Consider the following 72,089-nt stretch of genomic DNA (forward strand, 5'->3'; position numbering starts at 1 on the left):
CTTTACCCAGATGATCTAATCACCTCCTAATACTGTTGCCTTGGGGGTTAGGTTTCAGCATATGAATTTTGGAGGAACGCAAACGTTCAGACCATAACAGAACCATAAAGGACTCACTGCTTAGGTCATGTCAAATGCGTGCAGGTGAAGTGATCACCCCTTTATTCTTCAGGACTGAAGCAGACCACAGCCTTCTATCTTGTCTCTTAGACTGGCTTGCCTGCCCTCCCTTATTGTTTTAAACTGTGTTTAACCATTCTTCTGATTGGTGTGCAGGATCCCTATAACTTAGATGTTCATTTAATCTATACATGATGCGGAAGCCAAGGGAGAATTCAGAGAATTTGAAAGGGTGAGTAGGAGCCAGCTGCCAGAAGGCACAGGGGAAGAGCTTTCCAGGCAGATGGAATAAGGAGGGAAAGGCTCTAAGGCAGTGACCTTGGTGAGTTCAGGAAACAGAGGTCCCTTGAGGCTGGAGCACATAACTAGGGGGGAAGTGGCTTGAAATGAAGTCAGAGAGGAAATCAGGGGTCCAACTACAGTTGCGGATAGTGGGGCTTGCAGCCTAGGGTATGAAATCTGGGCAGGGGTGGCTGCTGGAAAAGACAAGAATGTCCCCTTAAGGGCCCCAATTTAAAATTGCGGAACAGCAGAGGAGATGAACCTAGCTAAACCTCCTAAATGAAGATGACGTGGGGTATACAGGAGGAAACACAAAGACCTCTACTTTGCACCAGAGTGCCATGTCCTAAAGAACATTATTAAGAGCCATACCAACTTCTCAAACCCAGAAAATGAAGGGCATTTGAGAGGATGTTTAGACCACAAACCCAATTCAAAGCTGCAGACTGCCTTAAGTGACTTCCTCTGGAGGACTCCGTGGGGCATCCACCTCTGAGGATGGAGATGCACCTTCCCATTGTTTTCTCTGTAGAAAAGTGGGCAATCTTTTATATTGTTGATGGCAGTACATGGAAGTTTAATACTCACTAGCTCAGGGCTTGTCCTCTAAAAGTTTATAACTAGACTATATACATAAGGTTTTAACCCATTATCTGATGGTGGGTATAGTTGCAGTGGAGGATAAAGTCCAGAAGGGTAAAAAATACTGGAGCGTCATATCACCCTGTAGATTTCAGAGTCCTAATGAGTTTCTATGCAACCCTCGCCTTAACTATTCCACTTGAGAGAAAATGATCATATAAAGCCCTTAAATGTTTGTTTTTAAAGGGCTTATTTTTAAGTTATTTACCCCTTCTGTCTGGGGTTTCTACACTGTTGTCCCCTTGTACTAAGCCACCATAATCTCTCATCAGGACTATCGCAATAACTAATTTATCTTTCTGCTTCCACACCTACATCCTTACAGGCTGTTTCTCAAACAGCAGTCTGAGTGAATCTTCTAAACACTAAATCAGGACTTTTTTTTCCCTGTAATGGTGGGCTAGGTTGTCTGGGTCAACCCTCTGGCTGAAAACAATTTGAAAAGAAAAACGGACAAAATATAAGAAACATTTTCTTAAGATTAGTGACGAGATGACAAAACAATAAAGAATTATAAGGGAAGACTTAAGAAGGGTAAGAAGTCATGGGAGCCACCCTTGCCTTGAAGATACTTGTATATTCCCCAGACAAGAATGTTTTGACAGCATCGTGATTCCCAGAGTAGAGAAGTCGAAGCCGGGGGCTGGCAAAGTAGAGAGTCTAATGGGAGACTGTGGTGAATAGGCTCTAAGGTATCCCCCCACCCCCACCAAATGTAGGGGAAGGGACCTGTGACTTTAATCTAACCAAGAGAATATGGCAAAGTGATGGGACGTCACTCCCGTGATATGTTATAAAAGTCTCAGTCTTGTTAGTAGACACAAGGCAAGGAGCTTAAGACAGCTTCTAGCTAGAAATTAAAACCACAGATTCAAGAAATCCTATGAATCCCAACCAATACAGAGGAAATCAATACCTAGAGTCATAATGAGACTGTAGAAAACAGAATAAGAGAAAAGCTTAAAAGCTGCTAGAGAAAAGGATAAGTTATCTTTAAGAAAGGTGCATGGTACATGGGAGATGCTTAATAAATATTTTTAAGTGAATAAACAACTACACTATATCTGGGAGATTTTCTGCTTACTAGCACTATAACTTGTGTCACTTGACCTCTTTGAAACTCAATCTCCTAATGTGAAAACATGGATAACAAAATCTACTTTATAAGGACAGGTGTCAGGATTAAATTTGTATTGAGTTACACACAGAACATCCACAGCTCCTAGTATATGTTAAGTGCTCCTGTTCTCTCAGATTCTCTCCCAAATTTGAGTTTCTTGTCTGTTCTATGCAAATTTACTCTCTAATCTAGATCTCCAGTCCAGGCTTTCTTCCCAGTTCCAAACATCCATCTTGAAATACTTCTATATCTAAAATATATTTGCTTCCTTCCCTTTTAAAGGGCTGGAGGCTTCAGAAAAACAAGTCCTACTGCAATTAACACCTGTTCAGGGACAGGGAAAAAAAAAAAGGTGAATGAACAAACATCTAGCTTAGAGTGGACCTGACAATTCCCTGACCTAAATTATACTGAGTAGTGTTTCCCAAATTTCTGTCTTGATAAGAATTACCCGGGGCAGTTGTTAGTTTTTGGTTCCTTCTCAAGAATGATATGATTCTCTAGGTTTAGGGTAAAACCCAGGAACCTGACTTTTTAACAAGTACCCAGGTGACTCTCACCTTCATAGAACAGTGAGAAGATGGCTAGGAGGTGAGGATTATAAAATTGGCCAAGCCACTAATTAATTAGAGTGAACAGATATTTTCTGCTATGGGGAAGGAGAGAAGAAACTACAAATAAGAGGCTGGATCTGTGGAGGTGAATATATCATGGCCCCTGTCTGCACAGGTTCACTAACTTTTGGAAGACATCTGTGTACATAACATATTTGAAAGCAAGCGGACTATGCTCCCATTAGCTGGGCAGTAATGGACAAAATTGTGGGGACCTGGGAAAATTTTGTGACGAAAGTGTGCTCTGAGCTAGACTATTCTTTAGACTTCTAGATTTTTTTTCAGGTGACTAAAAAAGAAACGGAATTCCAGGAAAGAAAAATCGTTTTAAGCAAAGAAAGATAGGTAGAAGATGCTCACATTGGTTGTAATAAAAGCAAGAAAACTGAGTTAATCCCATCCACACCTCCAGGGCATGCCCACTAAGAGGGGGGAGGTAGAAAAGGCCTGGTGGAAACGAGTGGACTGTGCAGAATCTCTGACCAGATTAGTGGAGAGAATGGGTGAGAAGAGAGAATAGAAACCTGAAAAATCTACTAGGACACTAGGAGCCCCTGAGACTGAGAAAGCCCAAGGTTAGTTCCTGCCTCAGGACCCCGGATCCCCATACTTTCAGGGCTCACCTTCTGACTCCATAACTGACCAGCAAATTTAGCCCCAATGTGCGACAACCCTCCCTAATCCACCTTGATAAAGGGTAGAGACCTTGAGTTCCCCTCCTGAGACTTTAAACACTTCCTGCCTGCTCTGGTCCCTGCCTACCTATGGAGCATCTTTTCTTCGTTCAAACAGCCTGTTTGTTTCTGCATCTGGAACGCTTTCTTTTTTCCATCAGCAGTTTCCTCTGCCCAAAACGTTTCCTCTCCTTTTCATTTGATTAACTTATTACATTCGTCAGGTCTCTGATTAAACATTTTTTACTCAGAGAAGCCATTCCTGCTCCCTTAGTCTAAATTGTCCTCTACCTATTATGTCTCAGACACTCTGAATTTTTCTTCATAGCACATACAAATATTTAAGATGACATACTCATTTGTGTTGGCTCTCTCCCTTCACACGTTAGCTCTGAGACCCTCACCACTCTTTACTCAGTACCTAGCCCAGAGCACTCTTTCACCACTAATATTTGTTTAAAAAAGAGGAGGAGGAGGGGATTGTGACCTTAATCACCATTAGCCTGAGGCCTTGGCACAACCCCCTTCTCCAAGGTCCTCTGCATTCTCAAGACCCTAATGCCTATCCTGTTTCCTCCTCCAGAACTTGTACCTGAGTTCAAATCCTGGTGTCAGTATTCACTAGCTGTGGTACATTGGATAAATCGTCTACACTGCTTAAATCTCACTTTCCTTTCCCTACAAATCAAGATGATAACAGTTCCTACCTCATAGGGTTGTGAGGAGGATTATGAAAGAATCCATGTAAAACATATGAAAGAGCTCCTGGAAAGTGGTGATGGATGAAGGTTAGCTGCCATTATTACTGTTGCTAATAACTAATAACCTGTAAGATTCAAGCTACTGGGCATTTTTCCACAAGAAAGTCTTCATTTTATTAATATTTAAAAAGAGATGTTATAAAATAAATAAACTTGCATTTTGTTAATATGTATAAGGAGATCTTTTAAATCAATAGGAAAATGAAATTTAAAAATGGGCAAAGATTATAAACATGTAAATTCACAGAAAAAATGTTTAAAAAGTTTTGAATATAAATTATCAGAGTAGAAAGAAGGAGAGAAAGGGGCACAGTCTGGCTCTCAGATGCTCCCACATCTTCACTCTTAAAGTTCTTCCCTTTAGTGTTTGGGAAGAAGGAAAAGCAAAAAAGCCAGGGCCTCCTTCCTTGGCGGGGTGATGCTGTGCTCCCTTCTGTCTGAAGGTTACTGCTTCTCTGCTGCCCATGCAGCTGCCATGATGCCCTCCATGAGTGCTGGCTCTTACGGAGCACACACATGGGGTTCTTTGGAGGTCACATATTTCTCTACCTCTTATCATGCCCGTGAAAACCCTCCTCACCAGTAATTTAGTTCTGGGACTCACCAGTGATGTCTCATGCATGCTCTTCATGCACTCCCATGTGGCTCTTGCCATTGTTTTCTCCATTCCATTCCTTGGACACTTCCACTGTCCTAGGACACTGCTGTCACTTCTGCCAGGGTTTCGCTACCTAGGAACCATGACATTTTCCTCCAGATGTGTGGAGGACGCCCTACTTCTGACTCTGTGCCACGCATATTCTAGATATGTAAGGTGGTACCATTCCTGAAAGGGGGTTCTGCAATGGACTTCTCTAAGGAGATTCAGTTGCTAAAGAATCTAAAGAGCCCACCCGGAAGTGGTCCCAGAGCATGAGCTGGGGAGAGTATTGGGCTTACGACCCTCCATTCCACCTTCATTCCTTTTTTCCCTCTTTTCTTCAGTTTATTCCCTTCTTAAGGTGTGATTCAGTGGGTCAGCATCCTCTAGGAGGTTGTTAGAAGTGAAGAATCTCAGGCCCATCCCCAGCCCTTCTAAGTCAGAGCCTGCATTTTAACAAGATCCCGAATTAATTACTATACCCATTAAAGTTTGAGAAATTCTGATATATAGGACAGAATTTTTGAATTCTCCCACTCCAGTTCTTCATATCCAAGCTCACTTTACCTCCCAGAGCTTCATTCCCCCTTTTGCATCATATGCTCTTCATCGTATGGGTATTTCTTGGTTGCTGAGCTGATTGGCCCATAGTGTCTGCCACAGTAGTTCCTCAGGGATTCCATTTAAGCAGCCTCACATCTGTTCCCTGTACACTCCCTAATAATTAAAAAAATAACCCAACCCAGCATGATAGGTTATCATATACCGACAAATGGTGGATTTTGATGGAATGTTGAAATCGCCTGCACCTATAACTCCATAATAATCTTCACATAAGTTTTGTGATATTTCAGTATGTTATGGAGGGGAAAATGATTATACTGCACCTACTTTATTAACAAATGCACACATTCACTATGCTTAGAAACAAACAGCACAAGTCACATTGAAATTGTACACGCACGTGGTCCTTGAAGATAATAGTCTCCTCGGCCCATAACTTGTATCAGGCGTTGGTTTGGCGACCTTATTGCTCTCTGCAGAGAGGTTGTAAAGGGCTCTAGCTGGTGTCCATCTGCCACTCCAAAGAGCAGAGTCTCTAGAACTCACCCACAGTTTCTTTGGTATGCTTCCTGGGACATAATTCTCACAAAACACAAGGGACTGCCTTGTGAGTTTTTAGAATTCACTGCATCTTCTGTACGACTTGATTTCTCTGTGGTTTTGACAAGCTGGATGAACCAGCACTGATTTTTCTTTTCCTCCTCTGATAAACAAGCTTTTAGCTCTACAACGTTCAGTCTGATGAATCGCATGGAATAAAGTAAGAAACTAGAAGACCCTCAAAAAGACGTGAAAACTTGGTATTTTCCTGCCTGGCTGCTGTGCCCTTTGTGGTTGACAAGTTTCTTAGAGCCTTCCGGGCCTTTTTCTGGGTGGGCTGTCTATCCTGGGGATGGAAATTTCTGAAGTCCTGTTGAACCACTTTTGGGGGACAGTGGTTGGCTTACCGGAGGTTGGGAAAGAGGCCGTCTTCTTGGAGTGAATTTGTACAGTTGCTACGTTAAAAGGGTACATTTGATAGGGTGTGATCATAAAGCAACTTTACTTTTTTTTTCTGCCCCCTCTGCTCAGGGGCTAGTTCCTTCCTTTCTCCTGGATAAAATCTCAGGTGGATTCCTGTAGCTTTTCCAGACACTCTTAGAAAAATTTAAAAGTCCTCCAGTCAATTTTAGTCATAAAATAGTCTCATTTCAGTCACTGAAACGTCCAGTCCCATGTAATAGTTAAAGCTCTGAACTCTATTTAAGGCAAATATTTCTCCTTTCTCTATTCCCCCATCCCAGGCTGAGTCAGGCTGGAAGCCTGCAGTGAAGTGAGGGAGGTCGGGGCTAGGAGGGTGGGGGTGGCACAGCTGGCTTCTTTGTTTTCCCACCTAGGCTTCTACTCCTCTCCCACTCCCTCTAGGGTGTGGATCCTGCAAGACTTGGGGTGGAGGTGGGAGAAGGGAAGACGGAGAGGAGGATGTGCCTGCATTTAGAGAAACTGTAGCGCTTGGTGGTGTGTTCCAGGATCTTGGTGGATGTTCCCTAGGGACTCCTCCTCTGATGGGCACTTGTGTGGGGCCCTTGGAGATGACTCCACTGAAAACACTGGACTGTGAGCCCTCCTATGCTGGCCACTTGTTACACTGGCTTCTGCTTTTGATTTCAACCCGGTGTTGCCTAGCAGCCTCTAGCAGAAAGCCCACTGTGGTGGGGGCTCCTTGAAAACAACCCTGATGCTCACTTTCTCTCTTCCCGCCTCTGGTCGACAAGGAACGTGCTCTTCTGCTCTGTGTTTAGTGGTTTATGCATTCCTCTTCATCCTGCCACCTGACTCCAGCCACAGCCTTTTGCCTTTAATCTTCTCCGGTATGGGTCAAATACCAGTCGCTTTGGCCCTGTCAGTTCTAAGGGACGCCTTTTTCCAATTCATCTTTCAAAGCTCCCTCTCACAAGCCTTGAGGTGAGCAGGAGCTCAGCCTCCGCAAGGGGGAGGAGGTGGGCGGGAAAACGCTGCAGTGCCTCCAGCTCTTGTTTCCAAAGTCTCTCTTTTCAAGTTCTTCAACCTCCAACCTTGAGGGGTTGAGGGGTGGGTGTCAATCTGAGGTTCATAAAACTGTCTCCAACCAGCTCCTTTGCCCGTCCTTGCACTAGTCTCACAACCCACTTTGAAGTAAGAGGATTTGCCACCTACTGTTTTTTAATTTGCTTCTGAGCCTCAGCTGCATCTAAGACAGAGAGCCCGTTTTAACATCAGGTCCCGCTGTAGCTGCACTAACACCCATGAAGTTTAATTTGAAAGCCCCCAGAGGACAAGGAAGCAACTCTTCCTTTTTCAAGCACTGTTTTAGGTGTATGAGTGACAGACTATCTTTTTTTTCTTTCTGTTCTTATTAACAATATATTTGTAATACTTATTACGCTATAGCTTTGTGAGGATTTCTTTTTTCTTTTTTTTTTGGTTTCAACTCGCAGGGAATGAAATTGGGAAATGAGATTGGAGAATTCACCACGGCTCTCAAATCAAAAAGAATTTTTACATAGGAGTTTCAGAGAAGTTGGAAACACCTGTTATTTTTCTTGCTGAAAGCAGTTCAAGGCAAATGCTTTCAGATTTATGTTTTCTTTTTACGTTGGAAACTGAAGTCAGAGAGACTTAAACAACTTTAAGTTAAAAATTTTTTTGTTTTGTTTTTCGCTTTTCACATCAGGCTTCAGAAACAGGGGGAAAATGTTGAAACATGGGAGGAAGGTTGATTTTTCTTTTCCATTGCGTGTGGCCAGGCTGCTGATCTCGTGGGTACTGGCTGAGAGTGCCTGGCCGGACTGGATGAAAGCTGTGGGGCTGATGGGGCTGGGGAAGCGTTGTTAACGTAGTCCCAGAGTAATGAGGCCAGGCCTGGGAGTGACTGAATTATAGGGAGGTCTGGTAGGACCATATCTTGCTTGCATAAGGAGTGGCATCAGCATTTCAACCTTAATGGTAACCTCATGTAGGGAAAAATTTGAGCTTCAATAACATTATGCGTTATCTATAGTATGCCTTTCCCATTATCTGATTCTGATTCTATTGGAGCTATTGTACAACTCAGAGTTAATGCCAAACACCAGCCCTCCCCCCCAAAAAAAATAATTTGACTCCATTTGCACATGCATTTTTCAATATTCCTAATCTATAAATGTGTCTGTTCTTTGGATTCTCCTTTGGACTGGTTATAACACCTCGTCAGTTTCCTCATTAGTGAGTTAAACAAAATCTTTAATATGTATTTATATATTTGTCTATTTTGAGCCCAAATCAATTAAGAGAATAGCTCTTTGATACCAGGACTGATGAGATTTGGAGTTTCTGTATTTACTCTTGATTCATGACTGAAATTACAGAATTGAAGCTCTCTTCATCTATCTCTGAATGTCTATGTGTCTGTAGTTTAGAAAGGCCTTATCTCTCATTGTGTGAGTGTGTAATATTTTCCTACCTCCAGAGGGCGTTTAATAAATTTGATTACAAAGTCTCATGTTAAAGGAGTTCTTTTCTGATTGGCTGATAGAGATAAATTAGTGCTTATATAAATTGCGTATTCTTAAAATTCCCAGAAGGTAGTGAAATTAAGTTTCTGATATTTTTAATGTGCTACATTAAAAAATATTCTTACAGAAACCAATTCAATAACATTTTAAGTAGACCTTTGGAAAGCGAGACTAGTTTAATATTTGGGATTTAATAAAAACAGCTGTAGGGGCCAGGCATAGTGGTTGAGTTCATGCACTCTGCTTTGGCTGCCTCAGGATCACAGGTTCGGATCCCAGGCACAGACCTAGCATGGCTCGTCAAGCCACGCTGTAGCAGCATCCCACATACAACACAGAGGAAGAGTGACATGAATGTTAGCTCATCAACAATCTTCCTCAAGCAAGGAGAGGAAGATTGGCAACAGATGTTAGCTCGCCGGGACAATCTTCCTCACCAAAAACAAAAACAAAAAAAACCTGTATTTTCTCTGATTTATTCGTGTTAAGTATAATTCCTAACAATATTCTCCTTGGATATGTTTTTTCTAAACTTACGCATGTTTACTGATGAAATAAGTTAACATTACTCATAATGTTTAAGATTATGAAAAACGCAAATTTGTGTTTAATTGAATGATTATTCAGAAAAACTTTTTACCTTTTTTATTTCAACAGCAATTTTGTTTTGTAGTATGTCAGCTTGAAAGTAATTTCCAAGAGCTTTAGGTAACTTAAAACCTTGGACTGATACTAAAGTTGAGTTAATTAATGGATAATCTTTGGATGACACGATCATTCTTAAAACAGAATACTGAACGTTGATCACTGAGCATAATTTTAAGTTCATATGCTTTTGCTTTGTGTATTTACATGCTACAAAAAAGCTATATCTTTGGGTCTGTTAATGAATGTGTTCATTTTTGCCACTTTGGTAAGTTGTACTGTAAGGGATGTGTGTGGCTATGGAAAGTTATGTTTTATGTATTTGAGCCCTGCTGGTCTGTTAAAAAGCTGAAAAGCTGATATGAGACATAGAGTTCACAGTTATCCATTTCCTCACTGCCCCTCAACCTCCACCCCACTCCAGTTTTCTCTGTGAAATAGAATTTACTTTGGTTAAAACTTAATTTATGTTAAGTTGAAACTGTATTGATGAGCAATAGAGAAATACAACTTGTGTACATGCTTGTGTTTTTCAAGAAAAAAGAGTAGTTTTGTCCTAAAGTAATGCTGCTCAAGGTTTTGTGTATTTTCTTTGTTTTGTCTCCAAAGCCCCCTTTGCACTCTTCAAATATCTTGAGGACCTTATAATAGAGTATTTGTGTGTGTGTGTGTGTGCGCGCGCTGGAGGCGGGGGGGGGGGGGGGGGGGGGGCGGGGTGTGTTTAACTATCAACATTTACCATATTGGAAATTGAATTGAGAAATGTTTCTAATTCTTATTTATTGAATACTTTGAAGATAGCAACAATGAGTGCATTGCATACTCATAACATCTTGACAATATTATGAAATTAGTTCTGACATTGCAGATGCCCTGAGATGGGTCCTAAAATAATTTGGCAGTTTGTTCCAGAATATAAAAGACCACAAGCAAGGACAAAACTTGAAAATAATTTACCATTTGAACCATTTTGAAGTGTGCACTTCAGTAGCATTAAGTATGTTCACATTATTATGCAACCATCACCACCATCCATCCCCAGAAATTTTTTATCTTCCCAAACTGAACCTTCGCACCTGTTAAACAATAACTCCCCATTCGCCCCTCCCCCCAACCCTGGACAGCCACCATTCTATCTCCTGTCTGTAAATAAAATTTTATTTGCATTGGTTTATGATACCTAAGTCTGGAAAGCTATGAGATGTTAAAATGTTAGCAAAGTTTGTTCAATTTTGATGGTCTTGTTCCTTGGTTTATTGTTTACTGCCTTCATCTACAAGATGGAAAGTTCTTTTTTTGTGTGTAATCTGCCTAGATAGCAAAAGATTCTGTCTGATCAGACTAATTTTCTATGCTTTATGTTAAATTTATTAAGTTCTTAGTTTTAAAAAGCAAGCAAACGTTCCTCACTTAGGAAATAACTAAGGTTCTTTACAATTGTTACATTCTCTGCTTATTTTTAGATGTTTTATTGTCACTTTCCAATGGAGCCAAGAGTTGTTTTTTAGGCACCCATGATGCTATCTTAAGGGTTCAAATCTCCTGACAACTTTTGATTTTTGCCTCCCTAAAACTATCTTTTAGATTACCCGACGTTCCTCCAAAGAACTGAAAGATTTGGGTTTTTTTACCTTATAAAAGAGGGGTGTTAGAAATAATCAGGTTTTATTTGTTATGTTGCTATTGAGTTTCATGAAATGAGTTGTCAAACCAGAAAAGGTGCTCAGCCTTCCCTAGGATAAATCTGTATAGGTAAAATGTTATTAATGTAAATATTTAAGAACTTGAGTGCTTCATGGGAAGCCCCGGGAGATTTGTCAGTGTTTCTATTGATCAACATCCTGATGCTGCTTTGCCTGATGTGGGGCAACAACAATATAGTGTTCCAGTCACAGTTTTAGTTGCTACTGAAAATGTTTCCTCAGCTAGAATCTTCTTTAATGTGAATCTAGCAACTTCTAGGCCAGTGGTTTTCATTTGGGGGTAAACATCAGGCTTATCTGTAGAGTTTTATTAAAATACAGATGTTTAGGCCCTACTCCGAATCTCTTTCCTTGATATTCTTGATACATTCTTTGCATACTCTTAGCATGTTACATATATATTATGACTTGAATTTTGCATATCTCAAGAATTATTCCTCTGTAACATGTATGTTCATCCATTTTTATAAATCTGATGTAATAGTCAATATCATCTTTGAAAATAACTTTAATCATTATATGTATAGACATTTTGTCTGAAGCTTTATTTATTTTCTTGGATTAGCTTTGTTTTGCATGACACAGAAAAAAACAAATTTCCTTGTCCATTGTTTCATTATTGCTATGAACTCTCTTCAGTAATTACGAAGTTGTTTGAATTCTCTGGCGTCTACATAAAGCTTTGGTACCACTTGGCTGCACCACTGAAGGCTCTGCAATCAGCTTCGGGGCAAAGTTCGCGCATTCACCCAGAAGCTTGGTCTCAGAGCCCATGGAAAAGGACTGTACCGGGTACTTCAGACTATTGACGCTTCAAAGAATAGATCTTGGGTACAGGCTTCTGATGTCATCGCATAAACAACTTTAAGACCATACCAGTGGGCTGAGTCAGGATTTCCAGAACTGTTTTTAGTCAAAAAGCAGATGGGTTTGTGACACTGCTAACCCAAGATCCAGCAGAGCAAGAATTGATTACGTAGGACCGGATGAACCAAGGAGAGATGATTGTAGCTATTTGTTTGGAATATTGTTGATGTTGTTTTAATGTTCTGTTTTCTGGATATGTAAGGAAGCCCCTTCTCTTTCTTATTAAGTTATCTATGACCCATAACAATTTAGTAGATTCTGATTTTGTAAACTGAAATGGAACATTTTTATATATTATCTTATTCTCCCTGCCTGACCACCACTCCAAATTCAGAAATTTGTATTAAGTATTCTTAGTTTTAAATGGCTATGTAGTTATTTGCATAGGTTCAGTAAGAATCTACCCTCCCTTTTACTAGATATAATTGGAAAAATTGGTTATGCAACCAAGGCATTGTCTGGAATGTCTTATTTGAGAGTGATACTTATTTAATTGGGTATGACCAGCCACTGCTTTTTTTTCTCCAAAACTATGTTAAAATCTCATTGCATTCAACTGTTCACCCCAAATTATGGAGTATGAACTAGCCATTTGCACTTTTTCCTCTGTAAAATGGCTCTCCCTACAAAATACTTTTTATTTTTAATAATACTGGCAATAAGCTACTCATTTCCTTTACTTCAGACACAAAATTCAAGATAAACTGTTTTCCATCTCTTAATTCATTTGGATTTCTCCAACTTTCCTCCATGCTGCTTACATAGGAAACAAAACTGATATTAAAAACATTCATTTATATTTCAATTACTTTGTTAATTATGATTAGCTGTTCAAAGTGGTACTATTAGTCTCGTCTCCTTCTTTAATAGCCTTCATTATAGACACAAAGACCTAAGTCCATTTATTGGTTCTCTTCTGCATCTGAGTGGCTACAATAAGCTAAACAGCTTTTCTGGCATGATATCCTCTGCCAATTTACTGAGAAGCTGTGCTATGTGAACAAAGCCTATCTGTAGGAAAATTTCTTCATATCATTGAAGGATTCCTAGCCCAGTTCTAAATAAAAATTCGTCCTCATCTCTGCAAAATACATCCCAGACTGGACAGGCCAGATCAAGCAGAATAGTGATTTATGATTCTGTGTGAAGATCCAGCCTATCAAGTATACATCTGGTGTAAGATCATAAGACTTGATGTGAAGAAACAGTTTGAAGAGAGTGTCTTCAAAGAATACTTCAAATATTCCAAAATGTTTCAACATCTTGCTGCAATCCACACAGAAAAAAGTCAGCTGGCATGGCTTATTCATGAGATTTCCAAATGCCATGAAGAAGCATCTGCCTCTTCCAAATTGAGAGCACTGACACAATGAAGGACATCCGTGGGACGTAACCAACATCAGGTCTGTAACATGAATATGCTCCTAAGATACTGTGTAAAGCATCATGATATTGGCCATCCTTCTGAAATATGTAGAGAGAGGGAAAGGCATAGGATATGTCCAGCTTACTTCCAGACCAGCATCTGGATCATCAACAGATACACATTCTGTGTCATACAGAATATATTCAGAGACAAGTTGTTTCACCAAAGCTTTTCCAACATTCGTTTCCTCTGGGGAGGAATGTTTCATAGAGTTCAGGAGTGATATTTACTTCACTTCCTACAGCTAGACTCCAGACTTTACCATGAACACTAGGGGGCAATCCCCGCGCCTGAATTCTCCAACCTTTCTCCTACTGTGCATTACTTCCCAATTGGGCAGTATTTCACTGGTCCAAATTACCACTGCATGTGCAATATTGCCTTCTTACTTAAATTTTTTTTTTAGTGCACTGCTTTAATTTTTCAATTTTGAGACTCAGCTTAAAGGTCTGATGTTCTTGTCAGCGAGGTAAAGCTACTTCCACAGATTTGACAGGAAGATTTCCCTGGCGTAGGCAAAATTTTCCTAAACAGGACGCAAAAGCAATCAGCAATCATTTGATGGCCCATACTCAAGAATCAGAACGGTGGTAGGAAGTGGCTCAAATTCAAAATTCTTATGTCTTGAAGACTGAAACAGTGGTTCATGGGTCCTCTCTGTTCATGCATCATATTTCTACTGAATGGCTTTTGGAAGTTTTCTGAAGATTCTCTCTGGGACGGACTTTACCAAATAATTTCCAGCCGGGAACACTATGAACAACTGATCTGAGCTCCTTTTGTCCTCTTTTGGAAAAGGTTTTAGACAATCAGGGGCAGATGGAGGGGCACTCTGGAAGGACGGGAAGGGGATTGCATCCAATGAGTCCCAGCTGCTCCAAGTCCATGGTCTTTGGTGTCTGCAGCCGCCAAGCAGCTGCTTTGCAGAGGACAGGCTGCTCATGCCAGCAGTGACCTCATTGCCAGGTCCCTCCAGCTGAATATAATGGCGGTGGCGAAGGAGGGGGTTCCCTGCAGACCTGGGGAAGGTGTTGCTGGCAGCTGACCGCTTTTAGGGAACGAAGGTTGACTTTATGGAGACAGTGTTGACAAAGCCCTCCAGGTACTTGGCTTACTGGGTCCAGTCTTAGAGCTGGTAAGGAAAGTTACTTCCACTGCAGACCAGAGGCCTAGAGATGCTTTGAGGACTTTGAGAAGAGAGGAAGTTACCCAAAATGTAGAGGTACTGCAGATGAAATCTGGTGGATAGAGTTTCTTGGACTTGACTTCCTAGCCGCAAGACAGCAAGTAATAGAGGCTTTTAGAAGTCCAACCTGAGATTCTTTCGGAAACTTCCAGCAGAGTAACCTTAAAGAAGTCCTATATGGTAAATTAACATTCTTGCTGTACCTATGCAAATAATCAGGCCAAATCTAATGAGACCAGACTCATTTTGTGATTAAGAATCTTTGAGTCTTTTTGGTCAAAAGTGGGGAAAAGGTAGGGAAAAATTTATGCTTAAATAGAAGATTACGTGTTGTCATTCTAAGCGTGCCTGATTGTCTGATTCTGGTTCTGTAAATTGTAGATGACTGACAGCAGTGCTAAATCAATCTTGTCCATAGACATGGAACCAAATTCTGTTCAGGGGAGAAACAACCAGAAAACCAGTTTTGGCTCTATTTGCCATTCATTTCAATATTCCTGACCTAGAACTGTGTCTGTTCTTGGGAATTTCCTTTGACCTGGCATAACACTTCACTAGTTTCCTCATGAATGAGTTAAAGTAAAATCTTCAACAAGTGTTTATTCTTATATCTGTTTGAGAGTCATGATTTTACCCACTTTTGAATATTATCTTTTAACATCTACTTGGAACTAAACCAACATTTAGTGGCTGATTTAAACAGGGACAGTCTTGTGCAGACCATGATGAGTTGATCACCCCATTTCACTGGGCCCCAAGCGCCTGTTAAAGACTGTTCCTTCTTCTCTACACAAGCAGCAGCTGAACATCAGCTGGCTATGCACTCTAGAAAGCAGGACAAGGCTAAACAGCCCCAGGGTTGGGGGTACACTTAGACTTTCCACAGTCCAAGATAGTATTGCTTAAAATCACCAACGTTGTCAATCGATTTTCAGTACCTGACACAGTAGCGCTTGGTCTTGCTCACAAGAGGATACAGACTTGTGAAGACATAATGGTAGTGCACCCTCTCCCCGGACTGTGAAACAAAGTGTAGGTTCATGACATGTTTATGACCACCCTCCAACAAAAGAGCTTCCCAGGGGTTCCAGAGGCAATGGTGTGAATGGCATACCCAAAAGAAAAAGACCTGAATAACAAGATATCCCTTCTTGGTCATTTTCGTTCTTTTTTGTAACTGTGCCATCCAAATGAACAATATTCTGGAAACTCGAGGCTGCCTACTTGGTGAGATCTGACCAAAGTTACATTGTATTGTTTCCCTAAGATGATTTGTTTCACAGGGTTGTGATCTCTCACAGCCATAGGGGGGTGGTGGAGAACAACTGTTGAGCTCTATGGCAACCCTGGTTCCGTCGATCATGACAAAGCCATGCAGGAAGCGGTGCCTGACAAGACCCTCCCTCCTCGGGAGGCATGGCATGTTAGATAACCCCTCAGCTGTGGGCCAATGAGTACAATCTTTGCATGAAGAGGAGCAACAATAAGGGAGGTGATAGAGGCAGCTGTCTTTTTGATGAAAATTAAAGCTTACATAGAGCCATAAGGATGGACAGCAGCATGGCATACTGAAAGGGGTCAATGTCTTATATTTATTCTCATCTGTTCAGGGCCATCTTGTTGAGAGTTGGCTCAGAACCCACATAACACTGACTCGGAGCCATGGTAAAAGATGTGAACCGTACCCCCTTATTCACCAGAAAGACCTTGGCTTCTGGCAGCTTCAGGGAAGATTAAAGAATCCATAAAGTGGCTGTTTAAGGTTTTGTCCTATATGCCCAGCTTCCCACCCTAGGTCACATGTTAGCTACTCCTTACCCGCCAACCCTGGACAATTAAAGTCCACAGGATGTGTTTGGGTTCATTACCTGACCAGAAAAGTATTTTATTTGTCTTCTGTTCACCCCCATTCTTTCTAGCCATCCCTGTTAACTTTGAGAACACATCTGCAACCAGCTTCGAATTACTCTGACATGTTTTTGTTGAGTTTTTTTTGAGGAAGATTAGCCCTGAGCTAACTACTGCCAATCCTCCTCTTTTTTGCTGAGGAAGACGGGCCCTGAGCTAACATCCGTGCCCATCTTCCTCTACTTTATATGTGGGACACCTACCACAGCATGGCTTGCCAAGTGGTGCCATGTCTGCACCCAGAATTCAAACCGGCAAACTCCGGCTGCCTAAGAGGAACATGTGCACTTAACCACTGCGTTACCCAGCCAGCCCCATCCTGACATGTTTTAAATGTGCTGTGGATAAGTTCCTACACCCAGCTCTACTGCTATCCCCACCACAAGAACAATGACCCCTCTCCAACTTGCCAGAGCTGAATGTAATATTCAGGACTCATTTACTTCAGGGTTTTATTCAGGAATCTCTGGATACCCCTCTTGGCCATCTTCTGGAATATTAAACAGAAACAAAATTAGTGGAAATATTCAGTAGCCCAGGATGATCCATAAGCCTTTTCCAGTGCTCGACAATTTCCAGAAATATATCTACCCCCAGACATCATTCTTCGGGGCCCCAGGTACCACCGAGCTTCCTCTAACCATTTCAGTACTTCACTGTCTCAGAGTCCCTCTCTGTTCCCTCCAATGGATCCTGGCTGAGCTGGACAATCTAACAAACTGTGCACAATGGACTGTGACTTGACTGCCATGACAGGCCGCACAGGTGGCCTTGACACAAGACTATGGTTGTGAGAGGCGTGACTCTCAAGGGGCCATCAGGCTCTGTCTTAAAATCCTCCTTGTTCCTTACTGACAAACCCAGTTAGCAGACACTGGCCTTAACGCCCTTTTCTACATCAGAGGCCCCGTTTAACTTCCTGCTGTGATGATGACATGTATCTTCTCTGGATCCACACGATGTCTCTTTCCATTGTCTGTGTAATCTCACCTAAATCACAATTAGCAATAATATTTAAAAATAATGCTTTAGGGGCCCGCCCCGTGGCCAAGTGGTTAATTTGGCGTGCTGCGATTCAGAGGCCCAGAGTTTTACCGGGTCAGATCCTGGGGGCAGACACGGCACCGCTCATCAGGCCACACTGAGGCGGCGTTCCACAGTTCACAGCTAGAAGGACCCACAACTAAAATATACAACTATGTACTGCGGGGATTTGGGGAGAAAAAGCAATTAAAAAAGAAAAGATTGGCAATAGTTCTTAGCTCAGGTGCTAATCTTTAAAAAAATAGATAAATAAAATAAAAAATAATTTTTAAAATACCTCTGAAAAATGCACAAACATATGTGCACAAAAGGACTCTTGCTCTTATGTATCTTGCCCTAAAAATCACTTCTTTCAAATAATCTTACGTATTTTTGTTCACTTTTCTTTTGCTTTGCTGGTAGCTCTGGTATCGTTTGTTCATTGGTGTCTTTTTGTTGGCATATCCCAGAACCCTGTCACATTATAACAAAGGCATAGATAGAAGCCCCAGTAACGGGTACGAGTATTTCTGAAAAGAAAAAGAACAAAATATCCCCCAATCCCTATGAGATTATTTCTATGCATACCTGGGTTTGTTTGGGATTTTTTGGTTTTTTTGCAATATCATTGGTGGGACAAAAGAGTTCCCCGAAATTAACTTTGCATCTTTTTCCATCATACACCATAGGCAGAGGCGTAGCTTATAGAGTCTTCACAACTGAAATAGCTGGTTTTGTATTGCTGGATGGCAGATTGAGTAAAGGTTCATTTTGACCACCAGTAAAAACTGCTCAACTAATGTTTCAACACAGTCTCTTGTATTGAGTGCTGTGGAGAAAGAGACGTAAGGTAAGTTTATTACCAGCTAAGAAAAAAATAAATCCAACTCTTTCCCTATCAAATGACTTATCTGAATTAAAACTTGTCTCATTCTAGTGTTTTTATGAATCCTAGCCAATGTCTTCTCTCTGACTCAAGAATAAGTAAAACTTAGAGCTCCTCCATCATATGCCAGAAGAATATTTTTCACCCAATTCTTTTTTCTTTTTTTTTTTTTTTTTGTTTTTGCTGAGGAAGATTAGCCCTGAGCTAACATCTGTTGGAAATCTTCCTCTTTTTTTTCTTGAGGAAGATTAGCCCTCAGCTAACATCTGTGCCAATCTCCCTCCACTTTATATGTGGGGCACTGCCACAGCATGGCCGATGAGTGGTATAGATCTACGCCTGGGATCCAACCCAGCAAACTCAGACTGTGGAACCAGAGCATGCTGAATCCAACCACTACACCTGGGGGCTGGCCTGAGACCCAGTTCTTAATTGTAGATATCTGAGTAAGGAACAGTCTAGGTAAGGCTCACACCAGGGGTCAATCAATTGTGAGGTTTAGCCAACTCTGCACCACTGACATTTTGGAGAAGCTAAGTCTTTGTTGTGGGAGCTGTCCTATGCACTGGGAGATGTTTAGCAGCATCCTTGAACTTTACCTACTAGATGCCAGTAGTGACACTCAGAATTATCTCCAGACATTACCAAATGTCCCATGGGGGGCAAAATTACTTCTGCTTGAGAACCACTGGTCTAGATTAAAGACTATGATTGAGCTAGCTTAGATAGGATGCTTAGTCCTTGCCAGTCAGCTGTGACCAAGGGACAGGGGTCAGTAAATTAGAACATAACTCTGCTGGATCTACGTGGCTGCTCCTTTAAGGGGCACTGAAAACTCCATCCACTAAGCATCCACCACATTGCAGAGATTTCCTCTAGGGTTTGGCTTTTGTAGCTTCGCTCTTTGTTGATGGTATTAAGCTCTTTGTTATTATATTTTTTACTTTTGTCTGCAGGTATTGAGATTTCTTGTCTTGTTTTGGAAGGTTTTCTTCTGTTTTCAGGTATTTCTATTCTCCTTACAATTTTAGTTTGCTGCCATCTTCAAATAAGCCATGGGGCTGGCCTGGTGGCGCAGCTGTTAAGTTCGCACGTTCCGCTTCTTGGCAGCCCTGGGTTCGCTGGTTTGGATCCTGGGTGCGGACATGGCACCGTTTGGCACGCCATGCTGTGGTAGGTGTCCCATATAAAGTAGAGGAAGATGGGCACGGATGTTAGCTCAGGGCCCGTCTTCCTCAGCAAAAAAGAGAAGGATTGGCAGTAGTTAGCTCAGGGCTAATCTTCCTCAAAAAAAATAATAATAATAAGCCTGAAGTTGGTTTTTATTTAATCTAGATCAGAACTCCATTTCTCCTGTTCAAGTCCCTCTCATTAGTATAAACTGAAAACTAGTAGGGAAAAATGTGAATCTTACTATGTCTGTCCTCCAGGGAGGAAAAAAAAGAGGGAATGGTCATAATTTAATATCCTATGCTCATTTGCTTGTATACCCTGGAAATCTGGGGCTGTATTAGTGTCTAATAGCAAAGGCTTAGAGGACCACCCCCAACCCCCACCCCACTATCATAAGGTTTAGTATATGTAACAGTCTGGCTGGGTAATATGCTTGAAAGTCAAAGAACCATGAGTCTGTTTGAGATATTCTGTTAAGTCTCCCAACCCACTGACCTGGGGAAAAGACTAAGATCTCAACCCCTCACTTGAGGGAAAGATTGCACCGAGTTTTTGGTAGGACAGAAGAGAAATCCCGTAACACAGGACCTTCCTTTTGAAAGAAGAATGCTTGAAATTCCTGGGTTTCCAGGGGCATGGTGAGAGCAAGGTCTGGGGCGGGGGGGGGGGGGGGGGGGGACATCCAACACTACAGCAGAATACTGGGGCACTGGCAAAGGTAGAGGGGAAGAGAGCTTGAGGAGAAGAGATTCCTAGTGGCAGAGCAAAGAGCTTCCAGAAAAGTAAGCAGAGCATCTCGCATGGTGGTGACAGGATAACAGCAGTCATCCAGAGTTATGTGCAGATAAGAACTTGTGTCTGTCAAAGTGCAGGAGCTGCATCTACTTTGTCTCATAGAAAACACTTCACGGGCATCAATACCCAACATAGATGGAAGCGTAAACACCTACCAGCAAACAGGCAGTTATGAAAAAAGGAGGATAACCTAGTCCATTTTGGATGGACTGCAGATTAATGTCTTTCCATCACTGATTGGTGATATGTGGGGGAACAGGTGCTCAGGAGGTAATTTTTATGGTTCAGAGAGGAAGCATCAGTCCCATTTCTCTTACCTAAGACATGCTTTTGGAAGGAGCTAATTGGTACTGGGGTAAGAGGAGAGGGAAGCTAAGTTAATAATTACATAAGAGAACCCACCATTACGTGAAACAAGCATTTTTATAACTTCTAAGTATACACGTAGCATTGTGAAGGACCGAAAGATAAATTCAACATATCCCTGCCCTCAAGAAGTTTACAGTGTAGTGGGGAACGGAACAACTACATTATACATTATATAATTACACTGTTATACAGAATATAACAAATATCATACAAAAATGCTACTTTGGCTAAGAGGAAGAGAAAGTCACAAGTGTTTGAGAAAATCAAGAGTAGCATTTGGACCAACTGGGTAAATCAAATAGATTTGAGTAGGGACATTTAAGAGATGATTTCAGGAGCCCATATGAGAGGCAATGAGATTCTAAACCAGGATAGTGGCAATGAAACAGAAATGAGGGACTAGATTTGTGAAACGTTGCATATCTAGCTTCTCTTCAAGATTTGTTGACTAACTGTATACTGGAGATGATTGGGAAGAAGGAGACAAAGTGTTTGAGCATTGAGAATTGGGACAATGAAGGTAGGGTTAACAGAAGTAAGAGGGGCAAAAAGGAAATGAGGTGGAAGATGGCAAACTTACTTTTTGAGATGCTGCTTTATAAATACAGTATACTGAGTATACAAGAGGTTGTTGATTATACAGGGTGTGGCTTATTTTTCCCCCGGTGAAGACTCCTGTCTTTTGATTCTGTCTGTTCACAGTTACAACCCTGGTTTGTAGAGACTGTGCAGCATAAGTATTTATGCCCTGAAAGGCAGTGCTCAGGATCCATGCCATCACCACCCACCTCCCGCCATCACCTCTTTATTTAGCCTTAGCCTATGAGTAACTCAGATGCCTGCAGTTTAATTTTCCTCTCTGTGCTGATGTGATTGAGATGAGCCCGCTCAGCTGGAATGTAGGAGTACTCTATTATTAATGCTCTGTCAAGGGACGAATGACTGCCTACACAGACTTGGGCTTTAACCAAAGATTATCTATCTTCCGCAGTTTTTTAGCTTCTCAGCACAATCTGAAAGTACCTGACTTGGATGCTGCAAAAATAAATATACTGTCTCAAGACACCATTCTCGATAAATCAAATGAGGCACTCTTACTAAATTGAGTCTCTTCAACTTTTCTCTGAATTCTCCACATGTCAGCGTAGAATTGCCTCAACCTTCCTACCTCTACTTCACACACATAAATTTCATTCTCATTTCCGACAGCTTCTATTTCCTTGGACCTATATTTTATTGTGGTTTAATATTTTTTTATATTTACTCTCTCTTGTTTATAAAAGTTATACATACTCATTGCAAAAATAACTTGATTTGGAAACTAAGAAAAAAGTCTAAAGAAGAAAATATGTGATCTGTCCTTTCATTACTGTTAACACTTTGGTCTCATCTTTTCCGTCTTACACATATTTTAATTTTAAACCATACCTGGGATTCTACTGTGTAAATGATTTTGTTTCCTGATATTTTAACCACTATATTTTGAGAATTTTTTCATATCATTAAAATTATTTTAAATCATTTTTGGTAACTACATGAAATTTCATTATTGTAGATGTTGTATTTTTCTTTGTGGTATCGTCTCCTATGCTGATTGCTTCACTCTTTACAATAAAATCTTCCTGAGCTATGCACATTTGTATAGCCACAAGAGAAAAAGGAAAAAATAAAAGGCAAAATTTATATAAAGAAAAAATTACAAAATTCTTAATTCAAGATTTCTGTTTATACTTCTGCTGTGAGAGAGATACACAGTTTGGTTAAGAAATATACAATTTTGTTTTGAAAATGGTTATGTGAGGTATTTATACATGTTTAAAAGAAATAGAGAATTATCTTACAGTCTAAGGGCTTCTGAGTTAGGCAGAATTTTCCCTTTTTTATTAACAAAATTAATACATATTCATAAGCGCAAATAACTGGAGAAGTATATAAATAAAATATAGGGGCCGGCCCGGTGGCACAGCGGTTAAGTTCCCATGTTCCACAACTTGGCGGCCCGGGGTTCGCCGGTTCGGATCCCGGGTGCAGACATGGCACTGCTTGGCGCGCCATGCTATGGTAGGCGTCCCACGTATAAAGCAGAAGAAGATGGGCACGATGTTAGCTCAGGGACAGGCTTCCTCAGCAAAAAAGAGGAGGATTGGCAGTAGTTAGCTCAGGGCTAATCTTCCTCAAAAAAAAAATAAATAAATAATGTAAAATAAAATAAAATAAAATATATAAGTGGATATTTCCCCATCCCACTATCAAAAAGCAAATAGCTTTCTACAGCATATATATTATACGCTTTATATTCATATACATTTTTTAATGGAATTGCACGATTCATATGGTTCTACATTTGCTAAGTTAACATTAGTGACATCACATATTTATACTTTTTTTTGTCTTATTACTATTCTCTATTAACTTCATGGGAATGATGTATGAGAAACCAGGTGCCCTGGCTTCATGTTCCCCAGTGTTCTCATGGATGAAGTTAGATTTTCCTTTAATCTTCAGAGAGATTTGTGTTATGTTCAGATGATTCTAACACCCTGTTTGGATCTATATTCTATAAAATCAGTTTTAAGTTTCTTAAATGGTAGGGAAGGAAGGAAATGATACACATTTATTGCCCTATGCCCCATATTTACTCTACCTGTGTATTTTTCTTATCATCTTATCACCGTGGAAAAAATCTTAAAGTAGGAAAGAGCAACATGGATGCAAACTTTGCCCATCTTTGATGAAACTAGGAAACATCTGAAAGCCCAAACCATGAACAGGAAGTGCTGCCCATAGCAGTGAGGATGACAGCAAGGATGATCAGACTGCAAATCTCGAAGACACATGCACAGAGCTGGCAGAACACACTTCTAGGTGAACGGGCACAGCCTGAAGGGCAGAAGCAACAAAATTATTTGGTGACAATGAGAATAGAGTCCATGGGCTGCTGGCAGGAGCTTCCTTAAAACTAGTGTGATTCTTCTAGGAGGACCTCCTCCAAATAGAGTCCAGAAGTAACCACCTCTTTCAATGATAAGCAACAGTTTAAAAAATTGTACAGAACTTAAAGTTATCCTAAGAAAAAAAAGAGGAAAGGAACTAGAAAAATAAATGGCAGATGAAAAATATTCATGGAAAAAGAAATGTTGCTACAAAGAAGATGAATATTGTGACCTAATCCTTCACCATGAATTTTAAAGACTTAGTAGTTGAATAGAGCATAGAGAAAGAAAACGTGAGGACCGATGTGCTGTGGTTTGTTGGGTCCTTCATTAGTTTATAGGCTATCCATTACAAATATTTAAAGGTTTAGGGGTCCTTAAATTGGGGATTATCTAACAATCAAGTGCAATGTATAATTAGGCCTGATTTTCTTCAACTAAAAAATTGAAATAGTGATCCCTACCTCATAAGAGCTGACATGAGAATCCAGCACTTGGCATAGAGAGGGTCCTAATAAATGTAAGCTATTTGTGACCCATTTTTGGAGAGTGCAATCTCGGGGAAGCAAGAGAGAGGGGAAAGACAGCATTGAGCCAAAAAAAAAGAGGAAGGAAGAAAGTGAGGCAAAGAAGGAAAACAAACATAAGATGGTGCAATAAGAGAGCTGGCTAAGCTTCTTAAGAAAACATTGATTGATGGGCCATATGGAACCACTTCATCTCGAAACAGTCCCTTTGGGCAGCTGCTTGCTTAGACCTGAGTGCTAGAGCTGCTACAAGTCCCTCCTACAGTGGCTGGCACGATGGTGCCATGGAGCTCAAGCCAAAGCCTGGCCCTTGCACCCAGATGGCCAGGGCAGCAGGTAGTGTTAGGAGATGAGACAAATGTACCAACTCTCAGGGCTTTGCCTCCTGAGCCAGGAAACAGAGCAAGTGGCCAAGGGCCTGAGGACAGGGTGGGTAGGGCTAAGTGGATCAGGGAAGGACATAAAGTGGGCCCAGTGCATTTTTAATAAAATATATTTGTGGCTAATTCTAAGTAATAGCCAGAGAACAAAGAAATATCAGACCAAAGAGAAAATTGGAATCAAATTAAGGGACCAAATATGTGAGGATGAATGTGATAAGGAAAAAATAAAATCATGCAAAGTCCCCAGAGGAAGACGACAAGGGGAGACAGAGGAAGGAGGGCTGCATTACGACGGCCAGGGTCCCTGGGCACTTACCCTCAAGGTCTCCTTCCCCCATAAACAAAATTTATATTTCACCACTCTGTTGGTATAAACACAAACATATTACTATTATATATTAAAAACATTTCTTTTACCTAAAAGTTCATTTTTTAGTTCTGATTTAAAAAAATTAAAATATTGTCCTGGGCCCAGAAAGGATCATAGGCCCCAGGCACTGTTTCTACTATACCTCAGTCAGCCCGAGAGGAAGCACAGGGCTCCAGAGAACAAACAAGGCTCGGCTGGGAGCCAGCTCCTTCGGGGCAGGTTCTTGCTCATCCTTGTGACCCTAGCACCTCACTGGAATAAATTCCTTCATCCTCCCAATATTCAGTGAATGTCTACTCTGTGCCAGGCACCATGCTAGGTGCTGGGGGTGCAAAGATAAGTAAGAGGCAGCCCTTGCCTTCCATGTCGGTTCCAATGCCAGTGGGGCTATATCTACTAGGAATCTTTCAGCTGCAGGAGAGATAAAGTATATTTTTAAAAAAATTGAGATTTTTTGGGGGGGATTAAGCAAAGAGCATATTTATTAGCTCACATAAATGAAAATGTCTGTGGTAAGAACAGGTTTCCTGCCTGACTGAATTTAGAGATCAAGTGATCATAGCAAAACAACAGTGAATGTTAAGCTCTCGTGTGCCTGGCACAATTCTGAGCATTTACATTTAACCACTCATTTAACTCACAAAAAAGCCACAAGGCGGGTGATACGATTAGCTCCATTTTGCCCAGGAGAAAAGGGCGATACACAACTTCTCTCTCTTTCTCCACTCTGCCTTCCAGTGTCTGGGGTTTCTTCTCAAGTCTTCATAGTGGCCCTGAATTTATTAGAGTTATTTATGAGAGAAAAATTCATGGGAGATATTAATAAAGAATCTGCAGGACTTGACTCCTTAGATGTAGGGATTCGTGGGGCGTGGGGTGAAGGGTCAGGTCCTGGTTGTAACACTCTCTAAGGTGAATAACAGAGGACAGTCTTGACTCCTGAGAAGGATGAGTGCTGTTTTGGATGTGTTTGGATTTAGCGCATCAATGGGATACTCAGATGAGTGTATTTTTTTATCATATTTTTTATCTCCTCGGGAGAACTCCTCTGAAATTACTAACCCTCCTGCTGGGTTAGAGGCCCCATTTGTGTGTTCTTATAACAGCTTATCTTTCTCTCATCATAGCACTTATTTAAAACTTTATTACAGTTGCCAGTTTAATGTAAGGTCCATAAGGGCAGCATCCCTGTCTGTATAATACACCACCCATCACCATCACGTAGGACAACAAATATCAAATGAATGAATGAGTAAATGAAAAATCTTATTTAATCTTCACAACAGAGCTGGAAAAAGTGAAGTGTCACTCACCAGCAATGAAGCTCTGATGTCTTTGACTGTGAAAGCCATCCTGTTTCCATGCACCTTGACTCCTCCCTATTTAAGACAGATTTGGGTAAACTAAAACTATTCACACAAGAATGGCCAATGTTTGAAGGGACATTTCACAAGGAATGGCTGAATAAACCAGCAATGTTTGCCCTGAGGAAGAAACTGTGGTAGAAGTCCCAGATGGGTCAGTCCAGTGTGCCCGGCTGGAGTTAGACTCCGAGGACACACACATCAGAAATAAAAGAATTTTATTGTACAGATGTTGCTAAAGGGAGACCAACTACCACATACTGGGAACCATAGAGACAGGTTTTGATCTCAGTATAAAGAAGAGTTTCCTGTCAGTCAAAGTTGTCCAAAAATAGAGTTGCCTGAGAGGTAGTGAGTTCCTTGTCCCTGGACTTTTTCTCTTCTTTTCTTTTCTTTCTTTCTTTCTTTTTTTTTTTTTTTTTGAGGAAGATTGGCCCTGAGCTAACATTTGTGGTCCTTTTTTTTTGCTTGAGGAAGATTGTTGCTGGGCTAACATCTATGCCATCTTCCTCCATTTTATGTGGGACGCCTCCACAGTGTGGCTTGACCAGTGGTACTATGTCCGCGCCCAGGATCTGAACCTGTAAACCCTGGACTGCCGAAGCAGAACATGTGAACGCAACCACTACACCACCAGGCGGCCCCTGGACTTTTTCAAGTATAGGCGAGATGGTAGAGGACATTTAAGTGTTGCAAATGCAGGTGGATTCGATGGCTTTTGAATTCCCTCCAATGCTGTTACATGAGTCAACTCTCAATAAAGGAAAGTCAAAATGGCCTCCAGTCCTTAACCAGGGGAAGAAATTTCCTACCAGGAATGTAGATTTTCTTACCCATGTAGGAGGAATATTACAGTGGAAAACAGACATACAGCTTGGATAATCCTGCCTATTTTCTTCATCCTGTTTCCACTACTTTATTTTATTACAATTTAAGATCTCATTTTGGCTTCCCATGTAGATTCTGTTGCAGGACGGAAAATGTTCTGACTAGCCAGCTAGATTATTCTAGCTCCCTTAGCAGTTAGACTTCTCAGGGAAATTAATGCATCCAGCACTCAAGTTAATCAGGGTTTTCTGAGTATGGTTATTGCCAATCAATACGTCTCAGCCTAATCATGCTGGAAAGCATAATAAATTTGCGCTTCTGGTCTGAAGAATTGAGAACCAAACTCTGAATTTGGGTAATCTACCAGTTTGCCTCCTCCCTACTTAAAGCAGACACCTCAATGCCACATATGCTGGATGACAAGCTGGTACCCTGTGTATCTCCACTCCCTTTAGTTTATAATAATATGTATTAATAACAATAGCAGTGATAATGGAAAATGTAACGTAACAAAGAGAACTCTTAAGAAATTAAGTTACTTTTAACTCGATTTTTATTATTTGCTGCTGTAGAAGCATCAGGAAGGAATAAAAAGTAACAACCCCTCCCACCCCCAAGTTAGCTAAACCTGTAGGTTCCTAGGGATCAGGCTCTCAACCTTCATGTGCTTCCCAATGAGCTATCAAGACATTTTATGTGAGAAATGTGCATTTGGGCTCTTAATTTTGTGCATGCGTTCAAAGGGGGAATTTGGGTGGATTTCCAAGAATTTGGAAAAAGAACAAGAATTTATTTTTCCTTGGGGATAGAGAACCAAGCCTGCTCAGACCAGCCCTCCGTGATGGCGGAACCTTCAAAGTAACGGCTGCTGGGAAGCTGATACGGTCTGCGCACTATGGCCTGGAAGCCTGCAGGAGGAGCCTTGAATTTCTGCAGAGGAAATGGAGCTCCTGCAGAGCCGCCCTCCCTGGAAGGACCCCTAGTTCGGAACGCTAAAGCTGGATAGGCACGCCTGGGGGTTGTTAGATGAGGCATCAACCAGGACACTGGTACCCCAACAGCGGCATCCTGTGGTGATAGGGAGCAATAGCAGCAGAGACATTCAGTCTGAGACGGGGAGATGGGTAAACCTGCCAGTGTGAAGCGTACAATCTAAAGAAAAGAAGCAGCCCTGTAGTGACTGACACTAGACTTCCCACCAATCATGGCAGGTGGGGGCTTGGACTCTTCTAACTGAATCCATGAAAATTGTTTTAAAAAATCACCGTTGAGCTCTAGTCCCATTTTAAATCCCCGTCTTCACCTAAAGTTCTCCTCCCCGCCTCCTCAGTCACTATCTGTGTCCTTTCTGTTTTCTCTTCTTCAGGGCCCATAACCTGCCCTTCTAGTTCATATGTTTGCTTGTTTTTATCTGGCTTCTAAATTTACTTATTTATTGCCTCTCTCCCCTTATGAGAATTTAACTCCATGAAGGCAGGGATCTTGTCTCTCTTGTGTGCCACTGCATCTCCAGCTCTTAAAATAGTGCCTGGCAGACACTCAGAGTTCAGTAAATATTTGTTGAATGAGTGGACGAATGAATTATACACCTGAAATTATTTTCCAGGCACTGTGCCAGGCACTTATGTCATATAATCTTCACAAGAGCCCGATAGGGGCAATCGTTAACCCATTTTATAGATGAAGAAACTGGGACCCCAAACAATTAACCACTGAGCTCTGCTGTTCCTCACCATTCCTGTTTTCCTTCCCATTATGTGCCTTTTCTAAGAACACTTCCTTAAACATACCCCATGTTTCCTCCTTCAGGTTAGGTTGTGTCCCTTCCCTCTTTCATCTCGAAATAACCTCTGTATAACCATCCTTACATTTACATCATTCATTACATGTTTGCATCTCCCTAAACTCTGAAACCTCAGAAGGGATTGTCATCTTGGTGTTCACAAGACCTAGCATAGGGCCTGGAACACAGTAGGCACTCAAAAAAGTTTTTATATGACAATGACTAAATGAACGGGTAGATGATCATGTTCCCATCCCTAGCCAATCCCCTCGCACTTCTCACTTCTGTGATGCTCTTGCTTCATGAGGGCCTACCGTGTACCAGTCATAGTGTTTGGTATGGGAAATACAGAAATGAATAAAACTGTCCCGACTGCAAAGCAGCCACAGTCTAGTGGAGTGGGAGATGGGAGAGTGACCGCAAACAATCATGATTAATGCAGCCAGCACTGAGGTGTGCAGGTGGTGCTTTGGGAGCAACGAAGAGAAACATCTGGTCTGGAAACAGGGGTACCTTGCTGAGTTTTGCAGGACAGTAGAGACAAGAATGAGAGCACATAGCTCAGTGTGATTCAATAGTAGAACGAGGGGAAGTGGCAAGAGGTGAGGCTACAAAAATGGGCACGGACCAGATCACGAAGAGCCCTGAAGGTAGCATTTAAGAGCTTGGACTTTATTCTGAAGGTGATGGAGAGCCATTGGCCATTGAAGGGTCTGGATCAGGAGGGCGATGTGATCAGATTGACGGTTCAAATCATAATCAGGTGAAAGATAAGGCCCGAAATAGAGCAGTGGCCATGCTATTAAGAAAAGTGGGGGCCGGTCCCGGGGCCAAGTGGTTAAGTTCGTGTGCTCGCTTCGGTGGCCCAGGGTTTTGCTGGTTCAGATCCTGGGCGCAGACATGGCACTGCTCATCAAGCCATGCTGAGGCGGCATCCCACATGCCACAACTAGAAGGACCCACAACTAAAAATATACAACTATGTACGGGGGCGTTTGGGGAGAAAAAGGAAAAATAAAATCTTTTTTAAAAAAAGAAAGAGAGGTGGACAGACTGCTGAGGGCAAAGCACCAGGATAACTGTTTGCATGTGGTATGGGAGTGGCAGAGAGGGAGGAGCCAACGAGGACTCCCAGGTTTCTATGTGGATGATAGTGCCATTTGTTGGTCAAGAAAACACCAGATGGGGAGCAATTTTGAATGATACAGAGAAAGTGCTCAATAAACAGCCATTGAATTGAAATTTAACTTAATTAAAAGTAGCAGATAGATGGCTTCTTTTGGACACCTTGAGTTTGAAGTACTTTTCAACTGCAGCTCAAGACAGTTGTGTGGGGGGTATGTGGCTGGTAGGGGAGGCCTGGGAGTGAACGCTAATGGAGGAGCACCCAGAATGAGAAGAGGGCTGGGGACAGAATTCTGGAAAATCCAACTTTTACGAAGTGGTACAGGAAGAAGAGACTAAGAGGAAAACTGCACCTACAGCAAGCGACAGGCTGAGCACCTACAGCAAGAGACTGTACGGATGCTTCCTCATGAGGAAAGTGCTTAAAGAGCAAGCGCTCGGCAGGATATTTCTATGTCCCATTGGAGTACGGCCCAGGATTCAGAGGAAACTCGAGAAATCAGACAACGGTCTGCTTGAAATTGAAGCCACATTTCAGGTTCCACCATCTGTCTTATTCCTTGCACAGCCTTCTCCCCCAACCTCTTCACATGGAGTCTGGATTAGGTGACATTCCTTTTATTGATGGTGAGTGCAAGCAGGTGTGAGTGACTGCTCCTCTTTTAGAGGACACAGGGTACTAGGCTGAAGGGGCCCCGGGAAGGAACGGCCCAGAGCTGGGCTGTGGATGCAGGATTCACTCCTTATTTGGGCGTGAATGCTGCATTCTGAGAGAAAGATTTATTTTGGGACTAGGCTTAGGCACGGGGGAGGCGGGCAGCACCAGCCATCAGGCTGCACTCTCTAATTGGAGCACAGCTGCTTCGGCAGCCCCAGGTCTCCCGGGATCTTCCTCGGTGTCCTGAGGAGGTTCTGGCTCCTGCCTGGACTCCAGCGCAGGCTGGGCTTCGGACCGACCCTCAGCACTCCGGCCAGGCCCAAGGCGAGGTGGCTTGACAGGCGTGGGAGTTGGTGCTGCAGGACCTTTGCGGCCCGAAAGAGCCCTTCGCAGGCTCTGTACCTTCTGCAACCCGGTGCGCCGCAGCCGCCGTGCCCTGGACTCCACCGGCTCCTCGTCGGAGCTCTCCTCAACTTCCACCGCCGGCTGCTCTAGGCCGGGCTCGGACTGGTCGGCTGGGCCTAAGGGCTCCGGAGCCTTCTGGAAGGCGCTGGCTGGGATTTCAGCCTCCTCCTGCATGTGATGGACACAGTGCTGACCCGGGCGGCCCCCTACCCAGCACCAGCCTGAGCCTCATTCCTCAATTACAGGGGAACCCGCCCCACCCTTAGCTTCCGCAGCCCCAGGGGGAGAGAAAAGGCAGGCTCAGGAAAGTGGGAGACGAGGGTGGAGTGAGGGAGGGAGAGCTGGGGGTGAACTGCAGAAGTTTGTACAGTAGGTGGGACCCAGCTAGGGGAGTGAGACAGGATGGCGGCCGCAGGGGCAAGAACTGGAGGATGCACGTCCACCACCGTTATTTCCATTCGGGAATGGGCTGGGACTTGGAACCAATTCTGTGGATGTGGCCTGACCTAGAGCTGGACGGGCTTTGATTGGCCAGGCTGGGTTCAGGCGTGTGAGGGAAGGATGCGGTAGGGTTGTGGGAAGTGGGTGAGGCTCTCTGGAAGTCAGTTCCAGGCTGCGGGAGGAGGGTAGCGTCAGGAATGTGGGTGTGGTAGGCGTATGGGAGAGGGGAGCCCTCGATGGTGGCTGAGGCGGGAAAAGGCCCCGGACTGGGGGCCGCCTGAGGTCACTGACCTTGAAGAGCAGGACGTGGAGCTTCCCGCGCGCCACCAGCAGCCCGTGGTTTGCCTCCAGCCGCTGCACCTGGGCGGCGCGGTGCACGGCGCGCTCCTGGGCGGCGTCGGCGTGCGAGCCCACGCGCTCCGCCTTGGCCAGCAGCTGCGCCAGCGTGTTGCTCGTGGTGTCGTGGCTGCGACTCAGCGCGCCCAGGCCGCTCTGGATGCGGCGCACGGAGCCCGCCAGGCCGCCCTGCCTGCGAGCCAGGCCCCCCTGCCGCTCCTGCAGCGCCTCCAGCATGGTGGCCAGCTTCTCCAGCAGGGTCACCACTGTCACGGCGTGCACCGGGCCCCCCGCTGGCGCTCCGGGCACAGGCCCCGGCTCCAGCGCGCTCTCCCCCATGATCCCCGATCGCCCAGTCTTCTCTCCCCGCGGCCGCTGGCTGTGCTCTGTGCTGGGGCCGCCTTTCCCCGGCTCCTCCCCAGCTCCAGCCGTGACTCAGGCAGGCGGAGCTGGCCTTCTCGGGCGGCCAGAGGGAGGGCGGGGGGGGGGGGGGGGGGGGGGGGGGGTGTGTGGCGCGGGATGTCGGCGGCGGGGTCCTTTAGAAGCGCTCCTCCTGCTGCTGCCCCGCCCCGGGGCCCGGCGGGAAGGCAGGTTGGCTCAGAGTTCGCCCTAACCCACCCCGCAAACTCTCTTGGCTCTGAGTTTGAGTGCCCCTCCTCCGCCCCAGTTCCCTGGTGTGTCTCATTCTGGAACGTACTCTCCCCAGTGCAAAGAGCAAGCCACGGAAATTTTTGTTGTGTGCATCGAGTGGGCAGAGAAACTATGTGAGCGCGGCAAAGGGATAACTAAAGAGGCCTCTGCAGCCGCCAGCCCTGGGCCTCTCCCACGCCTCTGAGGACTGTATGTGTCACGCCCCCCCCCCCCCCCCCCCCCCCCCCACAAGGCTGGGCGCGGTAGAAAGAGGCTCTCCAATGTTCCCCTACAGGCGTCACTGTCTCTAGGCCTCGCTTTCTGGCGGGCAGGCGGGGCGTCCTCTGGTATTTTCCTAATAGTCATCGCCTGGTTTAGCCACAGGTTTGATTTCTTACGTCTCTAGTTCTTACTGTTGGATAGCGCTACCCTGGGTAGCGCTTTCCCAGTAGGAAATAGAGAATATCTTCTGTGAGTGAAGATTTGGAACTGTTGCTGGAAAGGGGGAGAGAGTGAGCATGGAGAGTGCAGTTAATGATGTGGATCATGAATTTGTAATATCCGTTTGAAAAATCACATGCCTCGTCTTTAGCAATACTTGGTAAACTGATTGTAGGCTCAGGGGGCCAAGCAATCCATTGATCCTGATGATCGCTGTCCCTCTTCCTCTCCTCACCGGTTCTGTGAAGGTCACTTGATAACACCTGTGGAAGGAACTTCGTCACTCAGGGGATAGTTACATGGGCTTGAAAGGACCCGAGTTCTGACGTGCACAGAAGTACAGCAGAGGACGGGCAACCATTGCCAGAAATCCTGTGATACTAAGTTGATGACCAGCTTCTACAAATACAAGGCCATGGAGCCTAACCCCTCTGCTTAACACAAGAGAAAATGGACTCCCTTGGGAGCTTGATGGGAATCTCCATCTCTTCCGGTGGATCTATATTTGCTCGGAGAGACCCGTCAGGATGTGCCAGTTAAAGTGCTTTCCAACTGAGAGAACAGAAAACCCAATGCAAACAGTTCTTAGAAACAGGAAATCCAATCCAAACAATTGGAAAAGATCCTTGTAGAGTGACGATTAAGTGGGAGTCAGTCAAAGCTCCAAATGTAGTTCTCTACAGCTCTCTCAACTGCGCCCCCTACAGGTGTCAGGCTGTATCCCCAGGCTGGGAGCAAAGTGGCTAGAGCAGTTCCAGGCCTCACATCTCTGCACAAGATCAAGAGAAAAGAGGGGACCATCTTAAAATTTAGGACATTTGCAGCCCAGAAGCCCCCTAGAATTTTTCCACTTGCCTTCCACTGGGTTACATGGCCATTCCAGAACCTAATTCTATGGCTAGGAAAATGTCATGCATTGGTGGGCTTCGGCCTGAGTTCCTTAACCTATCACTGACAAGAGAGCTGATAATTACCTTTGACAAATTAGGCCCACTTCTTGAGCTAGGTAGGTTCAGCTTGCCCAGGAGCATAGGTTCAGATCCTGGGCGCGGACCCATGCACCACTCATCAAACCATGCTATGGTGGCATCCCACATAGAAGAACTAGAATGACTTACAACTAGAGTATACAGCTATGTACTGGGGCTTTGGGGGGGTCAGAGGGGAGAGGAAGATTGGCAACAGGCATTGGTTCAGGGCCAATCTTTCTCAGAAAAAAAAAAAGGAATCACCAGTCTTGAGGAATGATGCTAAGAGAGTCCAATGCATTTGGAAGCAAGAATTACATGGATAGATATTTTTCAAAGATGTGCTAAATCCTTCTTTCGATGCGTAGGACAAGGAGGACCTTGAAACTTAGCAATAAAGCCATTGATGGTTCTACTGGTCTCCCCAACACCTCAAGTATAAAAGCCATTGGAATTGGCTGAAGTTGGAAAATAGAAGCCCATGAGTTGGGTTAAAACAACTTGGGGCAACTCAGAAGAATGTCCTGAGTCAACAAAGCCCATATTGACAGAAATTATAGTAGTGTGACCTTGGTCCTGGAGTATCCAATAAAAAGCCATATTGCAGCTTCCAATAAGGTTGAGAAAAGGAGAAAGAAAGCAAGGAGGCAGAATGATAACCTCCAAGGCAGTGTAACTGTTACTGCACAAAAATGGGGTTCTCCTATGCCATGCGCACAAACAACCCAATTAACTACAGCATCAGCTCTTGGGAAAAGAATTCAGCTTTATTCTGTGAGACTGATGTATAGGGATGCAGGGAGCATGTGCCCTCAGATCTGTCTCCCCAATTCAGGATTTGGGGCAAAATTTAAGGGGTTAGGGAGAACAGGCTGACACATGGAAACACAGGTGCAACAGGTTTTGACTGGTAGGCTTCAAGCATTTAGGTAAGGTTCTAAACTTTTATGGTAAGATTTTAAACATTTATCATGAGGTTCTAAACTTTTATGGTAGCATGGGGAAGGAATTTTAATACTGCATCTTTCTGGATGATATACCCCTTGCTTCTGATAATAGTCTAACTTTTAAGTTCTGATCATGTTCCGGTCTTTTTGTTCCACGAGGAGGAGAATCTTTGGTTCCACAGTCACTTTTTGGTCAAGATTTCTTCTTCCGTGCATTCTCTGGCTACATGACTTTGCAAATTTTCTGAAAGACAGTTTCTCAATCATTCTGTTGATAAGTGATGGGGTCTGTTTGACCTGTCTCTAAGTGGGCCTGTGGTTATATAACCTGATCTTAGTTTAAAGATTTCTGTGCTCTAAATCAGTGGTGTGGCTGTACCCACTCCCTCAAACTCCTTGGTGTGGGGATAAAAATTGGAAATCCACTGGTGTGGGTTTATTGTGTCCCCAGAAAAGATATGTTCAAGTCCTAATCTTGATCCCTGTGAATATGTCCCTATTTGGAAATAGGGTGTTTGCAGGTGTAAGCAAGTTAAGATGAACCCATACCACAGCTAATTCTGGGCCCTTAATCCAATATGACTGGTGTCCTTATAAGAAGAGGACAAGAGACACAGGGATTACACCATGTAGTGACAGAAGCAGAGATTGGAGTGATGCTCCCAGAAGCCAAGGAATGCCTGAGGCAACCAGAAACTGAAAGAGGCAAGGAAAGATTCTCCTACGGAAGCTTGGGAGGGAGCATGGCGCTACCAACACCTTGATTTCAGACTTCTAGCTTCCACACCTGTGAGAGAATAAATTTCTGTTGCTTTAAGCCACAGTTTGTGGTCATTGAATTTGATAACCCTGAGAAACTTACATACCCATTGACTAATCACCATCAGTATCACAGCATCCCCTTACCCAGGATGGCACCCCCACTAAATGGCCTTTCCAGTTAATTCTCTGGAAGTATGAAATTCTCTGTAGGAAAAGTTAATAGAACCTGAAGACTCTTTGTAGAATGTAGACTATTAAATTAGCAGTTGCCCAAGTATAGTGGATCTTGTAGAAATTAGTGAAATGCTATGGTGTTTGAGCTAACACATGCTTTAAAAAGCTAAAACAAAGGTTTGCCCATCCTGTTTGTCAAGGATTCCTTTCATACACAGGCCCATCCCCTTCCCAGAATATAGCATGCTATGAGGAAGGGTTGAAGGGTTGGCTTTCTTTAAAAAAAAAAATCCACTTTCGTCGGAACTGGAGCTGCCAGGAATGTATCTGTCTCACAAAGATCTTCTCCAGGGGGCCATCTGTGTCTGCCTGTATCATGAACAGTTGGGTGCTCCCTTTACTTTAAGTAGGGGGAGGGTACAAGAAACCTCTGAAGGAGACGGATCAGGTTACAGTGCCCAAGGTGGTATCATTCTGCATTCTTGCTTGCTTTCTTCTTTTCTCAATGGTCAAGTGCCTCACTATATGATGTTGCAAAGAACCCCTGAAACAAAAGTGGCAGAAGCACTGCCATTCTCAACATCGTACCCAAGGGGATGAGTATGTGCCATCAGGTCTGGGGGCCAGCTTCTAGGGATCCAGCAGACAAGGGTTAACTGGAGTAGTCAGAAGTAAATCTGTGACAGGGAGTAAAACACGTGTACTACCTCCCATCACAACAAAGGATAGCAGCTGTCGACGAAAACAATCCATAACCAATCTGTAAATGAAAATTTGGGTGAGTTTATTCTGAGCTGAAATATGAGGACCATGGCCCGGGGCCTTTCTTCCCAAAGGAAGAAAGGGCACCAAAGAAGTGGGGTGCACAGAGTGGTTATATACCCCCAAACAGGGTGTTTCACATATGATTGAAATGTCCCTCCCACAATAGTCACAAGATTGCCCTGTCGGCACAGCACTTGATGGACACAGCAGGTGTGGGTCTGCTATCTTGGTGGGCGTAGCAGGAGGCAAGTCTATTGTCTCGAGCTGAGCGGTCACAGGTGAACGCAGCAATCAGTTTCCAGCCTAAGGAAAGATGCTTAATCCTTAAGGAGACGCCAACATTGGGATGGGGAGGGAAGTTGCACCTTTATCTCAAGGGCCTTTTGCTCTTGCCATAGGGAATATCTAAAGCAGATATACAATGCATGCTCAACAGCCACGGTCAGGCCCTTTTGGAAAGACAAAGTCAGGCTGAATTAGGTTTATACGAAATGGCTTCCTCATATTCGCCAATATATCCTATTGCTTGCCGTTTTTATTTGTCACAGCTCATGAGGGTGTTCAGGTTTTAAAGTCAGCGTACGCTCCCCCTTAAAATTCTTGTACGCTCATATCTTGGGTCATCCAAAAGGCCACGTACTTTGAATAGGGTTCAGAGGAGCTTCAGTGACTGACCCTGGCCAAGTTACAAACCACACTCTGGTCAGCTCTACCCCTTGGACCCTGTAAGTCAGAAAGAAAGAAGAAACTTGAGGTCTCTGTGATTTCTGCCTCTCCCACCAGGACCATTTGGGGAGAGACGGAGGGACAGCAGATCCTAGAAGGAAAAATTTAGCAGGAGTATTTAGGGTTTGGGATTAAGGCAATGCTTCCAGCAGCTGAGAAATATACTGCTTTGAAAGACAATTGCTGGCTTACTGCCAAATGCTGGTGGAGAGACTGCCCAGAGGTTGCTGGATTGTTTTGTAAATTGGAACCTTTTACCTCACATAGCAATACAGCCTAACAGTCTTTGATTATGAAATGGAAAAAAAAAAAAAAGTCTGAGAAAGGATGAGAGACGGCTATGTGAGTTAATTGTACAAGAAACATCCTTGACCCTGACCCTGACTTTCAACTGCCCAGACGAACTGGGGCATCCTCCAGGGAATTAACCTTTGAATCAAGAGTAACAATGTGCTGCACAGGCAAAACCACGCATTTAAGAAGGAATGAGCCTCAGTGGACAGGCACTACCTTCCACCCTTTGTCAGAGACATCCTGTCTACGGAAGAGTTAAGCCATTCCACACAATGAAGGAGCTCTGTGCCAATGGCAATTAAGAGAGCTATAAGTTTGGAGCAACAGGAAGTGAGAATCTGTGCTAACTCCAGAAATCAAAATAACCAAATGGATGGAGGATCCTGGAATAGTATATTATGACCAAGAGGTTTGGGGATGCCAATGACAAGAATCAGGCATATTATTTGCTCAAACTACTATTTTTTGTGTGTGAAGAGGATTGGCCCTGAGCTAAAATCTGTTGCCAATCTTCCTCTTTTTTTTTTTTTTTTTTTGCTTGAAGAAGATTGTCTCTGAGCTAACATCTGTGCCAGTATTCCTCTATTTTATATTTGGGATGCCGCCACAGCATGACTTGGTGAGAGTTGTGTAGGTCTGTGCACAGGATCTGAACCTGTGAACCCCAGGCCACTGAGGCGGAGCACACGAACATAACCACTATATCACCAGGCTGGCCCCAAACCGTATTTTTTTATCTCAGATTTTAATGGGTTGAATAGTGTTCCAGAAAAGATGTGCCCAAGTTCTAACCCCTGGTACCTGTGAATGTGACCTTATTTGGAAATAGGATCTTTGCAGATGTAATTAAGGATATTGAGATGAGCTCATCCTAGATCCAGGGTAGGCCCTAAGTCCAATGACTGAGGCTTTTATAAGAAGAGGAGATAACACAGAGAAACAGAAGAGAAGGCAACGTGACGATTGAGACAGAGATTGGAGAGCAGCCACAAACCAAGGAACACAAAGGACTGCCAGCAGCCACCAGAAGCCAGGAGAGAGTCAAGGAAAGGATTCTCCCTCAGAGCCTTCCAAGAGGGCGTGGCCCTACCAACACTGATTTTGTACTTTTGCCCTCCAGAACTGCGAGGAAACAAATTTCTATTGTTTTTGAGCCACTAAATTTGCAGTAATTTTTCGCAGCAGCCATAGGAAACTATTACACATATCAAAAGGATTAGGGGCAGAAAAAACCTATTTTCAGCACCAAGTAAATCCATCAGTATGCCATGGATGGCTGTTTGGTCCAGGCACACTGGGAGCATCAGAGCATCATGCACCTGAGATGAGGCGGAGATTGGCAGGGTCCCAGAATTTTGGAGTATGTAATTGCTGCAGGAGCCAGTTGTCAGGATGAGGGAGTTGGGCTGGTCCCGCAAAAACGTCCTGGGACATTCCAAAAGGCAAAACGCCTGGAAGCAGTTACTGAATCGACTCTATTGAACCTCTTCCTGTAATCTGAGGAATGCAGTGGGCTCGGATGGGGGCGGGGGGAGGGAGGGGGACACGGGACGGAGGGGGGACTGGGACGTCACCTGGATTTGAGCTTGCATTCTTAGGTAAGTCACTGAGGAGCCACCACCAAAGCCACTGCAGCCCTCTACCTTGAACTAATATGGTGTTTCTCAACTACAGCTTCTGATCCAGGAACGAATTGCCACAAACATAATAAAAGACAGGACAGGTCATTAGGGAATTGTGTGCCCCACCTCTCCTAGGCAGCCTTCAAGACTGAGAGTAGAATGGGCACTGAAGATGGGCTTGACCAAGATGCCATGGGCAGCAATTCCAGACCTGCGAAGACTTGCAGGAGGTTGTATATAACTAGAGACCAGCGATTGCTTTTATTTTAGTACCCACATCCACCTGTGTGTCAGGGGCTGGGCCCAAAAAAGGAGGAGTTATTACGAGCCACCACTACTAGGAAATATAATCTACCACAAATCTACCATTATAATCTACCACAACTGGGAAATAATTTGACTAGTAAGATTTAGCGCTACATTAGTTGGATGGGGTTTAGTGATGAGATTTTGTTCGAAAAATAACTATGATTTGTGTGGTGTCTAAGGAAGAGATTGTTGCTAATGAGTTCAACTAGGGAAGTGGGAGAAGTGAGCTTACCCTGGGCAAAGAATAGCGTTGACTCTTCCATCCTATCCCACTTTAAGGCCATTGGCATGATTTAGTAATATTGCACCACACAAAGTACCCTACTGAATATTTCTTATCTTATTTGGATTCAGTGGATTTTTAGAAACAGAAGAGAAAGCTCTCAGACCCAGACCATATGGATAATAATCCATTCACTACACCAGCCAGTGTGGTAGTTGAGAGGCTTTGAAAAGGGAAAAATGTTTTAATAGGTCTGCAAGCTTACCCCTTTAGTTGGAGGGTGAGAATGATCCCTGATGCTGCTAAAATGGTCCTTGAGACTGGAACCCCAGCTTTTTGGTATCAAAACCCCATGCAGTTAAGTGTGATGACATCACAGAAATCCCCTGAGTCCCCTGGGATAATATACTATCCAAAATCAATCTACCACCTTCTCTTCTTCAACTTGCCTGTTTGAGGGAGCTGCAGTTTAATCATGACTCCTCCTTATTGTGGGGAGTTGGATGAAGGAAATATTAATTGGCATAGCTAGGGCATAGGGTTTAGATATCCTTCCTGTCACCAAGTTGCATCTAAGCCACACAATGAAAGGGACAGAGAGCAATGAGTGATCTTGGAGTTGCGTCCCAGCAAAGCAGATTCAGTCAAAGCTCACTTTGCTTGGAAAGCTAATGTAGGGAGGAGGGGATTGTAGAAGGGAGTTGGAGAAGTCCTATTGATGTGGGTGAAAGATTTATGTTAAAAAAGAAGAGTGAAAGTGAGAGCGAGAGCGAGAACAAGAGAAGGAAGGAAGGAAGGAAAGAATAAATAAATTTACTTATTTATACTTCCACAACTGGAAAATTTGTACAAGATATTGAAAAGACCATATACTTACATGGCTTCAACAGAATGGGAAAATTTATGAGGACAGAAAAATGTAGTGTCTGGATGCTGCAGTACTTATGAAAGTTGTAAAATTACAATGTGAATCCTCAAAGGAGTATAGAAACTGCTGTTTGCATCTAAGTTAGGAGTTCAAGTATCCTCAGGAAATCAGATTGAAGCCTGATACAAGCAGAGTGACCTCAAAACCATTTTCCTAAATACCTCTAAGAATTTCTCTGGCCCTGCTCTGTCCAATATGATAGCCGCTAGCCACACATGGCTGTTTAAATTTTAATTTTAATTAATTAAAAACTAAATACAATTTAAAATTCAGTCCTCAGTCACATAACTCACATTTCAAGAACTTAACAGCCACATGTGTCAAGCGGCCACCATATTGGTCTGCATGCCTCTAGTTCACACCAGCCCATGGGGTGAGTGTCCCCCACTTAGTGTTACTGATAACAATCCCACAGGTTTCTCTGAGAGATGAGACAAAGAAATCTTCCATTTCACCTGAAAGCCACATCTTGACAAGAAATGATCAATATTAATGAAATTGCAGAACAATTAGCGAAGGGATTTCTTCCATCAGCATTTGGGAGCATTTAAAATTGGTAGATAAGGATACAGAAGAGTAGCTTCTGAAATCGTCCCAGGCTTCAGGACCTGGATCAGCACTCTCAAAAATATGTATCTTCCAACCTGGTTTCCTTGATGATGGAAATTATTGTTACTGAGTTTATCCTTTTGGGGGAAGTATTATAAAAAATTATATGTGCCCAAATAGTGAAATTCCCTTCTGTTTATATGATGAAAATGATCAGGATGTTCACTGTATGCCTGCCTCACCCTGGAAAAGGGATGTGAGGGTTATGAGACAGATGAGTGTGTTTAGTCTGTAACAAGCAGTTTTGAATAAAAAAGTAAATATAGCCTTGCGCTTATCTGCAACTGGTTACCAAAGATATTTTAGTTCTTAGTTCTTATAACAAGTGTCCAGCACAGAAGAACCTAGAACATGAAATTTATTGATTGAAAAAAATAGAGTTTGCTAAGCAAGTAGAGCACCAGTAAGAAGTGGATCATTCTTGCAATGACAGCCTCAGGAGTAAAGTATGGATAAGAGCTAAGCCTCTGCTTCTGACACAGCAACCTCCAGAAGACAGACCAGTGAGAATCAATGACAGGAGTGGGGCAAACACGGTAGGTGTACTGAGCCTGATCACAGGCCAGGGCTACAGTGTTTGGAGTGTTGAATCCTGCTCGTTCAACTGATGCTCCTGGGTTTTCCCCGAAGCCAGCACAACCAGTGCAAGGAAAGTCACCAACACATTCATTGCCAGACATGCCCACCCTGAAGGAGAGTCTTCAGAACACAGGGATATCCTGGCAACAAAGGTTGAGAAATGAGAGGAATGAATGCATCGCTTTGCTTTGTGTCTATTTCATCCTCTGTAACTAACCCTCTGTTTAGACTTCTCCCAGCCTTGATGTGTTTTATCTGCACAGGAGAGTGAGAGAGAGGCAATAAGAAGCTTTTTCTTCGGCTGAACTATTTAAACCTGTCCATGATCCCAGGCTAGATCTAGGACTTAAGCATCTATAAGATGCCCCAAGAGGCCGAAGCCACAGTGTCTTGGTTGAAACTGAAAGCAGTCATCGTAGGCGAACCCTGCGGCTTACCTACACAGTACACAAGCCTTGCCAGGACCTGGATCTTGGGGAGAGGCATGCAGAAAGACCTCCTGACTCTCTCACACAGTCTGTGTCTCAAAAAGTAGGCTGTGCTACCTAGTCCTTCACCAAAGCTTATGTTTCCAAATCGGGGAGTCCCTCTCTCACTCTTTTAGTCCATCTGGGACCATTAGAATGAGAGGGGAAAATAAACCGAGAAGATTTTAAATGTCAACTATGAGAAAAAGGGAAAGAGAGAGAAAGGGAAGCATAGGTTAAGACTAGAGTTTAAAATCTCAGAAAACAGATTGAGTTAAACATATACAAAATAAAACAAAAATAAGATTTAAATTCAAATAAAAATCTGTTGCCAATTGGATAAGAAATGGATGGTTGAATTTAAGGAGTAAAGCTGGTCTTTCTTTTGTCTGTCCTCTATAAGGCATCCAATGTTGCCCACTGCTTTTAACCAGGACTTACACTGGTTAGGGTTTCTTTACCAGGTGAACTGACCCAAACCTGCATACCAGAAGAGTCGGAACCCTTGGTGAATTAGCCTAGAATGGTGCTAATGATTTCGTTAACCCTTACCACTGAACAAAGCAGATTAAGAAGTCATGCCAGAGTTCCTCACATTCTGCCCATCTTTCCCCAGGCCTCTATTACAGTGGCTCCTCCTTAGGCACCACTTTTTTGCAATGAGCAGAAGCCCACTCAAGCTGGCTAGGCCTCACCAAACCATTCTTCTCAGGACGAGAGAATCTGCACTACTCAGCACCACGCAGCGATGCCAGGGACGGTATCCACATTCTTTTGAGGCTCTATTGCTGGCAAACCTACTTGCCAGAATCCATTTCTCTTTCTAGACAAGGATCAGTTGTTTGCAAGGAACAGAAACTCTCTCGGTTGATTTAAGAGAAGGTGGGTTTATTGTACAAAGAATTGGCAGCTACTCCAGCCCCCTAAGCAGCTTATTGAAACACTTTTTTGAGTCTGGAGCCCTTCCTGAATTGACAAAAGGGAGGAGCCATTAAAGGATAATACAGCCTATTTATTGTTTCAGTAGCTTCTCAGGCAGAGCAGGAAAGAAACCAGACCTCTTTTCTGCACAATAATGGGGCCCACTAACTCTGGGGAAAAGGCAAGTCACCCTTCTAATTGAGGAAATACATCCTTTTTCAATATGGGTTTAGATTGTATTCTCTAAAAATTAATGTCTGTTCCTGGGAGCAGTGCATGAACTAATACAACAATTCTATTAATCAAATAAACTGACGTGGTTCCCACTCACACATGTAGGAATATTGAAAAGGAAATCTGACCAGGAAGATCTAATTCCACAACTAACTACAGACCCGGAGGCTCTTCCCCTTCTGCCCCCGTCACAGCCCCAGCCCTGTACACACAATTCTGCAAGACTTGGGTGACAATAGGCATCATTTTTAACTAGCTAAAGTCTTGGGGGCCCACCTCAAATTGGCACACTCAGCTTTAGGCTTTGGGGTAGGATAAGAGTGGCGAATTTGGGTGAGAGATCCAAGTTGGGAGAACACTTCCTGTGATAGGTATCGAAGTTGGTGGAGTTTTGAATGGAGCAAATTTACAAAGGAGGCCCATGGAGAAGGAAAAGTTGTACCTCTAAAAGCCAGGGAGCATGTGAAGGATCTAGATCTGTAGGTACCATCCATTTGAGAAGTAAAGAGAAAGTCTAAGTTAGGAGCACTTTATCCTTCCCTCTTTGACGTTGAATCTCCCTTCTGAAATTGCCTCAACTCTTCAGTGAAGAAACATGCATTTAACCATGCAGGCTGTTGGTAATTTTGGAAAGACTAGAGGCAGAGAACTGTAAGGGGAAGAAATATCTGCCCGATCCTCTCTTCCTTTGATTTCCTGGAGAGAGACATCAAGCAGGCTGTAACATGGAGCTCCTGGTGGAGACAGGACAAACTGAGAGCAAGGGGGAAATAACCATGATGATTGGACAGCACTGCAGAGATGACAAATTTGAGGGGCAATAGACTAGAGGATGCTGCCCTCTGAAAGAGGAAGTGAAGGAGGTGGGGCATTCAGAATGATCAGATATCATCTGGTGGCAATTAGTTCTAAACCCCGGGTTCAAGTCTAAAGTTCTACATACTCTGACACTCTCCTACCACACACACTCAAGGCTCCCACACTCCCTCTTGTTTTCGCATGAATCTGGGTGTTAAGCACAGCCCCTTCATCAATTTTCACTAAAAAAATTTAAAGTTTCTTATTTCAAGAGATAAGAACTCTGAAGTTTTGGTTGGTCGTGGGAGGTGTCACATCAATGTCGCAGACTCTATCCCCACCCCTTACTCTTTTTCTTCCCTCCCTCTCCAGAACAATCAGCAAGCGCTTTTCCTTTCCCCTGCAAGTGTTCTGCCCATAGTCAGACCCCTTGGCTTCTCAGCTTGTACTCAAAATGAGCCTATCATGAAAGTTCTTCCAAAAAATTACAGTGCTCTATTTTCAGTAAGTCCGGTGAGCATAATTTCCTCCATCTCATAAACTTAGGGTCAAGCGACCATCTCACAGAATCTAAGAACAAGAAAAGCCTGGAGGACTACAACAAGTTGGTCAGAGAGCCAGGTTTCTCTCTCTGGTTCTCAAAGGCCTCCTGATCTCTCCATTCCTCTACATGTGCCTGCTGCATGCTGCTTCTCCTGAAGCTGACCCTCTGTGCCTACTCATCAGCAACGCACAGAGTGGGAAAATGTCCATCCCAATAAAGCTCAAATGTATACTGTCAAATGATTACAGTCATTGTGTCTTAGTTGAATTTCTTGAGAGATAAAGAGAGTGAGCATCTAACTGATAGCTTTGTGTCAGGTCCAATCAGCTGTTGCCCAGGGTGAGGGAATGAGATGAAGATGGTAAGTATGGCTGACTCATAGGATCTGTGGGCAAGGCAGGCAGAGAAGCTTGCCTAATAAAAGTAGCTGGTCTATTTATCCTTAGTGATGTTGTAGAGTGTAGGGGCTCCAATAAATAATATCTTACCCCTCACCTGCCCAAGTTCTGAATTAATTGAGAAATAATACAAAAGAATAAGACAAATGAGAGATCAGAATAACAATACTACTCATAAAGTTGATATTGGCAAATGTGGCCATATCACTTAGTAAGTGGGCTTCTGATCCTGAACCCCAGGGTTAGGAAAACTGTCACCAACTTGTTGCCCCGAGGAACTCAAGGGTGGGTTTGGAAGCATTTAACTGTTTTTCCAAATTGTTTTTTGTTCTTCAGCTATGTTAAGGAGATGCAATCACCAACCATCCTGAGCTAAACCAAGCTTCCCCAACAAGAGCTACACCTGTGACCTCTGCCTTATTTTTAATGCTAAGATCTCTCCAGGAAGAGCTTAGGCCTTATTACCGTAACCTGCAGTGTACGTAGAAGCATGTTTTCCAACTGAGCCCGTGCAAGAAAATACCCACCTCTCCCTTTTGAATATTCATTCCCCATCCGAAATAAAAGGTCCCTGCTTCCCTTTGTTTAGGGATGCCATGACTCTCGGAATGATTCCGCATGGTCTCCTATTTGCTGCAAATATACTTTACTTTGTGAGACAACTTTCTTCTGGTGTTGAGTCTGATTTAACTTGCCAGGAGAGAACCCACTTTGGTTTCAGTAACAAAACTATCCCGCCTACTCACAGACTGCGCAAAAATACTATAGGTCTCCCTGCTTCCCCTCCATGCCCCATCCCTATCCAGGGAAGACCCCTTTACATTTTCCTTCATGGAGGAGAACAGAATGTGTATATCCAAGGGGAATCTGGCTGAAGAGAGTCAGAGGAGTGGTGTTGAGCATGTTCAATTCATTATTCCCAAATTTACCAGGTAAGTGACCCCTTTGCCCCAGAGGGGTCAAATCAAAAATCATATCTGAGGCTGATCAAGTGTTCAGACCTACCTACCAATTCACCAGCAATACATGAGACAAAGAAATGTCTTCAATGATATCACAGCAATTCATGCATACATTCTACAGGACAAATAACCCAGGTTCCTTAATCAATAAATTTCAAAGAAAAAAAATGATGGAAAGGAAATGTATAGATTAAAAGAGACCTAAGCAACCTATAAACTAATATTAATAATTGGATCTTATTTGGATTCTGATGCCAAAAACAAGTTGAAAAAATTATGAGATAATCTGGGAAATTTGAATGATGATTGAAAATTAAATAATATCAAAAAAATAAGTTTTGAGTGTCATAATGGTATTGTGGTTGTGGACTTTTTCTTAAGTGTCTTTAATTCCCAAGCATCATGAAGGAGTGAACTTGCCCGGGACTCTCTCCCCTCTAACATATAATGAAGAGGGGCGTCCATACTCCAACAGAGGACATCCTAACACACCACAAAAACATCGGAGAGACATGCAGCCACACAACGGAGGGTGGAGAGGCTGGAGCTCCCCTCGGAGGACCTGGAAAAGGGTAAGAAAGAACTTCGCTTCCTCCCCTAAAGTCTGCCATCCATGACTGTGGGAGGCTCCATGAGGCAAGGAGCAGGGGAGGAGACGCTCATTCTCTGGCACCCAGGACCCCCTATGGCCCTTGCAGCCTAGATGGAAGCCCTCTAATGGGGTAAAAGCTTTCCCCAGGAGTGACCTCATCAAGCCAACACCCCAGGGGACCAGATAAGGAGAGCGAGAAAGCCTGGAGAGCACACAGGAGAAAGCACCCCTCCCCCCACCCACCTTGCACTGCTCCCACTGCCTGGGATCTCAGCTGAAGGCGGAGGGCTGGCTCAGAATACACAGCTCTCGACCCCCACCCCGTGGCAATAGGTGGTAACTGCAACCAAATAATATCAGAATGCAAAAGACCTGACCCACCTCCTCTGACAACATCAGACGCCACATCAAATTTCTAGACCAGAGAGAAAATGACAAGCACCCAGAATTCAGCCCTGAGGACACAGAAATGTGTAATCTAAATGACAATTAATTCAAAATAGTTATCATTAAGTATCTTTAATTCCCACGCAGTTGAAGATACCGTAGTCAAAATTCACAGAGGTGAATCAGAATGTTCTTGGAACTGATCTCAGTGAATAAACTAATGACGTGAATAAAATACTTCTGGTACACAAAAAAAGCAAGTTACAACTTTATCTTTAATTTTCTCAGACTGTGATCTGTCTGTCCTATTCTGAGAAGCTGCCTGCTAATGAATTTGGACCCCTTTTGAGGGAGTCATTCCAGTCAGGTCTGAAATCTAGACTTTTATATCTTGTTAGATTTATTTAGGACCTAATCACTATTTCTGAGCTAATAATAAGTCAGACATCCCACCCTGTTCTGGTACCCTCTTTAAGAGCAATTAGATGCATCTCCTTTTCCCGTTTTTATTCATCCATTTTGGTCTTCTCAACAGATAGTAAGAGGAGGTTAGTCCCTCCATGGTACTCTTTCTTGGGTAAAGTTATTTCAAAGCAACATTATTTTGGATCAAATTTGGAGCAGCCTATCTACACTGATGAAAATACAACTGATGAATAATTGTTCTGCACCTCCCATGTCTAAAAGGCTCACATACAAAAGAACTCTCTTTTCTTCAAGATTGAAGCCTTGCTTCCGCTGTCCCTTTTTAAGGCACTGCAGCCCACCAGCATCTCTGTGGCCCCCACATAGCCCCTGCACTTCTGCTAAGTCTAACGCCTGTGTAGTTCAAGGATAAACAGCAGCACATTACAATCCAAGGCTCTCACTCTTGCTATGGCTGTGCCATTTCTGAGAGTGGTGTGTCCACCACTTGTGTGCTAGATCCTGTGTAGCAGGCATTCCCTGAGGCCAGTGTCAGCTCAGGCAATCACCTCCTCCCCACTACACCCAAGAAAGTGTCTGTCTAAGCCTGCCCTTATGAATGTTGAGACCTACACACACTTTGACAGAGGCATTTTAGCTGAAGGCAGAAACCATCCACCTCCAGTACCTCTAAGGCCATCCCACAGCTCTGCCTCTATCAAACAGATCCTCACCTGCTAGTAAAGTCCTGAGAGTTGTGTGGACCCAACATATCTAGCGCTGAAAACCTGAAACTGCCTGCCCGGTTACAATGAAGAAAAACCAACTCCATCAGTAAAAAAGCCAGCTGCATGACTCAGTGTAAGCTTCCACCAAAACACTGTGGTCACAAATACATACTTCATAAAGTCCACACCTAAAGCTATGGACCCTAGTCTCATCAAAAGTCTCTTCACATGTTAGTTGGATGCCCAGATTTACCCCCTGTTTATTTCTTAAGGTTCCTGGTCCAGTGAATCAGAGTTTGAAGTTCTGTGGATCCTCATTAAATAGCCCTTCTTTCCCTCTGCTGATTTCAAAAGCAATCAAAAGGTAGAAGTCGATATATTACTTTTATTACTGATAAAGTTAATATTGGTGAAGGTGGCTTATATCATTGGATAAATGAACTTTCTAATAGAGAACCCCAGAAATAGAAGCTACACACCCAGTCATAGATCATGCTGGAAAACTGAGGTCCCCCAGTTGAGACAAGTCCCTGTAAAGTGTCCTACAGTATGCATCCTTCTGTGGTCAGCCTGACTCCCACAGAGACAAATGGAGGAGCTAAACCACTATGCTCAGTTTGTTCTTGTCAACTTTGTCATTTGACTGTTACTGACTTCTCTTCTGAGGAGAAAAGCCTAGAGTGTCGCTCTAGAGGAGCCCCCTCTATGTGAAGTAAAGCTATGGAAAGTGGGGGAAAAGCATTTTTCCCAGTAGTAGTCAAGATTAATCACCCTGGACAACATTAGAACACCTTGTTTCCCCTTTTTGCTGTGTCATGAGAAATGTGAAATGACCAGTTTCCGGTTTAGTGGAACTATTATTACAACCCCTTAGTGGAAATGTCCTCCACTTAGGTAATCAAAGAATCTTGGTGTCAGGAAGCCGACATTTGAGGATAATTATTAAAGTCTAATTATGAGCGATGATACTCCCATCTTCCAGGTGTGACTGATGGGTTTTCCTTCCTCCTACCGACGTCTGCCTGGTAGCTGTGTCCTATGCAGAGCCTTCTGCAAATCAGGCTTGAGTCTTCTCATTCTCTGTCAATAGGTCCTGGGTGGCATTTGAGGGAGGGTGTCATGACTTCTCATTCATTTGGATGACTGCAGAATATTTCATCATAAGGAATATTTAATCACATTTATTTAATCAATTCTCTATTCATGATATTTTTGTTGTTATAAAAAAGCTGCAATAAATATCCTTAAGTAGAGCCCTCCTGTCTAGGAGCTGATAGTCTAGTGAAAGAGATTAATATTAAGTCAATAATTATGAAAATAATTACTTAGTTATAATTGTGATTAGTGTTATAAAAGTACTAGATGCTGTGACAGTGTATTATACAAAGACCTAGCCTCATAGGGTTGAGGGTAAGTCACAAAAGGCTACACTAAGGAAGTGAAATTTAAGCTGAGACTTGAAGGATAAGCAGGAGCTTGTCAGGCAGGGGGGAGAGGTAGGTGCAGACAGGAAAGAAGGACCAGTCCGTGCGAAGGTTTCCAGTGGAGGGTGCATCACGAGCATGCCACATATGCAGTGCATACAGGCAAGAAGGAGCAGCCCTGTAGGCAGCTGCCAGCAACCCTACCTGTCTGGTCTTTAGAATGGGGTGGGGAGAGGGTGAGGGTGGCAGGGACCGGGAGGTGTAGGCCTTTGTGTGCAACTGTGAAATTCTTGGGCTTTATTTTATCCTATCCGTAGAAGAGGGCCACCGGGGGATTTTAAGGAAGGATTTTCTGAAGCTCCATCTGGTGGCAGTGTGGAGGGTGGTCTGAAGAGGGGTAAGACTGAAGATAAAACAGCCAGGTGGGGGAGAGCTAGCCATGTGGCCTTCAGCAAGTTACGTAGCTTCTCTGAGGTCCAGTTTCTTCATCTGAAAATGGGAATAATAATTCCTACCTTATAGAGTGCTGTTATGATTAGTGAGATAAAGTATTACAAGTGTTAAATGCTTAGTAAATGTTTGCATTTATTATTTTCCTAAATTCTTCATTCTTCCTTACCTTTCACATCTACTTTGGCAGAAAGTCTTATCCATCCACCCTCCTCAATACCCCTCAAATCTGTTTTCTCCTCCCCATCTCCCTTCTTTACTTTCGTCTCATAAATTCTAGCTTGGGTCTAGAGATTCTGCCTGGGTTCCCACATGTGGTCCACTCCTCCTCTAATCCGCCCCACAACTCTGTTACCAGAGGAATTAAACAGAAACCTGAATATTTCATCTGCCTACTGGAAAACACTCCTGATTCTTCATCCATTAAACATCCATGACCAAATCCCTAAATATGGTCTATAAGGCTCCTAACCATCTTCCCCCAAATGTGTCCATCCTTCCTACTCCTTACCATCCTCCCAGCTGACTCTCACCCTGTTTCCTACCCCCTAGACATTTGGGACTGCATGAAGATCCCTCAACACCCCAGTCTCTTCACGCACCCACCTCCTTACTCGTACTTCTGCTTCTGCCTCACATACCTTCCCTCATACCCCCAAATCCCTGTTCCTGCTTTGAGACCCTGTGTCAATGTCCCCTCTTTCTTCTTGTGTTCATTACCTCCTGAGACTCTACACTAATTCCTTCCCTGGACTTCCACAGCATTGTCTGCAGCCTGTATCATAGTCCTTTTCATACGTATTGTAATTATTTTGTTTATATTAATGTTTCACCTCCAAGACTATGGATTTCTCAACCACAGTGACCTATTTAATCACCCTTGTATCCTCAGTGCCTAGCACAAATTCTGTCAGGTATTGGAAGCAAACTTGTTGAACAAATGATTGTATGAGTGAATCAAACATAAAAAGTCACTCTGCATTTAGAACTAGTTGGTCTGGTGATAACAGGACTCAGTCTCTAGGTAGCCTGTGTTTGGGGGATCTGCTTCGGCCATGATAGCCTGGTTCCTCTCTGCCTACAGGGAGTCTGGTCGGGGAAGAGAGGCAGGGAGGTTGGGGGGCAACTAATTTCCTCTCTGTGCCACTTCTCACCTGCTTGCACCTGGACTCCACCTTGGGACCCAAGCCAGCAGCCCTGTCGTCACATGAAGCTACAGTGCCATCTACTGGTGACTAGAAGGCCTGCAGGTCAGGCCAAAGGACGCACAGGGAAGAGATACGAAGGGCCACTGTGGTTTAATCTGGCCGTGGAATCTCAGTTATTGGACCCCACACTGGGTAGTTTTCCCCACCTATGTGAGCCCAGACTTGATGGAGGGAGCCCCTTATTTATATTTCCCACTGACCAAAGACCCTCAGTCATGTCTCAGTGGTCAGAGCCCTTTCTTAAAACCTCTCAAAGCCAAGATCCCCACCCTCAGTCCCCTCAGAAGCTAGTGACCCTAATTCCAGGACATAAATATCCTCCTTGGTCCTTTCATAGAGTAGACCCTCTCACTTAGCGCCCACTGACCACATTCAAGAATTTGTAATGGTAGCCTCTGCTTCAGCTTTGGTGACCAGATGCTTCTACCAAGCCCCTCAGAAAACAGGTCCTCTGCCTCAGATACCTCAGTGATAAGGGACTTTTCCTCAGGTCCTCAATGACCAAAGCATCTTGTTAAGCCCTTCGCTGACCAGAGCCCACCCTCAGCTCTATCAGTGACTAGAAACCCTCACTCAGACATCTCAGTGATGGTGTCCCAGCTCAACTCCCTCAGTGACCAGGGCCCCCACATAGATCCCTCAGTTATCAGAGCTCTTCCTTCCATTCTTTTAGCGGCCAGGGCCCCTTACTCAAATCTCTCCAGTTCTCACTCAGGTCTCAGTGACAGGGCCCCTCCCTCAGACCCCTCAACAGGGATAGATTCCTCAATAGATGAACAAGAAAGAGTTTATGACATTGCCAAAGCAGAAACACTAAAATGAAACTGAAAAGAATTCAATATTTGCAGAAGGGCATCAATGTGACCATCATGGGATAAATCTGAACTGTGTTGACCTTTGCACTTACTTATGGTTTAACTGTTTTACTTTGAATGACATACGGAGACCAACCATAATCTTTAATATGTTTAGACCTTTAACAGTCTTGGTCCAGCCCCATTCCCTCAGGGACCTGATGCTCATCACTCAGGGCTCTGAGACCAACTCCTTAATTAAGGTCTAGTGAGCATAACAAGAGCTGGACGGGTCCCTTCAGATCGCCCATCAACCTTCTGCTTCCCTCTGGTCCCTGGAGAAGCTGCCAACGTCTTGCTTCTAAGACTTCTGCCTCCTGCTCTGTCCCTGGGCCCTTTGTCCATGCAGGGGCCACAGCTGTGCCCAGGTCTCATGAGGAGGTGTGGGCCTGATGGGCTAATTGGTACAATCCCAGGGATTGTCCCCCTACCCCAGCCCACATGCATCAGGAGTGACTAGTAATAACTCTCTTTGAAATGTTGCTGCCACCCATTAATCCACATGAACAGTGTAACAGATAAACAAACCAATTCCACTTTTATCCCAAATCCTCTGGGAACCAAGTACAGGGTCCAAAGTAAATAAGATTATAGAAGAAACTGGTGGGTCAAATGTGGGAAATTGTGACTCACCATCCCCGCTCCCACTCCCAGCTCTCCCAGAACCATTTGTTCCCTCTATTTGGCCCAAGCTGGGCTCCCTTGCACTTGACCAGGCTGTCCACGTGGTCTCTATAAGCATTAACCACTGCTCTTGGTTGCCAACTGTCCCAAGGACTGTTTCTCCCTTTCACAAACAGAGTCTTCAGCATTAAGGCTTCTTTTCAGAGAAACAAAACCAGTCCCTGCTTATCAAAGTCATAATGGGTCAATCATTCTGTCCACTCATTCATTCATTCACTCATTCATTCATTCATTCATTCATTCTTACTACACATCTTTACTGAGCTCTGCTGTGTATTGGACTACATGCTAGACGTTGGGGATACAGCAGTGAATAAAATAGTCAGAATCTCTGTCCTTGCAGTATTTGCCTCCAGATGGGAGGCATAGATGTTAGACAATCTACATGGTTACTTATTTAATAAAAGCGTGATACATGCCACAAAGGAAATGGGCCTGACATGTATCTAGGCCTATGCTGCACACTCTGGGTGATTATAAAAGAAGTAGATAAGGTATTATCTACTTCAAAGAGTCAAATTCTAGGTGGAGAGCCAACTCAGAACTCCTGCAAGGGGAAGGAGAAGGTTGGAGAAAACTCTCACTCTAAATAAAGTTCTTGAGAATATCCTCATAGGCTCCTGATGACTGGAAAAGAAGAAACATGGGTAAGGGGCCAAGATGTTGGGGTGAGATGCTAGGCTAGTGCAAACAGGCCAAATAAGAGAGCAAACTAAACGTAGATACTGCAGCAGCAGAGGGATGCAGGTATCACTACCGGCTGGGTAAAGAGGATTAGAAGGAAGGCAGGATTTCTTAGAATCAGAAGAAGGGGAATACAGGCTTCACAGCAAAATGGGTTCATTCACTCATTCATTCAGTCACCATCCATCAGTCAAGGTCAGGTCCTGTGCTGGGCACTAGAGATACTAACCAAAAAATTTAATTGGGAAAATAGACACACAACAAAACATGGTCATTGCTATAAAAACATGTGCATGAGGTTTAGCAATAATGACTACTAAGGTTATCTCTATGATACTGTCACCCTCACTAATTTGGGAGAGGAAGGGATGGCGTCACAGCCGGTAATCAGAAACTGCTTCTCCAAAGCCTATGCTATGTGCACAGCAGCCAGGAGTGGGCAGATTGCTAACACACCAGTGGTCACGCCAATTTCAAATCATCGTATTGCATTGAGACGAAACGGTTATTTTTACCATTGGCTTTCATTTCCTGCAAAAATCCTTCCCGGGTTTAGATAAAATTGGGTTTAACCTTTGAGAGTGTGTGTGAATATGGATGTCATCCATCAAGTGTGGTGGGCGGAGAAAAGATTGAGAATGGCTGCTGCACAGGGTTGAGGATGAGTCACGTAGCTTAGACCAGAAGGTGAGCTGAGTGGGAGGCTAAGCGGGAGGGAGCTGCAAGAATGAATCCGGGTTTTGCCGCTTGGAGGCAACAATGATGTCAGGAGACCTCGCCAATGTGGTAGGAATCCAGGTGCCCAGATCTAATCAGATCTGGAACTTGGAGGAGGAGAGGCTAGCCCACATGCCGGTAAACCCCAGGGGCAGGGCAGGGTCTCCTTATTGGGGGTCTGCACGCTGTGCTTGACATGTGACTGTTTGTGAACTATTTATATTTTCTATTTTCTCTTCCTCTCAGTTCTTCAGAAAACTTGCAGAAATGCCAGCTATCTCTGTACTTTCTCCAATGAATATGTATTGCCTGCTTAATTTTTTTTTTTTTTTTTTTGAGGAAGATTAGCCCTGAGCTAACATCTGCTGCCAATCCTCCTCTTTTTTGCTGTGGAAGCCTGGCCTTGAGCTAACATCCGCGCCCATCTTCCTCTACTTTATATGTGGGATGCCTACCACAGCATGGCATGCCAAGCAGTGCCATGTCCACACCCGGGATCGGAACCAGCGAACCCCAGCCGCCGAGAGGCAGAACGTGTGCGATTAACTGCTGCGCCACCGGGCCGGCCCCTGCTTAATTTTTTAAAAGGTATTTATTAAAAGTAATATAAAGAAAATATTCTAAAATGAAAATGCCAGTTTGAGCTATATTCAGAAGAATTAAAGAAAGTTTTGTCCACATTCCCAGGAGAGTCGTGAAAAACAGCAGCTCAACCCCAGTTAGGACTTGGGGGCAGGGGAAGGCAGGCTGCTAGTGTTTAAGTCAGAAAACTCCCAGGTTGCTGGGGGTTAGGATGGGGAGAGTTAGGATCATTGGCCAGCTCTCTACCCCATCACCAGAATTCTCCTTCCAGAATACCCTCTGCTAGACAGACCTCCCTGAGGTTCCAAGGTGGTTTATTTCCATGAGTAAAGTCATTTCTGTTACAGATGGATAATGGTGGCCAGAGAGACACTAAGGAGAATGTCCAGCTCTAGGCCTCAGATGCCCTGCAGAGTCAGCGGGAAGCCAGGAAAGGCTGGTGAACTAGCAGGAAATGACACTCAAACGTGGGACGTCTCTTCCCTCCATCTCTGTAAAGTCCATACCTTTGAGAACAAGCCACACTCCACCTCACCTGTGAAATTTTCCCTGACTCTTTTGGCCGCCATGGACCTCTTCCTCCCTCAGTTCTCTTTAATAATTAAGAGTAAGCACCCTTCCATGTCTCTCCTCTTTTGGAAACTATCTGATCATATACTCTGCCTGTTTATTCACTGAAGCCTCAGGGTATTCCTTTTGAATCGATTTATGGAAGTTCTTTCTGCAGCTGACTTCAAATATTTCCCCAGGTTGTTTACCTTTTTATTTGGGTTACCTCTTATTTTTTTAACATGAAAAAAGGTTAAAATACTTCTACAGTCAAGTCAGTTAACCTTTGTGAGTGCTTCTATGCTTCTAAGATGGAAAATTACTTCCTTCCAGAGATTTGATAAATAGTTTTAGTGTCTCTGAAGTTTTCTAAAGCTCTTTAGTCCCTCTGGAAAGTACATGGTATACAATGTGAGGAAAAGAGCTAGATAATTTTTTCCTTGATGTTAGCCAGTTTTCTCAGACCATATATAGAATAAATTTATTCCTTTACCAATGAATTCTGATTCTGCCTTCACAGTATATTGAACTTGCATATATCAGGACCATCTGTTTTCTAGGCAGCATATTCAGTTCCAAATAATGATTATTTTGGCAACTGACTGTACATTCTGTATTACTCTCTGTTAATTACACTCGAAATTATTTCAGGGAAGAAATCATATATTTTCTTCCTAATTGTTCATTCAACAAATATTTATTAAATGTCAACTATGAGCCAGGTACTTGCTGAGTGCTGGAAATAGAGTGGAGTATAAGATAGGCACAGTACCTGCCTTTACTGTACTCATAATCGAATAAGCAGTTATGATAAAGTGTTGAGCAGCAACCTGCACAGCTTAGAGGTGATGGAGGGAAGGTTTCGAGAAGGCCCCTGAAGGCTTCCTCCTGATAACTGAGGGATGAGTGGGCACCACTGCCCAGAGGAGGAAGCTGACAGAATCTGGGACGTTGTGAGATCCTGGTCAGGCAACCCCTATGAGAACCTTTATTCCAGCTCCTACAGGAAAAGACAGAGGTGAAGACAAGGAAACTGATGACTCTAGCTGGGCTGTCCTGAGCAGGAAAGGGGAGCTCCTGCTCCGTGCCAGGCATCATAACAACACTTCCACGTGATTCTCATTTCAGTCTCAGAATCCTCCTTGAGGTTATGCATTACTTAGCCCACTGCACAGATGGGGAGACTAAGGCTTGGGGTTTTTACAGTACCCACTTCCTGGCAGCCTGAATCAGAACACAGCCAGGATGAAGGAAAGCCACAAAGCACAGGCATATCCACCCGTCCTGTCTCCTTCTCCTTCCCTGGGGGGACTTTGCCAGCCCTGAGCCTTTGTGCTTCCTGGTCTCCTGCTGTGTGATCCTATACCTAAGTATTCCTAAGACTGTGCTGACTCACCAGAGTCCGTAGACTGGCAGGGGCCTGGGTCAGAGCATGGAATCTCCGGGCTCATACGCAATATTGTCTTTTCAAGTCCTAAGGTCTCCACCCAGACACCTGTGTAGCTCAATAAGCCCATAAGTGGTCATGAGGACCTGCTGGTTGTTGCCGATACTTACACTGAAGCTTCAGTACAACGCACGCACATACAGCATCACAGCCTTCCTGGCTATCTTTCAGGACTTCGTTCCCAAAAGCTTCCCACCCCCACTATTTTGTTTCACACAGGCCATGCCCAAGGCCCACTCATATGGTTACCATCTTCCCTCCTCTGTACCCTGTGCTCTGGTTGTTCATGAGGTCACCTCCCATCCTTCTTTTTCCCCTGCTGCCTCAGTAAATATGGCAGCGACTCTTTATACCGGTGCTTCTAAAGGTACAGCTATAGGCCAGGGCCAGGCCAAGACCGTTTACCAGTCCATGATGAGGTAAGTTCAGAAATGAAGAGTAAGTGCTTAGAAACTTTTATAGCAATTTGACAGAATAATTACGTCATTTGACTCTAATAGCAAAAAGTGCACCAAATGCAATGTGGTATCCTGGATTGGATCCTGAAACAGAAAAAGGACTTAGCAGAAAAACTGCTGAAATCCAAAGTGAGTTTGTAATTTAGTTAATAGTACTGCGCCGACGTTCATTTGCTAGTTTTCACAGACGTCCCTCCGTTATCCAAGATGTTAGCATGAGGGGAAGGTGATTCAAGGCCATACAGCAACTCTCTCTACTCTCTTTGCAACTTTTCTGGCAATCTAAAACTATTCCAAAATAAAATATATATATTTTAAAGTATGAGCTTATATTTTGTATGTCTTTTTTTCAATTTCATTTTTATAGCAGTCTAGTTGCATTTTATAAACGTGTCAATCTGCAATGGATCCAAAATGGAAATTTAAAAAAATGGAGCTAGTCTTTCACCACAGATAGTTGGAAGAGAATTGCTTCATACACTGCATGTGCCCCACAGCACTTGTCATGATGGTTATGGATGCTAATCATGGATACTGGTTGATGATGGCCAGTCTCGCAGGTGCAAGTTCTGGGACCAGTTATTGCACACCGTGGATAAAGTGACAGTCCAGGGCCCTGTCATCCCTCAAGTCCAGGCACATTTCAGGGCTCAGTCATGTACCCAATACTGTCACAGCCCAGTTGCCACATCCCAGATACTGTCACAGCTCTGGGCCAAACATTTGCTATGACAGGACTCTGGGAAGCTTAGTGTATAAAGACTGACAGGACAGGCCCTGGTTGTTCTGTATCTTAACGGTGACAGGGTCCTTGGATGTGCCTTTAAATGGAAAGGTGACAGCTTTGCTCTATGACTGTATCTGGGGTATGCCAAGGCCCTGGAATGTGATATGGTTCTGGAAGGTGACCTGGCCCTAAGATGTGAGGTATTGATGAGTTCTGGGTTGTGATGAATTCTGGCTGTGACAAGGTACAGACTCTAATTTTGTCTGGGTTTCACACGGCCTGGGACACAGAATGCTCTGGAAAACAACAGTTCTAATGTTCAGGGTGGATCTTAGTTTGTCTTGGATCTGTGGACAGGGACAGCTGAACCAGTCCAGAGGTGAAAGTATTTCTGGGTGTGTTAGGCCAGATTTGGAGTTGACTTTGTTCTGAACTCCAGAACCATTGATCAAGACTCTCCTGGCCCCCGGGATGTGGAACAGATCCAGGACTCCTAACCCACAGCATGGAATTCTCTGCTTCCAGGGGATTTGCCTTGGGCCATCACCCCAGAGAGTCTGATCCAGTTCCACCTAACTCCCCACCTCCCCCCGCCCTGCAGCTCCCAAAGCTGGTGGAGGCTGCACCTGAGCCTGTCAGCTGAGCTTTTCCACCCCAAGGACTGCCTGCCAGCTGCCTGTGCCGAGTCCAGGCCATGCGTGAGGCCACAGTGCCATCTGCTGGCTGTTTAGAGCCATGCTGGTCAGGCCCAGAACAGGCAGAACCATGCCCGATTGAGGCCACTGGGAAGCCTTCTCCATGTACCTCAGCTCAGGGTTAAGAGTGGCCTCTCCCTTAAGCACCCAGTGACCAGGGCCCCTCATTCAAACTTCAGTGATCAAAGGCCCCTGCTCAAGTCTTTTAGTGACATGGCCCCCAGGTCAGGTTCCTCAGGGATCTGTCCCCTCACTCAGTCCCCAATTCCGACCCTCAGTGACAAGAGACTCTCACTCAGGCTCCTCAGTGACCAGGGCACCTAGGTCATGCCTCCAGTGACTAGAGGCTCTTTCTCAGGCCCCATAATGGATAGAAACCATTATTTGGGCTTCAATGACCAGAACCCCTCACTGAAGCCCCACAGCAACTAGGGCCTCTCACTCAGGCTCCCTTGGTGACATGGCCTCACACTTAGGCCACTCAATGATGGGACCTATAGTTCATGATACCCAGAGACCAGGTCCCAGCAACCAGGGCCCCGCACCGACCTGGAACCCCCTCATACAGGACCTTCTACACTTCAGTAACTGGAGACCCTATTCAGAGCCCCGTGGGCATGTGGAGTGGCATTTAGGGGGCTCTTGGCTTCTCAAGAGCCAGGCAGGTCCCATCTAGTTCCTCCATATGCCTTCCCCCGCACACCCAGTCTCCAAGAGGCCAAGACAGAGGCCTCTGGTCACCAGGGCTTTCCATCTTGTTTTGCCTTTGCTCCTGGGTTCCTGCTTCAGACGTGGCCACAGCTTTGCCTGGGTCTCATGAGGAGAATTGCCTGCTGGGGCAATTAATCCCATGCCTGGATCTCTGGCCCGAGAAGACCAGATTCTCTAGCCCACCTGCCACCCCCCATGGCTCACATCTACTGGCCCTCCAACACCAAGTCACACACGTCTGTGTCATCTCACCCCTACCCTCTTACAGACAGGCCTCCATCACATCACAGTCCTGTCACACAAAGGCGGAGCTCTCCTCAGACCCAGCAGGCCTGACACTGCCCCAGGCCCTAGTGCTGACTCTTCCAGCTCTCCCTTTCTTCCAGCCCCCAGCACAATTCAGGCCCTTCCCCCGCCAGCCTCCGTCTTGCTCAAGTGCATCTATGTATTCAAACAAACATTATATGAGCTTCTACGTGGAATCACCAGAATGGGGGTTTGGGAGCTGGTATACAGGGGACGACAGTACAGAAGAGGCTTTTGGGCAGAGATTTGAGCAATGAATAGGAGATTGCCACAGGGTCAAAGGATAGGAAGGTATTTGGAGAAGGACCTGCATGTACAAATGCAGAGATGGCCAGGATGTTCAGAGAACTCCACACCCAGGTGGCTGAGCACAGAGTGAAAAGCAGGTGGGAGAGAGGGAGAAGAGAGACTTGGACAGACAAGAGTGTGCAAAATAGACTATGGGGTTGGGAGCAAGAGTGGAAACATCGTCATCATTTAGGATAACCTGAGGCAATCCAAGCAAGAGATGATAGCAGCTGTGGCGAAGACAGTGCAGTAGTTAAGTTCACACCTTCCACTTCAGCAACCTGGGTTCACTGGTTTGGATCCCTGGTGTGGAGCTACGCATCGCTCATCAAGCCATGCTGTGGCAGGCATCCCATATATAAAGTAGAGGAAGATAAGCATGGATGTTAGTTCAGGGCCAGTCTTCCTCAGCAAAAAGAGGGGGATTGGTGGCAGATGTTAGCTCAGGGCTAATCTTCCTTAAAAAAAGAAAAAAAGAAAAAATACATTATTAAAGAAAATTTAGAGATAAAAGATGAGATGCCAAAGATGACTTCAAATTTCTGGTGCAAATAATGATTTAGATTGAGGCACTTAATCCCCAGATAGGGAAATCTGGAGCAGTGCCTAAGTCAGGACAAAAGATCAAAAGTTCCATTTTAGACATGGCTAGATTAGAGATGTCTGAGCTCAGAGGTGGGGACTGGAGTAGTATAACCTGGAACTCATCAACATATAAAAAGTTTGTGAGGCCATGGGTGTGACTGAGATCACCTAGCCCTCAGGAGATGCAAGGGTGCCTGGTTCTGGGTCAAGCTGACCAAAAAATGTCCCCAAAAGGGCAGCAGATCTCCCTTATCACTTTGTGGATAGCTAGATTCCCCTATATTAATTTTTTCTTCTTGGTCAGGAGTGAATCTCTGCACGCCACCGTGGCCTTTAGACTCCTGCAAGCAAGGCTCCTGCCCCGACCCCACGACTCAGGAAACCTCTGCTTTGAAGTGCCTTCCTCAGAATTTTCCATCTCCTCTGGTGCCAGGACTGGCTGGGCCCAGCAGTGCTGCCCGGTGGGCCACCCCAAGTCTATATCAAGATCCATGCGGACCAGAGTCCCTATTTCCTCCCTTCAGAAGAAGAAAGCACAGGATTCTTCTAAAACTTATCCTGGAGTATGGAAGATCTTTCTGGGTATTTCCCCAAACTCATAATCCATAAAAGAAAAGATCAAAATTTTAACAATATGAAACGGGAATTCTGCACTGCAAAAACCACCATAAGCAAAAGAGAAACAACAAAAGATCAAACGAGGAAAAGATCGAAACTCTTATTAGCGACAAAGACTTAATTTCTCTGATTCAGAAGAAAATCCTAGAAATTAATGGTAATAATACCAACATAATAATAATGCAACAGAAAAATGGGCAAAGGAAAGTATTCGGATAGAAGAATATACAGATGGCTCTAAACATGAAAAGATGCTCAACTTTACTCATAAAAAGAAAAAGTACAAACTAAAACAACTCTGAAATGTTATTTTTTTTATCCTATCAGATTAGAAGATATAATACATTGTATGGTGAAATTGTTTGGAGTCAGGCATTCCCAGGTATTTGGTTGGTCGGTTTGTTTGTTTTGTTGCTTTTTTTTTTTTTTGAGGAAGATTAGCCCTGAGCTAACTGCTGCCAATCCTGCTCTTTTTGCTGAGGAAGCCTGGCCCTGAGCTAACATCCATGCCCATCTTCCTCTACTTTATATGTGGGACGCCTACACAGCGTGGTGTGCCAATCAGTGCCATGTCCGCACCCGGGACTGAACTGGCAAACCCCGGGCCGCTGAAGCGGAACATGCGAACTTAACCGCTTCGCCACCCAGCCAGTCCCTAAGTATTTCTTTTTAATCTGCAAGAATATCTTGGGAAAGATACCACAGAAACTGGCAGTAATGTTTGCCTCTGGGATGGGAACTGAGTGGCCACGGAATAGGGATGGGAAAGAGATCTTTTTTCCCTTCTATGCCCTTTTGTACTTTTGAATTTTGAACCATGTGAATGTGTTACCTTTTTGAAAAATTAATAAAAATTATTTTAATGAATAAAAGGATATAAACTGAAGTCAATAAATATGCTCATTGTCTGAGCCCGGATCAATGTTTCTAAACTTGCTTTGAGTGTGCTGCCCCTCTGCTTGGCCCATCCAAATCCTGTACATCCTATAGGACCCAGTTCAGAGCACCAAAGTAAAAACTGGAAAGCTTCAATTCTTATCTAAGCTCTAGCACTAAGTCATTCAAAAATTCAGCACATTCTCTGAGTTTCATCGGGCCAGACACTGTGCAGGTAGGAGAATGCAGAGAGAGAATATCAAGATAAGTTTAGTTAGCCCTGGCACTGAAGAGCTACACATTGCAACAGAGGCTACAGTGCTGTCCCAGGTGCCTGTTCTCCTCTCCTTCCCTGGCCCACAGCTAAATTAGATGCCCCGACCCTCCTTGCCCTGATTCTCATCCTGGAATCTAGGCACCAGCTGTAAGCACAATTTCCAGGCCTGGTGCATGAAAACTACTTCCAAGCCTGAATCATCTGCATGACCCTCCACTCTCTCTTTCTCCGCACCTGATGTCTCGATTCAACATCCAGGGCAACTTCTGGAGTCATGAGTTGAACACGAAGGCACCTCTGTCTACCTGGGTCCCCGTCGCTTCTCTTTCACCATAGACCCACACTGGACAGTGACAAGAGTCAGAAATAAACCTATATTGTATTAAGTCACTGATATTTTAGGATCATTTCTTTACAAAGCTAGTGTTATTTATCCTAGTGTGGAAATAGAGTAATAGTTCTATCAATCCAAAATTGTCCTGCAATATTACCTTGTTTCTCTAATCAACTGGCTTTTGGACTGCCCAGAGCATTATTTTCTAACTTCCTCAAATCACCAACTTCCCATCCATACTCTTCATTTATGTCTTCATACTAAGGTGATAGAGATCTGTTTTTCCAGGGACAGAAAACCAATGCCTCATCCTTAAGCTTAGGAATCAGACCACTTGCTTAGCTATTTTTCGCATCTCCAGCTATCTTCTTACACAGGCAAGGAGCAGAGAAGAAACCTTTTTGTTACTTTATTTTAAAGTTACTCATTCTGTTATTGGCTGACATTGTAGTGTCATGTGTTTCATCTTTGTAATAATGTCCAGTCCCTGAGGAACACTATCTGGGATGTTTACTTGGCATCCTGATATCTACAACTATTTCCTGAATTGGAAGAAACTTTGACATCTTATAGACCTGTCTCTGACTGGAAGGATTTTCACAATGGAATGTGGACAGAGAGAGGCTATGCACTAGAACCATTGAGAGCGTGGCCATGGTTTAGACAACCTGGAAGCGAGTCCCAAGTCCTGGTCCCACCACTCACTGGCTGCATGACTTGGATCAAGTCATTTAATCTCTCCAGCTTACCATTTCCTAAGAACTAGTGATAATAATAGCACTTATGTCAGGGTCATGTTGTGATAATTTCATCAAATTTTCTGGTCCTTCCAGGCTTCCTTCTCCCATTCTTAGCTGCTAAGATACTAGAGCCCAGCTCCAAGATCTGATCTTGTACCTCCCTCCAGACCATGTGGATTAAATCTCTGACTGCAGCCAGCTCTCAAGTGAGGCAGGGCCCACAGGCCTTGGGCTCAGCAGCTCTCAAGTAACTTTGAGTGTTAAAGTGTCTTGGAGGTACAGGATACTGAAACTTGCTTTTGGCTAGAGCTCTGCAGCAGATGAAAGGACAAGAAAATCCATTATTGGCTACTGGTAACATCTCAGACAGCGTTACAAGGAAGGAATAGATAAGATATATTTTGAAAAGAAGGAAATAAAAAAGAAGAAAACAGTTGCAGAAAGCAATATACTTTCTTCTTGGCTTAAATCCAGGAAAATACCAAGATGAGGAAAATACAAAGAGGTGAGGTTCTGAGCCAGGCAGACAGAAGGCCCAGTTATGGGATATATCCTTGTCTTAGACAGTGGATTTCCTTGTCCTTTAAAGTGATAGAGGCTAGAATTAGCTGCCTTGGTTAAGAAGAAGTCACCCCTCACTCCCTACCAGGCAAAATGCAAGTGTATTACAAGCTAGTTATGTCAGAGTTGAGCAGTCTAAGGGATATAGCATAAAACCAGGAAGGCCATTCTAAAGGAGGGAAAGACAGGGGACTGAGTGTCACAAAGGGATCTAGAGTTTTTGGTGCTATTTGAAGCTGAGAACAGAACCATGATTTTGCTTATCAGCCCAGATTACTTTCCTTACACCTTGAACCCTCTGCTGATGCTAGGCTGGGTTAACAGGTAGCTTGTAAAACCGAGATCCTTCCACCCCCTCAAGTAAAATCAGGTAATAGGCAAAGAGTATGTGTCACCTTGTGTTTGTAGCACCTCCTGCTCAGCCGGCTTCCTGCAGGGCGGGGACAGGAAGTCAAAGCTGTGAGGGATCTGGAGAGGACTTAGAGGACAAGAAACAGAAAGAGGCTGAGAAGGAACAGATGAAAAAAAAAGGAAGAAAGCCAAAACTGAGGAGTCAGACAGCCATAAAAAAAGACAAAATTGTCCCATTTGCAACAAAGTGGATGGAATTTGCGGGTATTATGTTAACTGAGATGAGCCAGACAGAGAAAGACAAACACTGTATGATTTCACTTATATATGGAAGATAAACAAATACAGGGACAAAGAGAACAGATTAGTGGTTACCAGAGAGGAAGGGGGTTGAGGGGTGGGCATAGGGGTAAAGGGGCACATACGGTGACTGACAAATAATAATGTACAACTGAAATTTCACAATGTTATAAATTATTATGACCTCAATAAAAAAAAGTCAAGAGAAAAAAAAAAAACCCCGAGGATTCAGAGAAGCAGAGATGAGAGTAATGAAGACAGATTAACCAAACATGTCCAATTCTGCTGGCAGAACCAGAAGAGAAAGACTGAAAAGTGTCCATTAGACATGTTAATGTGAAGGTCATAGCTGCCTTAACTGTTTTGTAGATTGGTGGAGTCAAGACAAGATTGAAGTGTTTTGAAGGACCAATAGGTGAGGAAGAATTACCAAATCAGACTTGTTTTGCCCTCCACATAGTATGCCCATCACCAAAACAACAAGTTTGCAGCAGAGAAAGGTTTATTCACAAGGCAGCCAAGCAAGCAAACGGGAGAACAAATCTCAAATCAACCTCCCCAAAAATAGAGATTTGGTATATTTATGGGATAGAGGAGCAGGGTGGTCCCAAGCATGGGAATACATGATTGGAGGTAAGGAGAAGCAAGGTAACTGATGATCTGTGCAAGCAGAGCCAAGTTTCATGGCTCTTCATAGGACACGTGTTCACAAAATGGTGGTGTCAGCATGATCTGAGAGTGGAGTTTTCAGTTCCCTGACGTCGAAAGGGTCATGTATCTGCCATCTGTACAGGCCCAGTTAATGAGCTAGTGGTCTTAACCAGCCTGAACTGGACAAGGAGTCGACTCTCAGTTCCTGAAAATCCTAAGTACCCGTTACCAAGGAGACCCAAGCATCAGAGACGTTATCTATAGGATGAGCTTTAGTAATGCATTATCTAAGTACTTTGGCAAACAGACAACTAATCGAATGTAGGTAAAATAAATTAGCCCCCAGTTTCAGAAGTAGACACAGCAGGTGTAGAGAGCTCTTTTGAGATGCTCCTTATTTTAGAGAGCAGAGAAATAGGGACAGTTGGAGGAGATGAGGTTAGGTCCAGAGAGGGCATTGTGTTTGTTTTGTCTTGGTTTGCTTTATCTTAATTTTTAAAGATGGAGTGTCAATTGGATTTTCAAGTTGAGTAGGAGAGAGAGAGGATGGCTGGGACTCTTATTGTCCTCCAATAGCCATGCTCCTTTACTCTATGGGAGTTGAATCTATGAAGTTTAGCTGGGTAAATGGCCTCCTGGAACAAAAATGGCATTTCTACATTTCCCTTGCAGTTCATTAAAATAATGTGACCAACTTCTGGCCATGGAAATAAAGGCAAAAATGTGTGCAACTTCCAGGAAGTGTCCTTAGAGGGAAGGGGCCTGTCCTTCTCCTGCCCATTCAGAATGTAGATGTTACGGCTGGAGCATGAACCATGAGGTGGAAGCCACATTTTGAGGGTGGTGGGCAAAATCAAAGGAGACTGGTGATCCTAGAATTCATTGTCTTACAAGTCCTGGGTGGGCTATGTCTATGTGAGGGAGCAGTAAGTGTTGACTTTGTTTAAAGCTGCTGTTATTTTCAGTTTTCACTCACAACAGAACTTAATACTAAGTAAGAGAGGGAGAATAACTAATATAGTTAGATGCCTGAGAAGAATGAGGGAGATAAGATAGACAGCAGTATAAAAGTATTGGTGCTTGGTGGAAGGAGGGACACTTCCTCTATTCAGAACGACTGCAACACTTGCCAGCTGTGTGATCTTAGGCAAGTTCCTTAATCTCTCTGCACCTGAGTTTCATCATCTGTAAAATTGTGCACGACTAGATGCACACAGTATGGTGCTAGACAAGTGTTTGCCGTGACTGTTAGGATATAACAGAAAGGAAATGGGAGGATGGCCACAGATACAAGTGGGCTTTTAATTTGTTATATACAAAAACAAGGGTGTTTCTATCTAGTGACTCCTAAATTATCTGTGAAATATATGGCAAAATCCTTAATGAGACTGGGCAGTGTGGGAGCAGAGGAATCAGAGATATGAGAAGATTTGCAAAGTTACAGGTCAGCTATTATAGAAAAAGATAGGGCAGGCTGATTAGAGAAAAGCAGGAAAACTGCCAAGCAGCACTGAGGGCCCAGGCGAAGCTGGGGATTATGAATTTCTCCTCATATCAATTTTCCCACCTATAGAATTTTCCACAACAATTTCAGCCACTAGGATTCAGCAGGAGAAAAGAGGTATGGTTTGGATCATCTGAGCCAGATGAAAAAGACAGAGGGGAGAGGAGCAAGGTTGCTGAGAACATCTGTGGAGAATCATTGTAACGTTAGATTATAGAATATGATACAGAAAGGACGTGAAGCCAGGACGGGCCAGATAACGAGGGAGAAAAAGGAACAGACTAAAGATCTTGATGAGAGCAGAGAGCTATTGCAATAGACGCCTTGCAAAAGACACCAGGGGTGTGTCCACACACACCACCCATTTGTACAGGCGCACAGACGTTTCCACACAATTACACATATTGTTATCCAGTTAAATTCCTATTTTCTGGCTGAATAGTACCTCCAAGTCTTAGCTTTTATAGATAATAAAGACAGTAATGCATGCAAGTGTCTAGAGGTGGTGGGACTGGATTCCACCCTTGTTCAGTCCCACCCCAGTGCAGGGCTGTGGTTCCCTTCTACATTCCACTCCACCCCGGGTGACCTGACCTCTGCTTCAGTGGATCCCCCTGAGTCACTGAAAGTGGGTGTCCACACAGGGCAGTGTGGTTGGGATGCAGCAGTTTCTCAGGACGCAGACTGGTGAGCTTCATCATAAGTAGCATGTAGGCAGCAGTGGATAGAGAGCCTCGTCTCAATATGACTGGGAGATCATCGGGAAACACTGGCGATGGGATGTTCATGGGACTGTTGACAGGAGTCTGCAGGAAATGGCTTCTTTGTAGCTTCCTGATCCGGCTGATGGAGGTGGGGCAGGCTGCTCGGGCATCTTGATGCTGACCTGGCATGACCATCAGTCTCAGTCTGATCTTCTCACGGCAGACCCCCAGCCCACCTCTTCACCATCATCTCTTTGCTGTCAGAAGACATGGAAGTCCTTATCTGGTTTCTCCAGGGCAAGAACCTAGGATTTGAATTACCTGCCTATCCCTCTTTTGTTCCCTATCATTGTAATGACATACACTCTATCCTCATCCCCTTCCCTTTTTATTTACAAAAATTTGTTTGAAAATAAACATACACCCAGATACACACACACACACACACACACACATCATTCTAAACATTAGTCCTTTGCTTCTATTTGCATTCCTACTACTAGAACAATCCTAATTTTCCTTGAGATAATATGGCTATTTCCCACTGTCTTGAGCAGGGATCAGCAAACTTCTCCTGCAAAAGGACCAAAGAGCAAATATTTTAGGTTCAAGGGTCATAGGGTCTCTGTTGAAACTGCTCAGCTTTGCCGTTCTGGTGTAAATCAGCTATAGACAATATAAATAAGTGAAGGTGGTTGTGTTCCAATAAAACTTGCTTAATGGACGTTGAAGTTTGAATTTCCTGTAGTTTTCATATATCACAATATATTATTCTTCTTTTGGTTTTCTTTAACGATTTAGAAATGTAAAAACCATTCTTAGCTTATAGATTGTCCCTCCAAAATGGCAACAGGCCAGATTTCACCCATGGCCAATAGTTTGGCCATCCCAGTCTAGAGGAAGAACATGGGGGGAAATGAAAAAACAAACACACACACACACAAAAGTATTCCAAGGTATCTCATGATTATTTATAGTGGGATACTAACTGCTTTTAAGTTTTAAAGTAGGAGGAGTTGCTCACTACTGCATTCTCCAAGTTTTCACGGAGAGGAAGGACTTCCACTCCATTCTCCAAGAGAGAACTCTATTGGGAGAATACTTCTAGTCTCTTCCTCTTCTCATGGAACTCGTGACTCAGTTGGTGAAATGAGGCGAAGCGGCTGCCAAAGCACAGCCCAGGTTCCTGGCTCTTGCTCTCCTGTGGGACTTGCAGGCCCACATGGAGCACACTCTTCCTGCATTCCTGTTCCTGAGTCAGACCCAGATCCTTCTTCTAGAGCAGCAGAGTATGCACATCCCAGGCAGTGCACAAGCCAATTCACTGAGGTGCAAGAATAAAATATTAGACTATCAGAATAGGTATTTATTTTTATTTTTATTCATCCTCTTAAATTTACATTTTAGTAAATTTTTAGAGAAAAGTAATATGACAGCAAGTTTATATGCAATTTGTAAATGAACGAACATTTGAGGATGAATGCTCAGAAATTATTTATTGACTTTGCAAGTATTTATTTATTGATTTGCAATAAATAAATATTTATTTGTAAATTTATTTATTGTAAATATTTATTGATTTGCAAGTAAAAAGTTTGGATGTTATTATTCTAGAGACAATCCTGAAGGTGTGTTACTCTCTCCCAGTGGATAGGCTGTGTGTCAGGCTGCGATCCTCTACGCCTCTAAATGGTATGGAACTGTTCTAGAGCCCAAATTTTCCCCATCTCAAAGTTTAAGTCTGGCTGAAGGGTGGCTAAGGGAGAAGATTCATAAGAAGTCTCACTTTGGCCTCAGGCCCAAGTATCCTGCTCCAGTACGATACCAGGCTGAAGAAGATGGGGTACCTCTATCCTCATCTGCCTCTGGGCATTTACCTCCACTCAGAACCCAGAGAGGAGCCCTGCAATTAACCAGCTCACTGGAAATATCTGGAAGTTAGCTCTTTGCAAGTTGATATGAAAAGATACTTTGCTAAGTGAAAAAAAAAAGTACCATTTTTTGTTTGTGTATTTTGTATTGTTGCCTATAAATACACATGCAATAGATTTATTGAACCGACTGAACTCAGTGGTGTACAAACTTGTCTCAGCTTTCTTTCCAACCACAGCCTTCACACATGCTATACTGCATGCCCTTTTTACAACACCTCTGCCGTGACGTCTCTAGCAGATCTCACAGATTGCTTGTCACTTTCAGATGGAAAAACAGTCTCATGTTGGTAATTAAAACTAAACTCAGTTCTGTGTATTAAAATGACTCAGTCCTGCGTAAATCAAAATACAAAATATTTCTCATTCAAAATTTCCCCTACCAGCCTTGCACTTCCGGCTCAGGCCAGTTCTGTGACTTGGAAACTTGTAACAATGAAAGGAAGCATGGACAGCTCATTCATTTTCCACTGGCCTCCTTCACCTCCTGCAACTGGCTCCTCCAGAGTGCCCACTGGGTGTTTGAGTATGAATTTATATGTGTAGCACTAGCCTGTTGTAACTGAGCTCTTGATACCTCTGTATAGAGGTGTCTGAATTTGGCTCACTCCTGGGGACGTTTGTGGACTTCAGAGGCCCAGTAGGGATATCAACCCTGTACAGTTTCCTGACCTGGGGGGATAGGAGAGGAAGTGGGCAGGAAGGGGGATGCTCCTGAGACCCCACCTCCTCTGAAGTACATCCTATAGTCTCTTATGGCCACTACCAAGTACTCCTTTGGACAAGGTTTCTTTATGTTCAACTCTTTTCCATAGCATCCACTTGACTTTGCTGCATCAAGCTATGAGCATGCAGACTACCCCACAGCTGCTTTTTCTCCTTGCTCTAACAGCACAGGCTGCTCCTGCCAGCCTCCCCACTTGAAAACTATATAGGTGGAAAGAAGGCAACAGACTCCATGCCATATATCAAACTCTTCCAAGAATTCTCTCACCACACTTTGCTCTGGTAGCTGCACTAGGATTGCATAGGGTATGTTTCTGCAACTCCCCCAAGCCTTTCTCCCCGAGAAAGATACCAGATTCCCAATCACTCTGAGTGGTTTCCTTGGCACCTCGCCTCCCCCAACACACATATACAAACATACACATACTTAGAAAACCATAGCATCTGCTCCCTATACTTTAACTTTCCTAGAATTTTAGACTTCTTTTATATATACTGAAAGTGGATGTTGGGGTAAAGGTCAAAGGATCTGTTGACCCAATTTTTAAATGATCCTTTGGGTATGTGTACTGTCTAAGCTTAGATCTTTTGTCAAAATATTGAGACATCAGAAGTTCCATTCGACATTCTGTTACACATACTCATACACTTATTATGGTAGAAACATTCTAAAAACACACAAAGAAGTCATGGTTCTCTCCAGAGAAAGTCTCACGGGTTCAGATTACAAAGGAAGCATTCTGTATTTAAAGTCTACCCTCCAAAGTGCTTGAAAAAAAATTTTAACATGTGCGTATATTACTTTTTCAGTTTTAGGAAAACGAGCCTTTAAAACAATTGAAAGCTTTCCTTTTCACTCTCCCGTCTCCAAGATGGTCTCTGAAACACGTTTGGGGTGTGGTCCCTACACTGGTGTAATAAAAACTGTAGGTGGCATTACTCACATAAAGCGAAGCAATGGTTTTGTTAAAGCAACTTCCAAGACAAGTTGATTTCAAGCAAGGGCTAAAGTTTAATTTCAAACTTCCCCTCAAGGGAGTGAGGCTTCCGAGAAAGACAATTGAAAAAATTTCTCTGGGGCGCAAAAGGTATGTAGATAAAATTATTAGATTAGATGCAAGAAAAATATGTCTGGTTAAAGGTCGTTAGGCTCATTACCGTAAGACCAATGGTCAACGGGGAGGGTTAAAGTCTGACTTTGCAGAAGGTGCTGTCAACCAGATTGAACAACAAAATTCTTTTCCAATTACTCTGTCAGGGTTGTTGGACATTATTATCAGTGCAGTAGCGTGTGATCGCACCTCTTCTCAGGTTTGAGGTCATTTTTCTCTGTTTCTAACAGCCAGATTCCCTGGAGGTTTTTTCCCGGTCTTGCTGAGATACAGTTGACATACATCACTGTGTAAGTTTAAGGTGTACAGGATAACAACTTAACTTACATATATTGTGAAGTGATTACCACAATAAGTTTTGTTAACATACATCATCTCATATAGATACAAAAACAAAAGAGAATTAAATGGTTTTTTCTTTGTGATGAGAACTCTTAGGATCTCTACTCTCTTAACAACTTCGAAATAGACCATATAGCAACGTTAACTATAGTCATCATATTGTACATTACAATGTCAGTACTTGTTTATCTTGTAATTGGAAGTTTGTACCTTTTGA

General features: G+C 43.7%; 1 protein-coding gene, 1 long non-coding RNA gene and 1 pseudogene across 2 annotated transcripts; 1 reads left to right on the forward strand and 2 right to left on the reverse strand.

Moving 5' to 3' along the window:
* Positions 1-10,395: 10,395 nt before the first annotated feature.
* Positions 10,396-21,708, reverse strand: LOC106828904 (TBC1 domain family member 12 pseudogene; annotated as a pseudogene).
* Positions 21,709-27,850: 6,142 nt separating this feature from the next.
* Positions 27,851-32,767, reverse strand: CAVIN3 (caveolae associated protein 3). The gene is made up of 2 exons (XM_014837822.3): positions 32,019-32,767; positions 27,851-31,454 (listed from the first exon to the last, which is right to left on the reverse strand). The coding sequence occupies exons 1-2, from the start codon at positions 32,400-32,402 to the stop codon at positions 31,053-31,055; spliced, it is 786 nt and encodes a 261-aa protein (XP_014693308.1). The 5' UTR covers positions 32,403-32,767; the 3' UTR covers positions 27,851-31,052.
* A 21,717-nt stretch (positions 32,768-54,484) lies between these two features.
* LOC139041258 (uncharacterized) lies at positions 54,485-57,824 on the forward strand. The gene is made up of 3 exons (XR_011496075.1): positions 54,485-54,635; positions 54,841-55,085; positions 55,427-57,824. It is a non-coding gene; the product is annotated as an uncharacterized lncRNA (long non-coding RNA).
* Positions 57,825-72,089: the final 14,265 nt, after the last annotated feature.

Source organism: Equus asinus, chromosome 20, assembly GCF_041296235.1.
Source record: "Equus asinus isolate D_3611 breed Donkey chromosome 20, EquAss-T2T_v2, whole genome shotgun sequence".
NCBI classification, from domain to species: Eukaryota; Metazoa; Chordata; class Mammalia; order Perissodactyla; family Equidae; genus Equus; species Equus asinus.

Excerpts from the sequence above, each read along its gene's own strand:
- CAVIN3 (XM_014837822.3), bottom strand. The coding sequence starts at position 32,402 with ATGGGGGAGAGCGCGCTGGAGCCGGGGCCTGTGCCCGGAGCGCCAGCG. Across the intron at positions 31,455-32,018 it reads TCCACGTCCTGCTCTTCAAG|GAGGAGGCTGAAATCCCAGC; the intron begins GTCAGTGACCTC and ends CATCACATGCAG.